This window comes from Centroberyx gerrardi, chromosome 13 (assembly GCF_048128805.1).
Source record: "Centroberyx gerrardi isolate f3 chromosome 13, fCenGer3.hap1.cur.20231027, whole genome shotgun sequence".
In the NCBI taxonomy this organism is placed as follows: domain Eukaryota; kingdom Metazoa; phylum Chordata; class Actinopteri; order Beryciformes; family Berycidae; genus Centroberyx; species Centroberyx gerrardi.
The window spans coordinates 30,445,768-30,517,856 of record NC_136009.1 but is presented as its reverse complement, the minus strand read 5'-3'; the positions used below and the strand labels follow the sequence as shown (position 1 = coordinate 30,517,856).

Here is a 72,089-nt window from a genome sequence, read left to right as displayed (position 1 = left end):
TGGACCTCATGTTATATCATGGATCCCTTATAATAATTAGAATTCTAAATCGTATTGTATTTCTATGTCTGTATGCTGAAAAAAAACCTCTTATTTATATTTATCATGAATAAAAAAAATAATTTACAGGATGATAATTACAGCATAACTGTCATTTCCACAGTTTAAGATATAAGAACTGTAATTTAGACAACTGTAAATACAGTGCAACGAGAGGAGGGAGAGATTGAGGGAGGAGCAAAACTGTTACTGATAGAAAAGAGAGAAGAACTTCCACATTCATCAGTGTTCAACACACAAACCATAACCATTATCTTCATCTAGGATGGTTTCACTGTACTACTGCGTATTTTCTCTACTGTCTCTGACCATACTCACAGGTATGTTTCATACTGCATTAAGACAAAGTTTTGATTCCAATGCCATTTGAACATTATTCATTCAACAAGACTTTGCAACATGTTATAACACAGAGTTTCTCTTCCATTAGGTGTCAGCTGTGAAGAACTCACTCCGGTGAAGAATGAAGAGGACAGTTTAGAAAGCAGCACTGTTACTCTGTCATACAAATACTCCAAAACTGCAACAGCTGGTGATGATTTTTTCTGGTATCGACAATATCCAGGAAAACCACCAGAATTCCTCCTGTCCATCTCAGGGCTAGGCATTAAAAGCACAGCAGAGTTTCTGAAATCAGACACCAGGTTCTCTACTAAACTGGCTGAAGGAAAGCGTGGTGTGGATCTGGAGATCTCCTCTGCTGCAGTGACAGACTCTGCTCTGTACTACTGTGCTGTGCAGCCCACAGTGACAGGAAACCCAGAGTCACTGTACAAAAACAGAAGCTGACATACTGACAAGCTGCTGGAAGCCTTTTTCCCACGTTGTTGAATTGAACTTTTAACCTCCACTAGAGGGCGACATTATCAAGTAGGCGTTGCACTGTTGCTGCACTGTGTTTGACCATTCTGTCATTAATAACTGCTGCCATGAAGAGAACAACTCTCAGACTGAATGTTGAACATCAGTTAGTTTCTCCTGTTGCTTTAAACCTTGTTGTAGAGATGGAACATTGGCTGTGGATTATTCTTCCTGCACTTATCTTTGGTATGATAGAAAACACATCATATTCTTTTTTAATACAAATTTATATGAATATAGATAGGTCAGTAAACAATCTGAATAGTTCAGGTGTTGCTGGCCATAGAGTAACACTGTACAGTTGACATTTTCCACTGTCTTCTCCTCTAAGCCTCATGGACAATGTTAGTCTAATGGATTAATTTTCTCTACTTTTTCCAGGACTAATAGCTGGAGACAACATCTCTCCTGGAGAAGATGAAGTCAGTGGAAGAGAGGGAGAATCTGTGATACTGAGCTGCTCCTATGAGACAGACAGAGAGGGTATTTACCTTCACTGGTACAGACATCAATCTAACCAGGCTCCTCAGTTTATTCTCTGGAAAGGAGCCAAGTCATGGAGCAGTTATCAATATATTCCTGATAATCGTTATCGATCCACAACGTCCAGCACATCAACTGAACTCATCATAACAGGCCTCACCCTGGCAGACACAGCTCTCTACTACTGTGCTCTAGAAACACAGTGATAGAAAGTCTAGAAGAGGCTGTACAAAAACCTGAACACAGATATCTCACTATTCTTCAAAGAGGAGGGAAGTGGTATTCAAACCACAACTTAATATCAGATGGATTCTGTTATTCATGGTTTATCAGAGCCACTGTGGTTACACCTGCTAATGAAACACTGTGGGAGGATTCACATGTGCAGGAAATCCAAATATATGACAACCCAAATGTATGATGGTGCAACCACACCACCTGTTAGAGCCATTTTGGTTGCCTACACAATTATTATTATTTTTGATTGAATTATTATTTGAAAATTGATGTTGACGAAATGAATGAATATGTTGACAACTTAATGCTTACTGTTATATTATTTGTAGATAGAAGTCTGCCCTCTGCTGCTCATGTTTATGTATTGCGACTGCAGTATAGACCGGATGGGATGTGTGTCTCTATTTAGGCAGGACAAAGTGGGAACAGGTGGGCTTAGTTCAGACGGGAAAGCGGTAAAGTCTTTTGACCTGTTTTCCGCTTGCTTTTTGTTTGGTCATGTTTGTTTTATTGATTGATGTTTTCAACACATATACGGAGACGGAAAATAAATACGTCTTTTGCAACAAGTTTGGAACTGCATTGGTGAAGTTTTTGAAAGCAAGAAGAGTCAGAAACATAGAACTTGACGTTTTACAGTGGCTATAGACAATTGTTAGTAAGCCACGACACCACCCTAAGAAAACAGTGAGATAAAAAGAAAAAGTAATTAACAAAAAGTAATACAATGTCCTGTGCATTTATTGTAACTGGAAAATAAAGTTACTCTGATTTCATAAGAGATCCGACTTGCCAACTCAGTGTTTTCCTTTAAAATACTTTAAAACATGTTGTCATGTTTGTTTCACTTGAACAATGGTTTGGATTATGTTTTATTTTGTATATTTTGTGTATATTTATTTTGCATTTGTCTTTTAGTATGTTATTCTTTCTTATCTAAAAATGTAATCTAAATGTAATGTTTACATTTTTAATTGTTCAATATCCAATCATTTATCCAGTAAAGAACATTGCAACTCTTTTTGGACGTGCTCTATAAGAAAAGTTATTATCAAATCAATATTTTTAATAGTGCTTGCTTGAGAATTTTTGACCATAAACCCCAGAACTCTTTGCAATTCTATTCCTATTTTCTTGTTATGTAAACCTACAGAGTCAGTAAACTATATGGTGATATTCTAGCATTTCCAGTCCTTGTTACCATTTCACCAGGAGGCGGAGCCTGACAGGCAGGAGAACAGAAATGATCTGTAAAAACAACTGCTGATAGATTAGTTTCTTGTTGTTACAGTATATGCTTGAGGTCCAACATCAGCTATGCAGTTCATCCTGTCTGTTATTTTATTTGGGGTGTTTGCTGGTGAGTAACACTTTGATTAGGCTGTATACCAATTTTAACCAAAACAAATTCTTACACATTTATTATTCTTGCTGATTTGTATTTTCCTTTTTTCAAAATGATGAAGACATAACATATCGAATTCTTCACATCTGCAGGTTCCAGTTATCAGCAAACCGTCCAGTCAATCCAAGACAGAGTTCAGGCTCTAGAAGGAGACACAGTAACTCTCTCCTGTAAATACTCTTCAGCAGACTACTTCTTCTGGTATCTCCAGTTCCCCAGTTCAGCTCCACAGTTTCTCATTTCAAACTTCATCAGCAAACCTCGATTGACTTTTAAACAAGACACAGAAAAGTTTCATCTGGAGATCTCCTCTGCTGCAGTGACAGACTCTGCTCTGTACTACTGTGCTGTGCAGCCCACAGTGACAGGAAACCCAGAGTCACTGTACAAAAACCTGACATCTCCTGACAGATTATTTAGACACTCATTTTCATACCAACAGTGCCATCAAGTGGAGTTATCAGATCAGCACATTGACATGTTCCACTGAACATAAAACATATCATTATATTTATTTCCACTATTTTTGTTACTGCTGTTTGGTTTGAGATGAGATGTGACCTCATATTATCTTCTGATACCTTGTAACAATTTGAATACTGAATTGTATTGTATGCGTGTCTCTCTATGCTAGAAAAACACTTATCTTATTTCTACAATTAATAATAAATTAACTCATACAAGATGATGACTGCAGCATCACTGTCATTTCTAGAGCTTAAGGTATAAGAATTGTAACTCAGAGAACTGAAAATACAGTTCTACGAGGGGAGGGAGAGATTCAGGGACGAGCAAAACTGTCAATTATAGAGGAGAAAGGAACTTCCACATTTATCAGGTTTCAAAACACCAAGCGGATTTAGGATGGTGTCACTGTACTACTGCAATATTTTCGTAACCGTTTCTGACCATACTTTCAGGTATGTTAGACAGTGCGTTAAGACAAAGGGGCTTTTGAAAATTATTCATTCCTTAAGAATTTTATAACATGGTATATAAACACAGAGTTTCTCTTCCTTTATTTCACCAACTGATAAAGCTGTATTTGTTGTTAATGTCCAGATTACAGAGCAGCAGAACATAATGTATTTTAAATAGTAAATAAAGTTATTCTGATTTCATAAGAGATCAGACTGGCCAACTCAATGTTTTCCTTTAAAATACTTTAAAAACACACTTTCAGGCTTGTTTCACTTGAACAATGATTTGAATTTGGTTTTGTGCATTTGCCTTTTACTAACTTATTCTTATTTATTGCTCACATTTTTAGTTGTTCACAGTTTTATTTGTCTAGTAAAGCAGTTTTCAACTCTTTTTTTGTAAGTGCTCTGTATGAAAAGTTATTATCAAATCAAAGTCATTTTATAATATTTGCTGGAGATTTTATGACCGTACACTCCAGACATCTTTGACTCTATTCCTATTTTCTTGTTAAACCCACAGTTGTGGATTAATACTTTAAACCTACAGAGTCAGTAAACTATATGGTGATATTCTAGCATTTCCAGTCCTTGTTACCATTTCACCAGGAGGCGGAGCCTGACAGGCAGGAGAACAGAAATGATCTGTAAAAACAACTGCTGATAGATTAGTTTCTTGTTGTTACAGTATATGCTTGAGGTCCAACATCAGCTATGCAGTTCATCCTGTCTGTTATTTTATTTGGGGTGTTTGCTGGTAAGTCACACTTTGATTAGGCTGTATACCAATTTTAACCAGAACAAATTCTTATACATTTATTCTTCTTGCTGAATAAAATGATTCTGATTTGTATTTTCCTTTTTTCAAAATGATGAAGACATAACATATCCAATTCTTCACATCTGCAGGTTCCAGTTATCAGCAAACCATCCAGTCAATCCAAGACAGAGTTCAGGCTCTAGAAGGAGACACAGTAACTCTCTCCTGTAACTACTCTTCAGCAGACCTCTTCTTCTGGTATCTCCAGTTCCGCAGTTCAGCTCCACAGTTTCTCATGACAGACCACATCAACAAACCTGGATTCACTTTTAAACATGAGAAAGTCAATAAAAAGTTTCATCTGGAGATCTCCTCTGCTGCAGTGACAGACTCTGCTCTGTACTACTGTGCTGTGAGGCCCACAGTGACAGGAAACCCAGAGTCACTGTACAAAAACCTTTGGAGAACTTTAAAAATATCCACGACACCAATGTCATTTGAAGGGGAGGGACCAACAGTAAACACAAGGCCCAGATCCATCAGAGTATCAATGTTCTTCCTCTCTCTCCTCCCCTCTCACTGCAGACATGAAACACTGGCTGAGAAACATCCTGATTCTTACTCTCTGGCTAGGTAACTCTTTAAAGCTACTGATTATTTCTCCTTTAATCATTGACCTTTATTGATTAATTTCTTCTTCTGCCTGTTCTATTCTTCCAGAGTGTAAAGGAGAAGACAGAGTGATCCAGCCAAGAGGAGATGTCATTGCTACTGAAGGAGAGACAGTTACACTTGGTTGTACATTTGAGACCAATGACCCAAGTTCCTATTTGTTCTGGTACAAACAAGAAGTAAATGGCTTTCCCAAGTTTATGCTGCGGAATGAAACATTTGGAACAGGAGATAATAGTGAAGAGTTCAAGAAAGACAGATTTGATGCTAAAATCAACAAGACATCAGTTCCTCTGAGGATCCAGAAGCTGCAGCTGTCAGACTCTGCTCTGTACTACTGTGCTTTGAGGCCCACAGTGACAGGAAACCCAGAGTCACTGTACAAAAACCTGACATCTCCTGACAGATTATTCAGAGACTTCAGTTCTTCATTTTAACACCTATAGTGCCATCAAGTGGAATTATCAAATTAGCAACTGACATGTTTCACTGAAAAACTGCTAAATTATTTGCCTGATCTTTGGCAAATTAGACTTACTTGTTTGCACTTGAATTATATTTAGTGACATTTCACAATGACTCTAATTATCGTTACCTGTTTAGATAGAGGCATGAGGCAACAGTGTCCTTTATCACTAGTATTTTTGTTACTGCCATAGAGGATGAGACGTGGTTGGAGCTAACTAGCTGAGGTTCAGGAGCAGGGCCAGGCCTCAACTCCACCTCTTCCAGCCTTAACCTATATATGCCTTCCTGCCCTGCACCCCTGTTTGTCCTTGTTCTTCTGTTCTCCTCCCACCCTCCCTCTCTTCTCTCTCCCTCTCTCTCTCTATTCTCTCATAGGGTCCTCAAGGGGTCTGCTGAGCCCGGGAGCTACAGCGTATTCTTCTCTGAAGCCTTCCCCACACTGCAGTAAACGTCTCATCCATATCTGAGAAGAAGCCATCATCTATGGCCAAACGCTACAAACTGTGCTAACCGGAAACCATAACCATAACAACATAATCAATGAATAAATGTTCAAATCACATTCTGTTGATGGTGTGGTCTTTGCTTGTGAATGGACCTCCATGTTATATCATGGAACCCTTATAATAATTAGAATTCTAAATTGTATTGTATTTCTATGTCTGTATGCTGAAAAAAAACTCTTAATTATATTTATCATGAATAAAAAATTAATTTACAGGATGATAATTACAGCATAAATGTCATTTCCACAGTTTAAGATACAAAAACTGTAACTTAGACAACTGAAAATACAGTGCATCGAGAGGAGGGAGAGATTGAGGGAGGAGTAAAACTGTTACTGATAGAAAAGAAAGAAGAACTTCCACATTCATCACTGTTCAACACACAAACCATAACCATTATCTTCATCTAGGATGGTTTCACTGTACTACTGCATATTTTCTCTACTGTCTCTGACCATACTCACAGGTATGTTTCATACTGCATTAAGACAAAGTTTTGATTCTAATGCCATTTGAACATGATTCATTCAACAAGACTTTGCAACATGTTATAACACAGAGTTTCTCTTCCATTAGGTGTCAGCTGTGAAGAACTCACTCCGGTGAAGAATGAAGAGTACAGTTTAGAAGGCAGCACTGTTACTCTGTCATACAAATACTCCAAAACTGCAACAGCTGATGATACTTTTTTCTGGTATCGCCAAGACCCAGGAAAACCACCAGAGTTCCTCATCTCTCACTTGGGAACAGGTTCAGTATTGAACAGAGCAGATCCAAACTCTGGACTGTCTGTTAAAGCGACTAAGGAGGAAACCCAAATGGATCTGGAGATCTCCTCTGCTGCAGTGACAGACTCTGCTCTGTACTACTGTGCTGTGCAGCCCACAGTGACAGTAAACCCAGAGTCACTGTACAAAAACCTGACAACCTCTGACAGATTATTTAGACACTTCAGTTCCTCAGATGTAGAAATCAAACGAAGTACAAATATAAATCAGTTTAAGAAGTACAAAAAAATAATTTGAGATGTACAAAATATGAGATGTACAAATGTATTAGCCTAATATATATAGCCTACTATATGTGGATATATTGATAATGTGACTACTATTTAATAAGAGAAAGGGGGTAGGACAAAATAAGTTTCTTTGCCAAGAATCTACCATATGTTTCCTTTTTTTTTTTTCCTTTTTTTTTATTGTTTGATGGATTTCACATGGATTTCATCTTGTTTGGTTTCTTATTTATTTATTTATTTATTGTTACATAAATCCACATAAATAAATAAAAATAAATGAATATTAGCGGTTGACACATTTTGGGCCAAAAGAGAAATTAAGATAAATAAATATAGAAATAAATAAGTACAGATCCTTGGGACACTCCTTTATAGAAAAATTGTCAAATTATCATTATTATTATTATCATTATTATTATTATTATCATTATTTTATACTTATTATATAGAAAAATATTGTATATATAATATTATTCTATATTTAACCCTGAGTCTGATGCTATATCAAATCGCTATAACATGAACAATGAACAGCAAAGTGTCACTAAAGGAATGCCCCAGGGTTCTGTACTTGGTCCTATTTACGATATACATTATAAATGGACAACGTTTCAAATGCTTTCCTGTATTACTTAATTTTTTCCCTTTGCTCATAGCTATTTCTATGCATTACACATTCCCTTGTACTACTTCCCTTGTACTACTAATTTTTGCTTATGCCAGTCAAGAAAACCATCCAAACAACCAATAAATAACACTTTATTTTTAAAAAAAATTTTTTTTTCACATTTTTAAATATTGCTAACACATCATTTCTCACACAAAGGAAAGTGGCACAAAAATGTGTTTTGTATAAAATTGCTAATAGGAGTAACATCACATTGTTGTGAATGAACATTTTGCATATGGATTCTTTAACATCACATTGATACTGTTTGCTGTTGTTCTGCAGAATGCAGAGCACAAAAAGACAACGTGCTACAACCAAAAGGAGATGTGACTGCTACTGAAGGAGAGGTGGTAACACTTGGCTGTGAATATAACACCAGTCAAACATATCCATATCTCTGCTGGTACAAACAAGTAAACCACATTCCCAAATTCAACTCCAACTCCGACAGCGAGCGTAAGGCTGCGCTTGTTTTTAACACCTTGGCGCTCAGGCTTGATGTAGGCGGAGAAAACTAGGGAGGGGAAGTGTAGCAGAGAGGCTGTTCAGTTTCATTCTGCTGCAGTGGAAGAGCATCATCATCTGCTTTAACAACACCTAAGAGATGTTGCTTTACTTCTGTTTGCATTTATCAACCTTTATTGGTGAGTTGTAGAACAGAGATGAAAGTCATATTGAATTTACACTGTATTTAGCAGATATTTCACCTGTATTTCACAGTAGATTGATATTTTGATTTGATGGACAAGATGAAGTTCACCTGGTGTAAGTTTATAATGTACAAGAAAAAGACAAGTTTAGTTTTTTGGACATTTTACATTTAAGTTAAATGCATCTCAAAATGATCAAGGATAACACAAAAAGTCACAGTCTTCCATTATGGTCCTTGGTCTTAAAATCTAATCAAGAATCTGATCAAATCATCAATAACTGAGAAATAACATTCATTTTACAGCCATGGCTTCTGGGAACAGCATAAACCCAGAAACTACTGAAGAACATGTTGTGGAGGGAAGAAACATCAACCTCACCTGCAAATATGACGGTAATATCTACAATATCCAGTGGTACCGTCAATACCCGAGATCCAGACCAGAGTTCCTGCTCTACATCTCAGAGGATGGATATGTCCACAAAGCTGTTTCTGGTTTCTCAGCTTTCATTGACAAACATAAGAAGCGTGTGGATCTGGAGATCTCCTCTGCTGCAGTGACAGACTCTGCTCTGTACTACTGTGCTTTGAGGCCCACAGTGACAGGAAACCCAGAGTCACTGTACAAAAACCTGACAAGGAACTAAAAGAAGCCTTTTATTTGTTCACAACCGAATGTTACATGAAGAGGAGGGACAAACCTTATAGCAAGGGCGGAGCTACCTGCCAAGAGTGTATTTAAAAACTGCATTTTCCAAATTGTATGTATCCATTTTGTGGGAAAACAATGATTATCTGAAATTTATAATTCAGAAACTCTCAAAGTGCTCAAATTGTTTTAAGCAAGAATTTATCTGACAGCATAAACTGAATTTTGGGCTGTCCATCATTTTGTTAGAATAAGTGTCACTCTTTCAAATGAACAATTTCTCATTTTGGAACAAGACAGTAAGCAGAAAGCTTCCACAGACCATGGTATTAAATCGACTTAATAGCAGTGTTTCCATGGTGTCCAAGATGATAGCACTGGACTTTCTTCTGCTTCTGTACATATTTAAAGGTAGGTGATGAAATACATGATGAAATATTATAGATTGGAGGTTAAAATCAATTTACATTTTTATATTCACATGTTTAGGAATATAATTTCTTTTTGCAGGCGTCAGCTGTGAAGAACTCACTCCAGTCAAGAATGAAGAGTACAGTTTAGAAAGCAGCACTGTTACTCTGTCATACAAATACTCCAAAACAGCAACTGGTAGTGATGATTTCTACTGGTTTCGCCAAGAACCAGGAAAACCACCACAGTTCCTCATCTCCCACTTGGGAACAGGTTTATTATCATTGAAAGCAGATCCAAACTCTGGACTGTCTGTTAAAGCGACTAAGGAGAAAACCCAAATGGATCTGGAGATCTCCTCTGCTGCAGTGACAGACTCTGCTCTGTACTACTGTGCTGTGCAGCCCACAGTGACAGGAAACCCAGAGTCACTGTACAAAAACAGAAGCTGACATACTGACAAGCTGCTGGAAGCCTTTTTCCCACGTTGTTGAATTGAACTTTTAACCTCCACTAGAGGGCGACATTATCAAGTAGGCGTTGCACTGTTGCTGCACTGTGTTTGACCATTCTGTCATTAATAACTGCTGCCATGAAGAGAACAACTCTCAGACTGAATGTTGAACATCAGTTAGTTTCTCCTGTTGCTTTAAACCTTGTTGTAGAGATGGAACATTGGCTGTGGATTATTCTTGCTGCACTTATCTTTGGTATGATAGAAAGGACATCGTGTTTCTTTTTTTTTTACACATTTATATGAGTATAGTAGGACAGTAAACAATTTGAATAGTTCAGGCGTTGCTGGCCATAGAGTAATATTGTACAGTTGACATTTTCCACTGCCTTCTCCTCTCATCGACAATGTTAGTCTAATGGGTTAATTTTCTTTACTTTTTCCAGGACTAATAGCTGGAGACAACATCTCTCCTGTAGAAGATGAAGTCAGTGGAAGAGAGGGAGAAACTGTGACACTGAGCTGCTCCTATGAGACAACTGAGAACAATGTTGAACTTTACTGGTACAGACATCAATCTAACCAGGCTCCTCAGTTCATACTCTGGAAAGGAGCAAAAGGGTACAGTTATCAATATATTCCTGATAATCGTTATCGATCCACAACGTCCAGCACATCAACTGAACTCACCATAACAGGTCTCACCCTGGCAGACACAGCTCTCTACTACTGTGCTCTAAGAAACACAGTGATAGAAAGTCTAGAAGAGGCTGTACAAAAACCTGAAGACAGATATCTCACTATTCTTCAAAGAGGAGGGAAGTGGTATTCAAACCACAACTTAATATCAGATGGATTCTGTTATTCATGGTTTATCAGAGCCACTGTGGTTACACCTGCTAATGAAACACTGTGGGAGGATTCACATGTGCAGGAAATACAAATAAATGACAAATCAACTTTATGATGGTACAACCACACCACCATAAGAAAACCACTGAGTGGACAAAAAGAAAAGAGTATTTTTCTTCACTAAATAATAATCTTCAAATTTCTGACCAGTTAATTCATTCATTTCAACTATAATTTAATTTGGACTCATCTTCCCTTTTCTTATAGCTTTTTAGCTTTTCAGATTTCGAAAAGTTCTGCTTTATCCAAAATCTGAATCATAAGTTTTCATACATCAAATAAGCCAGTGAAGTGTTTCTGATTTTCTCCAAAAGATGAAATAATAAAAAAAAGGTCACAGTGTGGTCTGGGCAGATCTTTGTACACTTGGCAAATTACAGCTTCTGGAAACATGATCATACATGTACATAATTCTCATATGTTATTGTATCCAGTTTATCCTACTCAGTATATCTGTGTCATGATACATTGGTCCAGTGCCCTGCTGGACTCTCACCATGTCCCTCTACAGCTACAACCAGACCTGATGTCCCTCTGCCTGAACACTCATGTTGACTGAATGCTGAATGTACATCTGTAGACTGAAATGTATAGTCAGCTGTCTGTTGTATGTGTTGCGCTGTACAGAATGTGAGCTGCTGTTGTCCTTGAGTCAGTATGGAGACTACATGTAATCACATTTCACAATGTCACTGATTGAGGCACCTGACAAGGGTTTCCTTTATCACCACTATCTTTGTTTATGCCGTTGTGGATGAGATTTGGTAGTGGACATTGTGTTATATACAGGAACCCTTACAATAATTGTAATACTAAATTGTAATGTATATGTATGTGTTTATGCTTGAAATACAATTAATTTATATGCATCATGAGTAATAAATTAATTTACACAATGATGATTGTAGCATTACTGCCATTTCCAGACCTTAATGTACCAGAACTGTAACTCAGAGAAAATACAGTGCTGCGAGTGGAGGGAGAGATTCAGGGAGGAGCAAAACTGTTACTGAACTATAGAAGAGAAAGGAACTTCCATATTCATCAGTGTTGCATCTACAAACCATAACTATTACCTTTATTTAGGATGGTGTCACTGTATGATTGTGTATCTTGTCTACTGTTTCTGACCATTCTTACAGGTATGTTAGATTCTGTACTAAGAAAACGTTTGAATTCCAACGCCTTTTGAACATTATTCATTCCACAAGACTTTTGCAACATGTTATAACACAGTTATCTCTTCCTTTAGGTGTCAGATGTGAAGAACTCACTCCAGTCAAGAATGAAGAGTACAGTTTAGAAGGCAGCACTGTTACTCTGTCATACAAATACTCCAAAACTGCAACTGGTAGTGAGTACTTCTACTGGTATCGCCAAGACCCAGGAAAACCACCACAGTTCCTCATGTCTCACTCGGGAACAGGTTCATTAATATTGGAAGCAGATCCAAACTCTGGACTGTCTTTTAAAGTGACTAAGGAGGAAACCCAAATGGATCTGGAGATCTCCTCTGCTGCAGTGACAGACTCTGCTCTGTACTACTGTGCTGTGCAGCCCACAGTGACAGGAAACCCAGAGTCACTGTACAAAAACCTGACAAGGAACTAAAAGAAGCCTTTTATTTGTTCTCAACCGAATGTTACATGAAGAGGAGGGACAAACCTTATAGCAAGGGCGGAGCTACCTGCCAAGAGCATATTTAAAAACTTTTCAAAGTTATATATATATATTTTGTTGGAAAACAATGATTATCTGAAATTTATGATTCAAAAACTCTCAAAGTGCTCAAATTTTACAAGAAATTATCTGACATCATAAACTGAATTTTGGGCTGTCCATCATTTTGTTAGAATAAGTGTCACTCTTTCAAATGAACAATTTCTAATTTTGGAACAAGACAGTAAGCAGAAAGCTTCCACAGACTGTGGTATTAAATCGACTTAATAGCAGTGTGGGAGGAGATGTCAATGCTACTGAAGGAGAGACAGTTACACTTGGTTGTACATTTGAGACAACTTACGCAAGTCCCAATTTGTTCTGGTACAAACAAGAAGTACATGACTTCCAAAAGTTCATGTTGCAGCGCTACACCACTGGAACTGCAGAGTTCAAGAAAAGAGAGATTTGATGTTCAAATCAACAAGACATCAGTTCCTCTGAGGATCCAGAAGCTGCAGCTGTCAGACTCTGCTCTGTACTACTGTGCTGTGAAGCCCACAGTGACAGGAAACCCAGAGTCACTGTACAAAAACAGAAGCTGACATACTGACAAGCTGCTGGAAGCCTTTTCCCCACGTTGTTGAATTGAACTTTTAACCTCCACTAGAGGGCGACATTATCAAGTAGGTGTTGTGCTATTGTTGCAGTGTATTTAACCATTGGATTGTATTGAATTAGGTTGAAGTGTTTGGAACTGAATTGATTGAATTCACGACACATGCTGAGTTCTTTCATAAACAGCCATTGTTTCCTGTTGAAGACAAGACATTGAACCCCTTCCTGCTCACTCATTGTAAGTCACTCTGGATAAAAGCGTCAGGTCAGTTCATAAATGTGAAAAATGTATTAAAGAATTATCTGGATGTGTATTTGTAGCTTAAATCAAAAACAGCATCACAGGATGAGAGCATAGGATGGGGAGGAGGAAGGGACAGGCAACAAATTCAGTTCATATGTCAAGAGCTTAGAAGAACTGAGGCTGTGTTTTAGGCTGCTGTTTTAAAAATTCATCAGTTATAATGCTATTCAAATTATTCTGCATCATCTCACTGTTCGGTGTCGGTAATTTTCTGTTTCATATGAAGCTTGTTCTGCATGATTCTTATTTCTGTATCACACATGATAATTCCAGGGACACATAGAATTATTTTTTTCATTTTGTCTCTGTAACTTTCACTCTGACACTCCTTAATATTGGTTCCTTGTAATGGTGGAGATCTAGGAATCGAAGCTTATTCTATTGTTGACCTCATTGTACAGTCTGTTACTCTGGATAAGAACAAAGCTGAGTCAAATGACTAGAAGGTAATGTAATATAATCATGAATTTTAAAGTCCATCATGATAGGAAAGAGGAAATTGCCACAAATTTGCACTTACAAATAATAAAACACTGAAAGATAAGAATAAAAATGATAAAGGAAGAAACAAATGTAGGATGATAATGGTACTTAAACAATAAAATGCATCACTGACATGTAAGGAAAATATAAAATTTCCCCCACAGCCACTCCAGTCAGATCCATTTTAACTCATGTCTTTTCTCCCTTGTAAAGGACGCTGTGAGGATTTCATCTCCCCGTTGTCTAATGCAGTCCTGGCTTCAGAAGGAGACAGGGTTACTCTCTCCTGTAACTACTCCAGCTCAGCCAACAGCCTCTACTGGTACCGGCAGGATCCCAGATCAGCTCCACAGTTTGTAATGGCGGATTACTCTGAGAACACACCACATCTCTCTGTAAAGCATGAAAGACAGAGCAAAGAGTTTCATCTGGAGATCTCCTCTGCTGCAGTGACAGACTCTGCTCTGTACTACTGTGCCCTGCAGCCCACAGTGACAGGAAACCCAGAGTCACTGTACAAAAACTCTCCCACTCTATTTCTTTGTACATGACTCCCCTTATCTGTTCCTTCACTCAACAAATAATACATAATTTACACAATAATATTGGCTCTTTTACCTCTATGACATAAAAAGCATTCATAAGCTTAGTATCATTTCTCACATCATTCATCATGGTCCGCTCTCTGCCTCCAAATTCAAAATTACCAGCAGCCAAAAGAGGGCAACATTATCAAGGTGGGGTAACACCTCATTCACAGTTGAATATTCTGTTACAGTACAGCAGAAGTCCATTCATTCCTACAGCAGACAATTTTGATGGAGTGACAACACATCGCCCCCTTGTGGACAACGGTTCCACTGGCAGAGGAGTGACAGAATCAAACTGTTGTTCTGTCTTCAGTCTATCTGGACTCTGTTAACTTTACCAGAAAATATCAGAGCAGAAAACATAATATTCCACGCTACAATAACCATTTCAAAATGTGAAAAAATGTCTTATGATTAAGTGACAGAGATAAAATTATGTAGGTGTTCAGCGGTGTATGATAGGCTATTACTTTGAGTTACAAGAAAATATAACCCACTTCCAAAATGCATTTTTTTTTATGTTTCGTGCACAAAATAAATACCTGAAATGTGAATGTGATTTAAATGTTAAGAGTTCCTCAACAAATGATAAAGAGGAAGGGCCAATGATGTGAAGGCCCAGATCCATCAGAGTATCAATGTTCTTCCTCTCTCTCCTCCCCTCTCACTGCAGACATGAAACACTGGCTGAGAAACATCCTGATTCTTACTCTCTGGCTAGGTAACTCTTTAAACCTACTGATTTGTTCTACTTTAGTCATTGATCTTTATTGATTAATTTCTTCTTCTGCATGTTCTATTCTTCCAGAGTGTAAAGGAGAAGACAAAGTGATCCAGCCAAGAGGAGATGTCATTGCTACAGAAGGAGAGACAGTTACACTTGGTTGTACATTTGAGACCACTGGCTCAAGTTCCTATTTGTTCTGGTACAAACAAGAAGTAAATGACTTTCCCAAGTTTATGCTGCGGAATGCCACATTTGGAACAGGAGATAATACTGAAGAGTTCAAGAAAGACAGATTTGATGCTAAAATCAACAAGACATCAGTTCCTCTGAGGATCCAGAAGCTGCAGCTGTCAGACTCTGCTCTGTACTACTGTGCTTTGAGGCCCACAGTGACAAGAAACCCAGAGTCACTGTACAAAAACCTGACATCTCCTGACAGATTATTTAGACACTTCAGTTCTTCATTTTAACACCTATAGTGCCATCAAGTGGAGTTATCAGATCAGCACACTGACATGTTTAACTGAAAAATTGTTAAATTATTTGTATGATCTGTCACAAACTTAAAAGATACTTTAATCACATTTCACAATGTTACTGATTATCATTACATTTTAAGTAGAGGCACTGAACAAAGGTGTCCATTATCTCCACCAGTTTTGTGAATGAGATGGACCTCATATTATCTCCTGGACATCTTGTAACAATTTGAATACTAAATTGTACTATATGCGTTTTATTCTCTGCCAACAAAACACTTATCTTATTACTATCCATCGTGACTAGTAAATGAACCAACAGGATGATGATTGCAGCACCACTGTCATTTCTAGAGTTTAAGGTACAAGAACTGTAACTCAGACAAAATACAGTGCTACGTGAGGATGGAGAGATTCAGGGAGGAGCAAAACTGTCAGTGAACTATAGAAGAGAAAGGGACTTCCATATTCATCAGTGTTCAATACACAAACTACAACCATTACTTTTATTTGAGATGGTGTCACTATACTATTGTATATGTTCTCTACTGTTTCTGACCATATTTACAGGTATGTTAGATACTGCATTAAGACAAAGTGTTCATTACAATACCTTTTGAACGTTATTCATTCCACAAGACATTTACAACATGGTATAATAAAGAGTTTTCTCTTCCTTTAGGGGTCAGCTGTGAAGAACTCACTCCAGTCAAGAATGAAGAGTACAGTTTAGAAGGCAGCACTGTTACTCTGTCATACAAATACTCCAAAACTGCTACCGGTAGTGATCATTTCTACTGGTATCGCCAAGACCCAGGAAAACCACCACAGTTCCTCATCTATCATTTGGGAACAGGTTCAGTATTGAACAGAGCAGATCCAAACTCTGGACTGTCTGTTAAAGTTACTAAGGAGGAAACCCAAATGGATCTGGAGATCTCCTCTGCTGCAGTGACAGAGTCTGCTCTGTACTACTGTGCTGTGCAGCCCACAGTGACAGGAAACCCAGAGTCACTGTACAAAAACCTGACAACCTCTGGCAGAAGTTATAGACACTACAGTTCACCTTTTCCTTTGACTGTGGCGCCTCCTACTGGATTCTTCTGGACACTGACACCATTTACAGACGGACTCATAATGATGACTCAAAATGATTCAAGAGGAGGAGCATAGTTACAGATGTTGGAGTGACTTTTGTGTGAATCCTTCAGAGGAAAATCATTCCTGTTAATTTTCTACTCACTGTTCATTGAGTTAACTATGATGATTCTCTGTTCAATCATTTTCTTCTGCACATTATTGGGTAAGAATATATAATTTAATGAGGAATTGTCGTCTTTAACTGATACCATCAAACCACGCATGCATCTGGTGAATTTCCTCATACATTTTCTAGTGAATTTCCTTCCAAAGATTATTTTTGAAAGAATATGTTTGCCATACAGAATTACTTGATATAACTCTCAAAGGACTTTTGGATCCAGTTCCATTTACTCAAACTTTTCATTACAGGTCAAAGTGTTGAAGACACCATCACACCAGAGAAGGATGTTGAACAAGCTATTGAGGGCAGTAAAGTGAAGCTCTCCTGCAGATACAACAGCTCAGCAGTTTACAGTCTGTTATGGTACCGCCAGTATCCTGGATCAGCTCCCCAGTTCCTCATACTGGAATACTCAGGAGTCGTAAATAATCCCATACCAGGACTGAACATCCAACATGTCAAAAAGCAGAGTCGTGTGGATCTGGAGATCTCCTCTGCTGCAGTGACAGACTCTGCTCTGTACTACTGTGCTGTGCAGCCCACAGTGACCTGAAACCCAGAGTCACTGTACAAAAACCTGACAGCCAGGTACAACTATAAGAGATAGAAAGATATTTCACATCATTCTATTTTTTGAGCAACAAGTTAAGTGTTACAGAGAAAGTGCTGAGGAGAACTTCATTGATTGACTGAGTTGATTGAGTGGTTGAATGACTAATTGTGTCAAAAACAATTAAATGATGATTTTAGTGCTCATTCATTGTTTTTTACCTATCCATTGATTCTTTCCTAAATATGTGAAATGTCCAGAAAATAATGATTTATAGCAGTTCTGTGTTTGATTCCTCAACTTCTTCATCTATAAGATTAATTGATTAATCAAAAAGATGTCATGTAATGAAAGGCAAAACCAAAGCAGTGAAACAATGATTTGCCAGTGCTATGAGGGGAGCGACACACTGAGGGAGGAGCAAAACTGTCAGTGAAGTACAGAAGAGAGAGGAATTTCACTCAGTGGTGTTTAATACGCAAAACACAAGCAGTTTCTCTTTTTAAGATGATGTCATGGCACTTTTGTTTGTTTTTTCCAATTTTTCTGACCATGCTAACAGGTATGTGAGATAATTGATTTTAAAAAGAGTTTCATTGCTAAAATCCTTTGGAGCATGAAATAACAGAGTTATCTCTTTCTTTAGGTATCAGCTGTCAGAAACTCACTCCAGTCAAGAATGAAGAGTACAGTTTAGAAGGCAGCACTGTTACTCTGTCATACAATTACTCACAAACTGCTGCTGGTGGTGATCATTTCTTCTGGTATCGACAATATCCAGGAAAACCACCAGAATTCCTCCTGTCCATCTCAGGTTATACAACGTCAGCAGAGACTCTCAAATCAGACACAAGGTTCTCTACTAAACTGGCTGAAGGAAAGCGTCGTGTGGATCTGGAGATCTCCTCTGCTGCAGTGACAGACTCTGCTCTGTACTACTGTGCTGTGAAGCCCACAGTGACAGGAAACCCAGAGTCACTGTACAATAACTCTCCCACTCTATTTCTTTGTACATGACTCCCCTTATTTGTTCTCTCACTCAACAAATCACACATAATTTACTCAAGAATTTTGCGTCTTTTACCACTATGTGATAAAATCATTCATAAGCTTAATATCATTTCTCACAGCGGTCATAATGGCCCGCTCTCTGCCCCCAAATTCAGAACTTGAAAGATGGCACTCAGTAGATCACATATACCTCCACCAACGTCAGTAATTGTCCAGATATGCCATTTCAACCTCGGATAGCTGACCAAATTAAACTTTTGTTAATTCTTTCTATACTGTATATTTGGCAAAGAAAGTGCGAGTACGAGCAGCGGTTCTACACCAGCAGTTTCAGATGGTGCATGCAAGAGCTTAGGCAGTAGTTCACAACCAACTTTTCCACAAAGTTTCTTGGTGTTGCATGAATCCGTTCAGAAGTTATCTGAGTTTTTATGAGAAGCCATGCCCACTGCCACACCCCCCTTTGGCCAATGAGTGTGAGAAGTTAATCAGTTCTTCCTTGCCCCATGACCAACATTTCCATTAATTTTCATGGTTTTGGACGTGCCGGTTGCTCAATCGGTAGAAACCGTTCCATTAAAGCTAAAATCCTAATTGCAGTGGCACAGGTTCAAATCCGGCATAGGAACAAGTCCCTCATTGTGAGTCATTTTCGATAAGAGTGTAAGCAAGATGCCTGAAATGTAAGTTAAATTTTAAGAGTTCCTCAAGAAATGATAAAGAGGAAGGGCCAATGATGTGAAGGCCCAGATCCATCAGAGTATCAATGTTCTTCCTCTCTCTCCTCCCCTCTCACTGCAGACATGAAACACTGGCTGAGAAACATCCTGATTCTTACTCTCTGGCTAGGTAACTCTTTAAACCTACTGATTTGTTCTACTTTAGTCATTCTCCATTCAATCTCCATTGATTAATTTCTTCTTCTGCATGTTCTATTCTTCCAGAGTGTAAAGGTGAAGACAGAGTGATCCAGCCAAGAGGAGATGTCATTGCTACTGAAGGAGAGACAGTTACACTTGGTTGTACTTTTGAGACAACTGACTCATATGCCTATTTGTTCTGGTACAAACAAGAAATAAATGGTTTTCCTAAGTATATGCTGCTGCGCTACACCTCTGGAACAGAAAATAATGCTGCAGAGTTCCAGAAAGAAAGATTTGATGCTAAAATCAACAAGACATCAGTTCCTCTGAGGATCCAGAAGCTGCAGCTGTCAGACTCTGCTCTGTACTACTGTGCTTTGAAGCCCACAGTGACAGGAAACACCTAAACTCAGTACAAAAACCTTCACTGCCTCTTTCCTTTATGTAAAGACTTTATGCAAAGACACGGTCCTCCACAATGTCCACTAGAGGGAGGTACACACAATCACATTTCAATGGTATGTTATAATACGTTTTAATTTCTTAGCATTAATGACAAAAACAATCTAAAAATCTGAAAATAATGTTCAAAGACAAAAAGAGAATCAGTGTTTGTTGTAACATATAAATTAAACTCTGCAGAGTGTGAGGTTATGGGATGTTACCTATGTGCATGAGGTATGATTACATAAATAAGACAGTATCACACAACAAGCTGTATAACACCTCTAACCTATAGAGCTGAGAGGCAAACGCCATGGGTGTCCGCTCTCTCCTCTGCTGTTTTATTCTTAAAGCTGGGAACTTGTTCACACAACTTGTCAGCCTTGGCCCAGAGGAAATATAACAAGAATATAATACTCACAAATTCCTTTTCTGGATACACAATGTATGTATATGCATGTTGACAGTGATCCTCATTGGTTGTCCAAATGCAATACAACTTTTTTTATCTCATCAGCATTAGATATCTAATTAGTTAATTAGCAACAGGTGCAATGATGATCACCAGTGCAGAGAAAATATACTCTTTTGTTTATTAGGTATAATCATTTTACAGTAGAGACAAAATGTAAAATAGACAAGGTATTTTCTGTTGCTGTTGTCATATTGAAAAGTTACTTGCAAAAGGAATATGCATGTGTGTTTGGGGTGTCAACATGTTACAAGGGCCTAAGGATGACAAAACTCAAAACATGACCAATCACCTTTGAATTCAAGTAAGAAAAGCTCCCAGATATTAATTTGTGGAAATGTGAAGCAGGATGGGTCTGAAAAACAACATGGTGCTCAAAATGTTCCCTGGATAAAAAAAGGATTAAAAACAGTTCATGAACAGCCGGACACCAGAACATGCATCATGACATGAATGTGTGCTGGTCCAAACTAGATGTGTTGAAAATGACACATCTTTTTAAGAGTGGATGATGATCAGAGGAGGAGCAAAAAGCATGGTGTCACCATGGAAACACACAGCTTACTGAAAGAGAATGAAACACTTCAGTCTGTTTCCTCTTACTGTCTCTTCATCCTCTTCCTCATTAACATTATAATCATTAACAGAGAAAAACAATGTTCCTTTATTTCATCTTGACATTAACAGCAATAAATGGTAAGTGAGATTGTTGATTAAAAAACATTCATATTTTTGCTGCAAATGTAATACAAGTAAATGTTTGGTTTTAAGATAAAATTGTACTGTGTTAAACTGTAGATTAAGTATTAGATCTTGTAGATATGTTTTTACACCCTTATAAGTATATTGTATACATTGAGATTTTCATTTGGTTAATCACACAATATTTTTTATCTACAATACTTTTTCATATTAATTGGCTGAAACACTGGAAGAAGAGCCTTGTAAAGTAAAGTGATACTGTTTGTTTCGTGCAGTTGTCAGCTCTCAGGACATAATCAGGCCCTACACAGGTGAGGTGGTCGTCTTGGAGGGAAACCCCGTCACTTTGTCCTGCAACTACAGCTCTGGAAACACTTTCCAGTGGTACCAACAGCATCCAGCATCAACTCCTCACCTCCTGATTATAGAGCATGGAGAGAAAAAAACTGGGATCAACTTGATTCATGACAGAACAGCCAAGCGAGTGGATCTGGAGATCTCCTCTGCTGCAGTGACAGACTCTGCTCTGTACTACTGTGCTATGAAGCCCACAGTGACAGGAAACCCAGAGTCACTGTACAAAAACCTGACAGCCAGGTACAACTACAAGACTTAGAAAGAGATTTCACATCATCCTTCTATTTTATGAGCCACAAGTGAAGTTTTACAGAGAAATTGCTGTGGAGAACTTCATTGATTGACTGAATGGTTGATTCACTAATTCTGTCAAAAACAATTAAATGATCATTCTAGTGCTCATTCATTCTTTTTTACTTGTCCTTTCATTCTTTCCTAAATATGTGAAATGTATAGAAAATAATCTTGATTTATAGCAGTTCTTTGTTTGGTCCCTCAACTTGTTCAGCCATAAGATGAAAATATTTTTAATTAAAAAAAAAAGAAAAATAAGAAGAAGCTCTAAATGAGCTTTTCTTTGCTTATTTATGAAAGAACATATTTGCTCAGGGATACTGCCCATGAAGATTTAATTATTAAAATGCTAAAGCTCCATTTTGGGGGAAAAAGAACTTTATCTGAAGGTTAGCATTTAATATCTCTGAAATATAGAGCATGTAGTGTCAAATAAATTGCATGGCCCACAGGTTTTTGGAATATCCACAAACTCTTAATCAAAAGTGATTAGCGCTCAAAATCAACCAACTACTGGAGTATTTTTATGAGGTAGTCCTAAATCTTCTTAGACAATTTTCTAGACAAATGTAATAATAGTAGCAATGTCATTGTCATTAGGAATATTATTAGTTATGAATGTGACATTACACAATACAGCCAAGAGCTTCAGGTAAGAACTGTAACTCAGAGAACTTACCCCGTGTTCAAACTGCAGGAAACACATTTATTTTTCAATGAAAGCTACTTTATTAGTTAGCTATATTAACTAATTAAAAAGATGTCATGTAATGAAAGGCAAAACCAAAGCAGTGAAAAGCTCATTTGCCAGTGCTATGAGGGGAGCGACAGACTGAGGGAGGAGCAAAACTGTCAATGAAGTACAGAAGAGAGAGGAATTTCACTCAGTGGTGTTTAATACGCAAAACACAGGCAGTTTCTCTCTTTAAGATGATGTCATGGCACTTTTGTTTGTTTTTTCCATTATTTCTGACCAGGCTAACAGGTATGTGAGATAATGCTTTAGTAAAAACGTTTAATTTTATTGATTTTAAAAGAGTTTCATTGCTAAAAACCTTTGGAGCATGAAGTAACAGAGTTATCTCTTCCTTTAGGTATCAGCTGTCAGAAACTCACTCCAGTCAAGAATGAAGAGGACAGTTTAGAAGGCAGCACTGTTACTCTGTCATACAATTACTCAAAAACTGCTGATTTAAATGACAATTTCTTCTGGTACCGACAATATCCAGGAAAACCACCAGAATTCCTCCTGTCCATCTCAGGTTATACAACATCAGCAGAGACTCTCAAATCAGACACAAGGTTCTCTACTAAACTGGCTGAAGGAAAGCGTGGTGTGGATCTGGAGATCTCCTCTGCTGCAGTGACAGACTCTGCTCTGTACTACTGTGCTGTGCAGCCCACAGTGACAGGAAACCCAGAGTCACTGTACAAACACAGAAGCTGACATACTGACAAGCTGCTGGAAGCCTTTTTCCCACGTTGTTGAATTGAACTTTTAACCTCCACTAGAGGGCGACATTATCAAGTAGGCGTTGCACTGTTGCTGCACTGTGTTTGACCATTCTGTCATTAATAACTGCTGCCATGAAGAGAACAACTCTCAGACTGAATGTTGAACATCAGTTAGTTTCTCCTGTTGCTTTAAACCTTGTTGTAGAGATGGAACATTGGCTGTGGATTATTCTTGCTGCACTTATCTTTGGTATGATAGAAAGGACATCATGTTTTGTTTTTTTGTTTTTTACACATTCATATGAATATAGTAGGACATTAAACAATCTGAACAGTTCAGGTGTTGCTGGCCATAGAGTAACACTGTACAGTTGACATTTTCCACTGTCTCCTCCTCTAAGCCTCATGGACAATGTTGGTCTAATGGGTTAATTTTCTATACTTTTTCCAGGACTAATAGCTGGAGACAACATCTCTCCTGGAGAAGATGAAGTCCGTGGAAGAGAGGGAGAATCTGTGAGACTGAGCTGCTCCTATGATACAAATGAAGAGGGTATTCTCCTTTACTGGTACAGACATCAATCTAACCAGGCTCCTCAGTTTATTCTCTGGAAAGGAGCCAAGTCATGGAGTGGGAATGAATATATTCCTGATAATCGTTATCGAACCACAACGTCCAGCACATCAACTGAACTCACCATAACAGGCCTCACCCTGGCAGACACAGCTCTCTACTACTGTGCTCTAGAAACACAGTGATAGAAAGTCTAGAAGAGGCTGTACAAAAACCTGAACACAGATATCTCACTATTCTTCAAAGAGGAGGGAAGTGGTATTCAAACCACAACTTAATATCAGATGGATTCTGATATTCATGGTTTGTTAGAGCCACTGTGGTTACACCTGCTAATGAAACACTGTGGGAGGATTCACATGTGCAGGAAATCCAAATAAATGACAAATCATCTTCATGATGGTACAAACACACCACCCTAAGAAAACCATTAAGTTAAAAAGAAAAAGTAGTGAACCCATACCCATAAAGTAATACAGTATTTCACCTGGAGCATTTCCTGTACATTTATTGTAAATGGAAAATAAAGTTATTCTGATTCCATAAGACATCAGACTGGCCAACTCAATGTTTTCCTTCAAAATGCTTAAAAAAAAACAACCCAAAAAACGCTTTCAGGCATGTTTCACTTGAACAATCGTTACAGTTTGATTTTGTATTTGCATTTCTATGTTATTCTTTTTTTTTAATCTAAATTGATCGGTCACATTTTTAGATTTTGTTCACAATATTATTTATAGAGTAAAGTCATTTTATAGTATTTGCTGGAGATTTTATGACCGTACACTACAGACATCTTTGAGTCTATTCCTATTTTCTTGTTAAACCTACAGTTGTGGATTAATACTTTAAACCTACAGAGTCAGTAAACTATATGGTGATATTCTAGCATTTCCAGTCCTTGTTACCATTTCACCAGGAGGCGGAGCCTGACAGGCAGGAGAACAGAAATGATCTGTAAAAAAAACTGCTGATAGATTAGTTTCTTGTTGTTACAGTATATGCTTGAGGTCCAACATCAGCTATGCAGTTCATCCTGTCTGTTATTTTATTTGGTGTATTTGCTGGTAAGTAACACTTTGATTGTGCTGTATAACAATTTTAGCCAAGACAAATTATTGTACATTTATTTCTCTTACTGAATAAAATGATTCAGATTTGTATTTTCTATTTTTCAAAATTACAAACACATAATTCATCCAATTCTTCACATCTGCAGGTTCCAGTTATCAGCAAACCATCCAGTCAATCCAAGACAGAGTTCAGTCTCTAGAAGGAGACACAGTAACTCTCTCCTGTAACTACTCTTCAGCAGACCGCTTCTTCTGGTATCTCCAGTTCCCCAGTTCAGCTCCACAGCTTCTCATGACAGAGTTCAGCAAGGAACCTCGATTGACTTTTAAACATGAGAAAGTCAATAAAATGTTTCATCTGGAGATCTCCTCTGCTGCAGTGACAGACTCTGCTCTGTACTACTGTGCTGTGAAGCCCACAGTGACAGGAAACCCAGAGTCACTGTACAAAAACAGAAGCTGACATACTGACAAGCTGCTGGAAGCCTTTTTCCCACGTTGATGAATTGAACTTTTAACCTCCACTAGAGGGCGACATTATCAAGTATGCGTTGCACTGTTGCTGCACTGTGTTTGACCATTCTGTCATTAATAACTGCTGCCATGAAGAGAACAACTCTCAGACTGAATGTTGAACATCAGTTAGTTTCTCCTGTTGCTTTAAACCTTGTTGTAGAGATGGAACATTGGCTGTGGATTATTCTTCCTGCACTTATCTTTGGTATGATAGAAAACACATCATATTCTTTTTGAATACAAATGTATATGAATATAGATAGGTCAGTAAACAATCTGAATAGTTCAGGTCTTGCTGGACACAGAGTAACACTGTACAATTGACATTTTCCACTGTCTTCTCCTCTAAGCCTCATGGACAATGTTAGTCTAATGGATTCATTTTCTCTACTTTTTCCAGGACTAATAGCTGGAGACAACATCTCTCCTGGAGAAGATGAAGTCAGTGGAAGAGAGGGAGAATCTGTGAGACTGAGCTGCTCCTATGATACAGACAAAGAGGATATTTTCCTTTACTGGTACCGACATCAATCTAACCAGGCTCCTCAGTTTATTCTCTGGAAAGGAGCCAAGTCACAGAGCACTGAATATATTCCTGATAATCGTTATCAATCCACAACGTCCAGCACATCAACTGAACTCATCATAACAGGCCTCACCCTGGCAGACACAGCTCTCTACTACTGTGCTCTAAGAAACACAGTGATAGAAAGTTGGATTCTGGAACAGGATTCTGTTATTCATGGTTTATCAGAGCCACTGTGGTTACACCTGCTAATGAAACACTGTGGGAGGATTCACATGTGCAGGAAATACAAATAAATGACAAATCAACTTCATGATGGTGCAAACACACCACCATAAGAAAACCACTGAGTGAGACAAAAAGAAAAGGGTATTTTTCTTCACTAAATAATAACCTTCAAATGTCTGACCAGTTAATTCATTAATTTCAACTATAATTTAATTTGGACTCATCTTCCCTTTTCTTATAGCTTTTTAGCTTTTCAGATTTCAAAAAGGTCTGCTTTATCCAAAATCTGAATCATAAGTTTTCATACATCAAATAAGCCAGTGAAGTGTTTCTGATTTTCTCCAAAAGATGAAATAATAAAAAAAAGGTCACAGTGTGGTCTGGGCAGATCTTTGTACACTTGGCAAATTACAGCTTCTGGAAACATGTTCATACATGTACATAATTCTCATTTGTTATTGTATCCAGTTTATCCTACTCAGTATATCTGTGTCATGATACATTGGTCCAGTGCCCTGCTGGACTCTCACCATGTCCCTCTACAGCTACAACCAGACCTGATGTCCCTCTGCCTGAACACTCATGTTGACTGAATGCTGAATGTACATCTGTAGACTGAAATGTATGGTCAGCTGTCTGTTGTATGTGTTGTGCTGTACAGAATGTGAGCTGCTGTTGTCCTTGAGTCAGTATGGAGACTACATGTAATCACATTTCACAATGTCACTGATTGAGGCACCTGACAAGGGTTTCCTTTATCACCACTATCTTTGTTTATGCCGTTATGGATGAGATTTGGTGGTGGACATTGTGTTATATACAGGAACCCTTACAATAATTGTAATACTAAATTGTAATGTATATGTATGTGTTTATGCTTGAAATACAATTAATGTATATGCATCATGAGTAATAAATTAATTTACACAATGATGATTGTAGCATTACTGCCATTTCCAGACCTTAATGTACCAGAACTGTAACTCAGAGAAAATACAGTGCTGCGAGTGGAGGGAGAGATTCAGGGAGGAGCAAAACTGTTACTGAACTATAGAAGAGAAAGGAACTTCCATATTCATCAGTGTTGCATCTACAAACCATAACTATTACCTTTATTTAGGATGGTGTCACTGTATGATTGTGTATCTTGTCTACTGTTTTTGACCATTCTTACAGGTATGTTAGATTCTGTACTAAGAAAACGTTTGAATTCCAACGCCTTTTGAACATTATTCATTCCACAAGACTTTTGCAACATGTTATAACACAGTTATCTCTTCCTTTAGGTGTCAGATGTGAAGAACTCACTCCAGTCAAGAATGAAGAGTACAGTTTAGATGGCAGCACTGTTACTCTGTCATACAAATACTCCAAAACTGCAACTGGTAGTGATCAATTCTACTGGTATCGCCAAGACCCAGGAAAACCACCACAGTTCCTCATATCTCACTCGGGAACAGGTTCATTAATATTGGAAGCAGATCCAAACTCTGGACTGTCTTTTAAAGTGACTAAGGAGGAAACCCAAATGGATCTGGAGATCTCCTCTGCTGCAGTGACAGACTCTGCTCTGTACTACTGTGCTGTGCAGCCCACAGTGACAGGAAACCCAGAGTCACTGTACAAAAACCTGACAAGGAACTAAAAGAAGCCTTTTATTTGTTCTCAACCGAATGTTACATGAAGAGGAGGGACAAACCTTCTAGCAAGGGTGGAGCTACCTGCCAAGAGTGTATTTAAAAACTTCATTTTCAAAATTATATATATGTTCATTTTGTGGGAAAACAATGATTATCTGAAACTTATGATTCAAAAACTCTCAAAGTGCTCAAATTTTGTTAAGCAAGAAATTATCTGACATCATAAACTGAATTTTGGGCTGTCCATCATTTTATGGGCTGTCTATCATTTTGTTAGAATAAGTGTCACTCTTTCAAATGAACAATTTCTCAGTTTGGAGCAAGACAGTAAGCAGAAAGCTTCCACAGACCGTGGTATTAAATCGACTTAACAGCAGAGTTTCCATGGTGTCCAAGATGATAGCACTGGACGTTCTTCTGCTTCTGTACATATTTAAAGGTAGGTGATGAAATATATGATGAAATATTATAGATTGGAAGTTAAAATAGATTTACATTTTTATATTCACACGTTTAAGAATATAATTTATTTTTGCAGGCGTCAGCTGTGAAGAACTCACTCCAGTCAAGAATGAAGAGTACAGTTTAGAAGGCAGCACTGTTACTCTGTCATACAATTACTCCAAAACTGCAGCAGCTGGTGATGAATTTTTCTGGTATCGACAATATCCAGGAAAACCACCAGAATTCCTCCTGCACATCTCAGGTTATACAACGTCAGCAGAGACTCTCAATTCAGACACCAGGTTCTCTACTAAACTGGCTGAAGGAAAGCGTGGTGTGGATCTGGAGATCTCCTCTGCTGCAGTGACAGACTCTGCTCTGTACTACTGTGCTGTGAAGCCCACAGTGACAGGAAACCCAGAGTCACTGTACAAAAACCTGACAGCCAGGAGCAGAAGATAACACATCTGTATGTTGGCATCCTTAAGAAAAAGGGACTCACAGAGACATTGGGGCTCAACAGACAAACCCAACCAGTTCCTCTGTCTAAGATGGAGTCTCTGGACTGTGTATTGTTTCATGATCATACTAACAGGGACAGAGGAAGTGATTTTTGACACTTAAAATTTCTCCAAAGTTGACCTCTTGTCACCACATAACCCAGCAGATCACATAATTTATCTTCTCTTTTAAAACATAAAATACTGCAGATTCTCCTATCATTCACTAGGTGGAAAAATATCACAGCTGAGTAGACAGAGATGCTCCAAGCTGTAGGCCAGCACAGGTGTGTCAGTATTACATCATTAATATAACAAAGACATCTAACATTTTGGACATTTTTCTACATTAGGGCTACTTCTTGTTGTTAAAGCAGTGATCTTAACTCCTTTTTCGGTTTACTGGTGAATGATGTTGAAAGGCTGACTGATCTTATATTTTCATTTTGTTATGACCTCTATAGCTTTCCTCCAATGTTAAAGCTGCACTTTGCAAGACCTTCATGTAAAAATACACATCTTATCAAAATAATGAGGTTCCAATAGAAAAGTGTGTTCCATACTCTATATGCACAAATTCAATTCTCTTCAAATGCTCTGTACTACTGTGCTGTGCAGCCCACAGTGACAGGAAACCCAGAGTCACTGTACAAAAACCTTTGGAGAACTTTAAACATGTCTGTGACAGCACCAATGTCAGTTGAAGGGGAGGGACCAACAGTAAACACAAGGCCCAGATCCATCAGAGTATCAATGTTCTTCCTCTCTCTCCTCTCTCACTGCAGACATGAAACACTGGCTGAGAAACATCCTGATTCTTACTCTCTGGCTAGGTAACTCTTTAAATCTGCTGATAACAAATCTGGACATTTCGGACATTTTCACAATCACAATCCATTTTGGACATTTTTCTATATTAGGTCTACTCCTTGTTCTCCTTGTTTAGGTCTACTCCTTGTTAAAGCAGTGACCTTTTTCAGTTTATTACTGGTGTATAATAAAAAAAGAACACTCTCTAAATTAGATGCAGCAGATTCTCCCTGATTTCCCAAATTAAATTCAGTCAGTTCACTCCAGCTGCCACTTGGGGTCACTAAAGTACAAAGTGTCCTACTGCACCTTTAACTGTCTTTTGTCCCTGATGAAAGGAGACAAGATACCTCAGTGGTGCTCAACTTGACATTTCTTAACTTTTACTACTGGTGAATATTTTGTTGAAAACTTAACAAAAAATGAAAAAATGTTGAAAAATGTATTAAAGAATTATCTGGATGTGTATTTGTATCTTAAATCCAAAACAGCATCACAGGATGACAGCATAGGATGGGGAGGAGGAAGGGAGGGGCAACAAATTCAGTTCATATGTCAAGAGCTTAGAAGAACTGAGGCTGTGTTTTAGGCTGCTGATTTAAAAATTCATCAGTTATAATGCTATTCAAATTATTCTGCATCATCTCACTGTTTGGTGTCGGTAAGTTTCTAACTGTTTGGTATGAAGCTTGTTCTCCATGATCCTTATTTCTTTATCACACATGGTAATTCCAGGGACACAAGGATTATTTGGACACTGTAACTTTCACTCTGACACTCCTTAATATTGGTTCCTTGTAATGGTGGAGATCTAGGAATCGAAGCTTATTCTAATGTTGACCTCATTGTACAGTCTGTTACTCTGGATAAGAACAAAGCTGAGTCAAATGACTAGAAGGTAATGTAATATAATCATGAATTTTAAAGTCCATCATAATAGGAAAGAGGAAATTGCCACAAATTTGCACTTACAAATAATAAAACACTGAAAGATAACAATAAAAATGCTGCAGAAAAAAACAAATGTAGGATGAGAATGGTATATAAACAATAAAATGCATCACTGACATGGAAGGAAAATATAAAATACCCCCACAGCCACTCCAGTCAGATCCATTTTAACTCATGTCTTTTCTGCCTTGTAAAGGATGCTGTGAGGATTTCATCTCCCCGTTGTCTAATGCAGTCCTGGCTTCAGAAGGAGACAGGGTTACTCTCTCCTGTAACTACTCCAGCTCAGCCAGAAGCCTCTACTGGTACCGGCAGGATCCCAGATCAGCTCCACAGTTTGTAATCGCGGATTACTCTGAGAACACACCACATCTCTCTGTAAAGCATGAAAGACAGAGCAAAGAGTTTCATCTGGAGATCTCCTCTGCTGCAGTGACAGACTCTGCTCTGTACTACTGTGCCCTGCAGCCCACAGTGACAGGAAACACAGGGTCACTGTACAATAACTCTCCCACTCTTTTTCTTTGTACATGACTCCCCTTATTTGTTCTCTCACTCAACAAATCACACATCATTTACTCAAGAATTTTGCGTCTTTTACCACTATGTGATAAAATCATTCATAAGCTTAATATCATTTCTCACAGCGGTCATAATGGCCGTTCTCTGCCCCCAAATTCAGGACTTGAAATATGGCACTCAGTTGATCACATATACCTCCATCAACGTCAGCAATTGTCCAGATACCGTACTTCCTCTAATAGTGGTCAATTAAAAGCCGGGTCTCCGATAATGGCCGGGGCCGTGGTCAACACTAACAAATAAAGGCAGGCCTCAAATACAGTCCGGGGAAAAAACAAAGGAAACAAGACTAGGTCGAAACCTAGTATATGGCTGGACCGTGTCCGTCTCCTCTCTCCGCCGCTGCCTCTCCACCGCGCTCGGCCGGATCACCGGGAACACATCGGCGCCCAGGTTCAGTTAGCTTCAGTTAGCTTCAGCTTACATGCAAACAACAATGGATATCGGTAAACTCCTGGTGCCTGTTTGTAACTGTAGTTTGTAGTAACGTACAAGTGCCACAAGATGGCTCGGCCGGCGGAAGTCTCTGGAGCGTGCCGTCGTCGATTACCGTAATTATCGTAATGCATTGCAGTAACAAAAAAACGTCTACCTAACGTACCCCAACAGAAGCAGATCAGTAACAAGGAGGCTTCGTACTAAAATATGAGCAAATATACTTATCAAACAGAGGGAATTATAAATAAAGGCCTGTCTCTAACATAAGCCTGCTTCCAATAAAGGCCTGGTACCCTCTGCAGTTGAGGTAAATAAAGGCCCGGGCCAATATTAGACAAATTACGGTATGCCATTTCAACCTCGGATAGCTGACCAAATTAAACTTTTGTTAATTCTTTCTATACCGTATATTTGGCAAAGAAAGTGCGAGTACGAGCAGCGGTTCTACACCAGCCGTTTCAGATGGTGCATGCAAGAGCTTAGGCAGAAGTTCACAACCAACTTTTCCACAAAGTTTCTTGGTGTTGTATGAATCCGTTCAGAAGTTATCTGAGTTTTTATGAGAAGCCATGCCCACTGCCACACCCGCCTTTGGCCAATGAGTGTGAGAAGTTAATCAGTTCTTCCTTGCCCCATGACCAAGATTTCCATTAATTTTCATGGTCTTGGATGTGCCGGTGGCTGAATCGGTAGAAACCGTACCATTAAGGCTGAAATCCTAATTGCAGTGGCACAGGTTCAAATCCAGCATGGGAACAAGCCCCTCATTGTGAGTCATTTTCGATAAGAGTGTAAGCAAGATGCCTGAAATGTAAGTTAAATTTTAAGAGTTCCTCAAGAAATGATAAAGAGGAAGGGCCAATGATGTGAAGGCCCAGATCCATCAGAGTATCAATGTTCTTCCTCTCTCTCCTCCCCTCTCACTGCAGACATGAAACACTGGCTGAGAAACATCCTGATTCTTACTCTCTGGCTAGGTAACTCTTTAAACCTACTGATTTGTTCTACTTTAGTCACTGATGTGCATTCATTAATTTCTTCTTCTGCATGTTCTACTCTCCAGAGTGTAAAGGAGAAGACAGAGTGATCCAGCCTAGAGGAGATGTCATTGCTACTGAAGGAGAGACAGTTACACTTGGTTGTACATTTGAGACAACTAGCTCAAATCCCACTTTGTTCTGGTATAAACAAGAAGTAAATGATGTTCCCAAGTTTATGCTGCAGCGCCTCACCTCTGGATCAGGAGATAATGCTGCAGAGTTCCAAAAAGAGAGATTTGATGTTCAAATCAACAAGACATCAGTTCCTCTGAGGATCCAGAAGCTGCAGCTGTCAGACTCTGCTCTGTACTACTGTGCTGTGAGGCCCACAGTGACAGGAAACCCAGAGTCACTGTACAAAAACCTGACATCTCCTGACAGATTATTTAGACACTCATTTTCATACCAACACTGCCATCAAGTGGAGTTATCAGATCAGCACATTGACATGTTCCACTGAACATAAAACATATCATTATAGAGGGTCCTTTATTTCCACTATTTTTGTTACTGCTGTTTGGTATGAGATGAGATGTGACATCATATTATCTTCTGATACCTTGTAACAATTTGAATACTGAATTGTATTGTATGCGTGTCTCTCTATGCTAGAAAAACACTTATCTTATTTCTACAATTAATAATAAATTAACTCATACAAGATGATGACTGCAGCATCACTGTCATTTCTAGAGCTTAAGGTATAAGAATTGTAACTCAGAGAACTGAAAATACAGTTCTACGAGGGGAGGGAGAGATTCAGGGAGGAGCAAAACTGTCAATTATAGAGGAGAAAGGAACTTCCACATTTATCAGATTTCAAAACACCAAGCGTAACCGTTATCTTTATTTAGGATGGTGTCACTGTACTACTGCAATATTTTCGTAATTGTTTCTGACCATACTTACAGGTATGTTAGACAGTGCGTTAAGACAAAGTGGATTTTGAAAATTATTCACTCCTTAAGACTTTTATAACATGGTATATAAACACAGAGTTTCTCTTCCTTTAGGTTCACCAACTGATAAAGCTGTATTTGTTGTTAATGTCCAGATCACAGAGCAGCAGAACATAATGTCTTTTAAATAGTAAATAAAGTTATTCCGATTTCATAAGAGATCAGACCAGCCAACTCAATGTTTTCCTTTAAAATACTTTAAAAATACACTTTCAGGCTTGTTTCACTTGAACAGTGATTTGAATTTGGTTTTGTGCATTTGCCTTTTACTAAGTTATTCTTATGTATTACCCACATTTTTAGTTGTTCACAGTTTTATTTGTCTAGTAAAGCACTTTTCAACTCTTTTTTGTAAGTGCTCTGAATGAAAAGTTATTATCTAATCAAAGTCATTTTATATTTGCTGGAGATTTTATGACCGTACACTCCAGACATCTTTGACTCTATTCCTATTTTCTTGTTAAACCTACAGTTGTGGATTAATACTTTAAACCTACAGAGTCAGTAAACTATATGGTGATATTCTAGCATTTCCAGTCCTTGTTACCATTTCACCAGGAGGCGGAGCCTGACAGGCAGGAGAACAGAAATGATCTGTAAAAACAACTGCTGATAGATTAGTTTCTTGTTGTTACAGTATATGCTTGAGGTCCAACATCAGCTATGCAGTTCATCCTGTCTGTTATTTTATTTGGTGTGTTTGCTGGTAAGTCACACTTTGATTAGGCTGTATACCAAATTTTAACCAAAATAAATTCTTACACATTTATTATTCTTGCTGATTTGTATTTTCCTTTTTTTCAAAATGATGAAGACATAACATATCCAATTCTTCACATCTGCAGGTTCCAGTTTTCAGCAAACCGTCCAGTCAATCCAAGACAGAGTTCAGGCTCTAGAAGGAGACACAGTAACTCTCTCCTGTAAATACTCTTCAGCAGACCGCTTCTTCTGGTATCTCCAGTTCCCCAGTTCAGCTCCACAGTTTCTGACAGAGTTCAGCAAGGAACCTGGATTCACTTTTAAACGTGACAAAGAAAAGTTTAATCTGGAGATCTCCTCTGCTGCAGTGACAGACTCTGCTCTGTACTACTGTGCTGTGCGGCCCACAGTGACAGGAAACCCAGAGTCACTGTACAAAAACCTCTGGCAGAAGTTATAGACACTACAGTTCACTTTTCATTTGACTGTGGCGCCTCCTACTGCATTCTTGTGGACATTGACACCATTTACTGATGGACTCAAAATGATGATTTAAAATGTGTGAAGAAGAGGAGCATAGTTACACATTAGAACAGATGATGATGCGACTTTTGTGTGAATCCTTCAGAGGAAAATCATTTCTGCTCTACTCATATTGTACTGTAGCTATGATGATTTTCTGTTTAATTATTTTATTCTGCATATTATGGGGTAAGAATATCTAATTTAATGAGGAATTGTCTTCTTTAAATAACATCAAACCACGCATGCATCTGGTGAATTTTCTCATGAATTTTCTAGTGAATTTCCTTCCAAAGATTATTTTTGAAAGAATATGTTTGCCATGCAGAATTAGTTGATGTAACTCTCAAAGGACTTTTGGATCTAGTTCCATTCACTCAAACTTTTCATTACAGGTCAAAGTGTTGAAGACACCATCACACCAGAGAAGGATGTTGAACAAGCTATTGAGGGCAGTAAAGTGAAGCTCTCCTGCAGATACAACAGCTCAGCAGTTTACAGTCTGTTATGGTACCGCCAGTATCCTGGATCAGCTCCCCAGTTCCTCATACTGGACTTTACAGGATTCTTGAATAATCCCATACCAGGACTGAGCATCCAACATGTCAAAGAGCAGAGTCGTGTGGATCTGGAGATCTCCTCTGCTGCAGTGACAGACTCTGCTCTGTACTACTGTTCTGTGAAGCCCACAGTGACAGGAAACCCAGAGTCACTGTATAAAAACTCTCGCATCCTCATCATCATCTTTTATCTTAATGTCATGAAATCATCTATACGCTTTGTATCATTTCTCACAGCATTCATCATGGCCCTCTCTCTAGCTCCAAACTCAAACTACCAGCAGCCAAAAGAGGGCAACATTATCAAGGTGGGGAAACACCTCATTCACAGTTGAATATTCTGTTACCGTACAGCAGAAGTCCATTCATTCCTACAGCAGACAACACAACAGTGACAACACATCGCCTCTTTTGGACAACGGTTCCAATGGCAACGGAGTGACAGAATCCAATTTTTATGTTGTCTTCAGTCTATCTTGACTCTGTTAACTTTACCAGAAAATATCAGACCAGAAAACATAATATTCCACGCTATATGAACTATTTTAAATTCTGAAAAAATGTCTTATGATTAACAGAGATAACGTCATGTAGATGGTCAGCTGTGTATGATAGGCTATTACTTTGCTTTACCAGAAAATATAGCCTACCTCCAAAATGCATTTTTTTATGTTATGCGCACAAAATAAATACCTGAAATGTGAATGTGATTTAAATGTTAAGAGTTCCTCAACAAATGATAAAGAGGAAGGGCCGATGATGTGAAGGCCCAGATCCATCAGAGTATCAATGTTCTTCCTCTCTCTCCTCCCCTCTCACTGCAGACATGAAACACTGGCTGAGAAACATCCTGATTCTTACTCTCTGGCTAGGTAACTCTTTAAACCTACTTATTTGTTCTCCTTCAATCATTGATCTTTATTGATTCATTTCTTCTTCTGCATGTTCTATTCTTCCATAGTGTAAAGGAGAAGACAAAGTGATCCAGCCAAGAGGAGATGTCATTGCTACTGAAGGAGAGACAGTTACACTTGACTGTACATTTGAGACAACCTGCTCAAATCCCTATTTGTTTTGGTACAAACAAGAAGTAAATGGCTTTCCCAAGTTTATGCTGCGGAATGAAACATTTGGAACAGGAGATAATAGTAAAGAGTTCAAGAAAGAGAGATTTGATGCTCAAATCAACAAGACATCAGTTCCTCTGAGGATCCAGAAGCTGCAGCTGTCAGACTCTGCTCTGTACTACTGTGCTTTGAGGCCCACAGTGACAGGAAACCCAGAGTCACTGGGAATTATCAAATCAGCACACTGACATGTTTCACTGAAAAACCGCTAAATTATTTGCCTGATCTTTGGCAAATTAGACTTACTTTTTTGCACTTTAATTATATTTAGTGACATTTCACAATGATTCTAATTATCGTTACCTGTTTAGATAGAGGCACGCGGCAACAGTGTCCTTTATCACTAATATTTTTGTTACTGCCATTGAGGATGAGACGTGGTTGGAGCTAACTAGCTGAGGTTCAGGAGCAGGGCCAGGCCTCAACTCCACCTCTTCCGGCCTTAACCTATATATGCCTTCCTGACTGAACCTCTGTTTGTCCTTGTTCTTCCGTTCCCCTCCCACCCTCCCTCTCTTCTCTCTCCCTCTCTTCTCTCTCCCTCTCTCTCTCTCTATTCTCTCATAGGGTCCTCAAGGGGTCTGCTGAGCCCGGGAGCTACAGCGTATTCTTCTCTGAAGCCTTCCCCACACTGCAGTCAACGTCTCATCCATATCTGAGAAGAAGCCGTCATCTATGGCCAAACGCTACAAACTGTGCTAACCGGAAACCATAACCATAACAACATAATCAATGGATAAACGTTCAAATCACATTCTGTTGATGGTGTGGTCTTTGCTTGTGAATGGACCTCCATGTTATATCATGGATCCCTTATAATAATTAGAATTCTAAATTGTATTGTATTTCTATGTCTGTATGCTGAAAAAAACACCTTATTTATATTTATCATGAACAAAAAAATTGATAATTACAGGATAACTGTCATTTCCACAGTTTAAGATACAAGAACTGTAACTTAGACAACTGAAAATACAGTGCAACGAGAGGAGGGAGAGATTGAGGGAGGAGCAAAACTGTTACTGATAGAAAAGACAAAAGAACTCCCACATTCATCAGTGTTCAACACACAAACAATAACCATTATCTTCATCTAGGATGGTTTCACTGTACTACTGCATAGTTTCTCTACTGTCTCTGACCATACTCACAGGTATGTTTCATACTGCATTAAGACAAAGTTTTGATTCCAATGCCATTTGAATATTATTCATTCAACAAGACTTTGCAACATGTTATAACACAGAGTTTCTCTTCCATTAGGTGTCAGCTGTGAAGAACTCACTCCGGTGAAGAATGAAGAGTACAGTTTAGAAGGCAGCACTGTTACTCTGTCATACAAATACTCCAAAACTGCAACAGCTGGTGATAATTTCTTCTGGTATCGCCAAGACCCAGAAAAACCACCACAGTTCCTCATCTCTCACTTGGGAACAGGTTCAGTATTGAACAGAGCAGATCCAAACTCTGGACTGTCTGTTAAAGCGACTAAAGAGGAAACCCAAATGGATCTGGAGATCTCCTCTGCTGCAGTGTCAGACTCTGCTCTGTACTACTGTGCTGTGAAGCCCACAGTGACAGGAAACCCAGAGTCACTGTACAAAAACCTGACATCTTCTGACAGATTATTTAGACACTTCATTTCCTCAGATGTAGAAATCAAACGAAGTACAAATATAAATCAGTTTAAGAAGTACAAAAAAATAATTTGAGATGTACAAAATATGAGATGTACTTTTTTTTATTATTTGATGGATTTCACATGGATTTCATCTTGTTTGGTTTCTTATTTATTTATTTATTTATTTATTTATTTATTGTTACATAAATCCACATAAATATATAAAAATAAATGAATATTAGCGTTTGACACATTTTGGGCCAAAAGAGAAATTAAGATAAATAAATATAGAAATAAATAAATAAGTACAGATCCCTGGGACACTCCTTTATAGAAAAATAGTCAAATTAGCATTATTATTATTATCATTATTATTATCATTATTATATAGAAAAATATTGTATATATCATATTATTCTATATTTAACCCTGAGACTGATGCTATATCAAATCGCTATAGCATGAACAATGAACAGCAAAGTGTCACTAAAGGAATGCCCCAGGGTTCTGTACTTGGTCCTATTTACGATATACATTATAAATGGACAACGTTTCAAATGCTTTCCTGTATTACTTCATTTTTTCCCTTTGCTCATAGCTATTTCTATGCATTACACATTCCCTCGTACTACGACTTCCCTTGTACTACTAATTTTTGCTTATGCCAGTCAAGAAAACCATCCAAACAACCAATAAATAACACTTCATTTTATTTTATTTTTTTTCACATTTTTAAATATTGCTAACACATCATTTCTCACACATAGGAAAGTGGCACAAAAATGTGTTTTGTATAAAATTGCTAATAGGAGTAACATCACATTGTTGTGAATGAACATTTTGCATATGGATTCTTTAACATCACATTGATACTGTTTGCTGTTGTTCTGCAGAATGCAGAGCACAAAAAGACAACGTGCTACAACCAAAAGGAGATGTGACTGCTACTGAAGGAGAGGTGGTAACACTTGGCTGTGAATATAACACCAGTCAAACATATCCATATCTCTACTGGTACAAACAAGTAAACCACATTCCCAAATTCAACTCCAACTCTGACAGCGAGCGTAAGGCTGCGCTTGTTTTTAACACCTTGGCGCTCAGGCTTGATGTAGGCGGAGTTAGCTGAAAACTAGGGAGGGGAAGTGTAGCAGAGAGGCTGTTCAGTTTCATTCTGCTGCAGTGGAAGAGCATCATCATCTGCTTTAACAACACCTAAGACATGTTGCTTTACTTCTGTTTGCATTTATCAACCTTTATTGGTGAGTTGTAGAACAGAGATGAAAGTCATATTGAATTTACACTGTATTTAGCAGATATTTCACCTGTATTTCACAGTAGATTGATATTTTGATTTGATGGGCAAGATGAGGTTCATCTGGTGTAAGTTTATAATGTACAAGAAAAAGACACGTTTAGTTTTTTGGACATTTTACATTTAAGTTAAATGCATCTCAGAATTATCAAGGATAACACAAAAAGTCACAGTCTTCCTTTATGGTCCTTGGTCTTAAAATCTAATCAAGAATCTGATCAAATCATCAATAACTGAGAAATAACATTAATTTTACAGCCATGGCTTCTGGGAACAGCATAAACCCAGAAACTACTGAAGAACATGTTGTGGAGGGAAGAAACATCACCCTCACCTGCAAATATGATGGTAATATCTACAATATCCAGTGGTACCGTCAATACCCGAGATCCAGACCAGAGTTCCTGCTCTACATCACACAGGATGGATCTGTCCACGAAGCTGTTTCTGGTTTCTCAGCTTTCATTGACAAACATAAGAAGCGTGTGGATCTGGAGATCTCCTCTGCTGCAGTGACAGACTCTGCTCTGTACTACTGTGCTGTGCAGCCCACAGTGACAGGAAACCCAGAGTCACTGTACATAAACAGAAGCTGACATACTGACAAGCTGCTGGAAGCCTTTTTCCCACGTTGTTGAATTGAACTTTTAACCTCCACTAGAGGGCGACATTATCAAGTAGGCGTTGCACTGTTGCTGCACTGTGTTTGACCATTCTGTCATTAATAACTGCTGCCATGAAGAGAACAACTCTCAGACTGAATGTTGAACATCAGTTAATTTCTCCTGTTGCTTTAAACCTTGTTGTAGAGATGGAACATTGGCTGTGGATTATTCTTCCTGCACTTATCTTTGGTATGATAGAAAGCACATCATGTTTGTTTTACTCATATTTAAATTAATATAGATGTGTTTTACCAACTGATAAAGCTGTATTCATTGTTAATGTCCAGATTACAGAGCAGCAGAACATAGTGTATGTTAAATAGTAAATAAAGTTTTTCTGATTTCATAAGACATCAGACTGGCCAACTCAATGTTTTCATTTAAAATACTTTAAAAACACACTTTCAGGCTATTTTCACTTGAACAATGATTTGAATTTGGTTTTGTGCATTTGCCTTTGACTAAGTTATTCTTATTTATTGCTCACATTTTTAGTTGTTCACAGTTTTATTTGTCTAGAAAAGCACTTTTCAACTCTTTTTTTGTAAGTGCTCTGTATGAAAAGTTATTATCAAATCAGAGTCATTTTATAGTATTTGCTGGAGATTTTATGACTGTACACTCCAGACATCTTTGACTCTATTGCCATTTTCTTGTTAAACCCACAGTTGTGGATTCATACTTTAAACCTACAAAGTCAGTAAACTATATGGTGATATTCTAGCTTTTCCAGTCCTTGTTACCATTTCACCAGGAGGCGGAGCCTGACAGGCAGGAGAACAGAAATGATCTGTAAAAACAACTGCTGATAGATTAGTTTCTTGTTGTTACAGTATATGCTTGAGGTCCAACATCAGCTATGCAGTTCATCCTGTCTGTTATTTTATTTGGTTTGTTTGCTGGTAAGTCATACTTTGATAAGGCTGTATACCAATTTGAACCAAGACAAATTCTTATACATTTATTCTTCTTGCTGAAAAAAATGATTCTGATTTGTATTTTCCTTTTTACAAAATGATGAAGATATAACATATCCAATTCTTCACATCTGCAGGTTCCATTTATCAGCAAACCGTCCAGTCAGACAGAGTTCAGGCTCTAGAAGGAGACACAGTAACTCTCTCCTGTAAATACTCTTCAGCAGAGCTCTTCTTCTGGTATCTCCAGTTCCCCAGTTCAGCTCCACAGTTTCTAATCGCAGACTTCAGCAACAAACCTGGATTCACTTTTAAACATGAGAAAGTCAATAAAAAGTTTCATCTGGAGATCTCCTCTGCTGCAGTGACAGACTCTGCTTTGTACTACTGTGCTGTGCAGCCCACAGTGACAGGAAACCCAGAGTCACTGTACAAAAACCTTTGGAGAACTTAAGAAATATCCACGACACCAATGTCATTTGAAGGGGAGGGACCAACAGTAAACACAAGGCCCAGATCCATCAGAGTATCAATGTTCTTCCTCTCTCTCCTCCCCTCTCACTGCAGACATGAAAGACTGGCTGAGAAACATCCTGATTCTTACTCTCTGGCTAGGTAACTCTTTAAACCTACTGATTGTTCTCCTTTAATCATTGATCTTTATTGATTCATTTCTTCTTCTGCATGTTCTATTCTTCCAGAGTGTAAAGGAGAAGACAGAGTGATCCAGCCAAGAGGAGATGTCATTGCTACTGAAGGAGACACAGTTAAACTTTTTTGTTCATTTGAGACAACTAGTTTAAATTACTATTTTTTCTGGTACAAACAAGAAGTAAATAGCTTTCCCAAGTATATGCTGCGGCGTGACACCATTGGAACAGACGATAATGCTGCAGAGTTCCAGAAAGAGAGATTTGATGCTAAAATCAACAAGACATCAGTTCCTCTGAGGATCCAGAAGCTGCAGCTGTCAGACTCTGCTCTGTACTACTGTGCTTTGAGGCCCACAGTGACAGGAAACCCAGAGTCACTGTACAAAAACCTGACATCTCCTGACAGATTATTTAGACACTTCAGTTCTTCATTTTAATACCTATAGTGCCATCAAGTGGATTTATCAGATCAGCACTGACATGTTTCACTGAAAAATTCCTACATTATTCGCCTGATGTTTGGCAAATTAGACTTAGTTTTTGCACTTGAATTATATTTAGCTACCTTTTAAAATGGCACTAATTATCGTTACCTCATTAGATAGAGGCACGTGGCAATGGTGTCCTCTATCGCCACTATTTTTGTTAATGCCACTGAGGATGAGACGTGTTAGTGGACCTCATGTTATATCCAGGAACCCTTACAATATTTTGAATTCTGAATGATATTTTATCTGTATGTCTCTATGCTAGAAATAAAACTTTATTTATATTTATAATGAATAATAAATTAATTTACAGGATGATAATTACAGCATCACTGTCATTTCCACAGTTTAAGATACAAGAACTGTAACTCAGACAACTGAAAATACAGTGCAACGAGGGGAGGGAGAGATTCAGGGAGGAGCAAAACTGTCAATTAACTATAGAGGAGAAAGGAACTTCCACATTCATCAGTGTTCAATACACAAACCATATTACTTTCATCTAGGATGGTTTCACTGTACTACATATTTTCTCTACTGTTTCTGACCATACTCACAGGTATGTTACATACTGCTTTAGGACAATATTTTGATTCCAATGTCATTTGAACATTATTCATTCCAAAAGCCTTTGCAACATGTTATAACAGAGAGATAACAGAGTTTCTCTTCCTTTAGGTGTCAGCTGTGAAGAACTCACTCCAGTCAAGAATGAAGAGTACAGTTTAGAAGGCAGCACTGTTACTCTGTCATACAATTACTCCAAAACAGCAGCTGGTAGTGATCAATTCTACTGGTATCGCCAAGACCCAGGAAAACCACCACAGTTCCTCATCTCCCACTGTGGAACAGGTTTATTATCATTGAAAGCAGATCCAAACTCTGGACTGTCTGTTAAAGCTACACTAAGCGATTTTTTCTGACCACTAGAGGGTGACAGAAACCGCAACACATTTGTAAACACACAGCAAATCTACTAGGCGACGGAAGCCGTTAAGGACAAACCGTGCATAAAGGCTAATGGCTAAAATAAACATACCTATGGAGAAATATTGCTGGTTACCAGTCTCACGTTGACAAATTTTTCTCCCGCTGACGGTTACATGTCCCACAATGACAAGTGAAGAGGCAGGTAGCAAGTTCACTAGTTGAAAACATTTACTCGCTCGCTTCATCGATTCATCATTACTCGGGCAGAATTTGACAACAAGCTTTAGGAAAGAGGTGAAAACAACAACACAGCTGGCCAGCGTGTGTGGCTATTTGTTTATATCATCACGTCTCACGGAAATCTCCATGTAGCACACGTTAGTTTCAGGATTGGTTACAGGGTCTGAAATCACTTATTGCAGGTTTAAAGTGACTAAGGACAAAACCCAAATGGATCTGGAGATCTCCTCTGCTGCTGTTTTTTTGTATGTGCTTTGTATGAAAAGTTATTATCAAATCATAACCATTTCATAGTATTTGCTGGAGATTTTATCACCGTACACCCCAGAAATCTTTGACTGTGTTCCTATTTTCTTGTTAAACCTACAGTTACGGATTAATATTTTAAACCTACAGAGTCAGTAAACTATATGGTGAATTCTAGCTTTTCCAGTCCTTGTTACCATTTCACCAGGAGGCGGAGCCTGACAGGCAGGAGAACAGAAATGATCTGTAAAAACAACTGCTGATAGATTAGTTTCTTGTTGTTACAGTATATGCTTGAGGTCCAACATCAGCTATGCAGTTCATCCTGTCTGTTATTTTATTTGGGGTGTTTGCTGGTAAGTCACACTTTGATTAGGCTGTTTACCAGTTTTAACCAAGAAACATTCTTGTACATTTATTTTTCTTGCTGAGTAAAATTACTATGATTTGTATTTTTCTTTTTTAAAAATAATAAAGACATAACCTATCAAATTCTTCACATCTGCAGGTTCCAGTTATCAGCAAACCATCCAATCAATCCAAGACAGAGTTCAGGCTCTAGAAGGAGACACAGTAACTCTCTCCTGTAAATACTCATCAGAAAGCGACTTCTTCTGGTATCGCCAGTACCCAAGTTCAGCTCCACAGTTTCTCATTTCAAACTACATCAGCAAACCTAGATTGACTTTTAAACATGAGGAAGTCAATAAAAAGTTTCATCTGGAGATCTCCTCTGCTGCAGTTACAGACTCTGCTCTCTACTACTGTGCTCTAGAAACACAGTGATAGAAAGTCTAGAAGAGGCTGTACAAAAACCTGAACACAGATATCTCACTATTCTTCAAAGAGGAGGGAAGTGGTATTCAAACCACAACTTCATATCAGATGGATTCTGTTATTCATGGTTTATCAGAGCCGCTGTGGTTACACCTGCTCATGAAACACTGTGGGAGGATTCACATGTGCAGGAAATACAAATAAATGTCAAATCAACTTTATGATGGTACAAACACACTACCCTAAGAAAACTGCTGAATTAAAAAGAAAAAACAAAAAGTAATACAGTATTTCACCTGGAGCATTTCCTGTACATTTATTGTAAATGGAAAACAAAGTTATTCTGATTTCATAAGCGATCAGACTGGCCAACTCAATGTTTTCCTTTAAATACTTTAAAAACACACTTTCCGGCTTGTTTCACTTGAACAATGGTTTGAATTTGGTTTACTATGTTATTTTTATTTATCTAAATTTATTGTTCACATTTTTAGTTTTTTTTCACAGTTTTATTTGTCTAGTAAAGCACTTTTCAACTTTTTTTTTTAAGTGCTCTGTATGAAAAGTTATTATCAAATCATAGTCATTTTATAGTATTTGCTGGAGATTTTATGACCGTACACTCCAGACATCTTTGACTCTATTCTTATTTTCTTGTTAAACCCACAGTTGTGGATTCATACTTTAAACCTACAGAGTCAGTAAACTATATGGTGATATTCTAGCTTTTCCAGTCCTTGTTACCATTTCACCAGGAGGCGGAGCCTGACAGGCAGGAGAACAGAAATGATCTGTAAAAACAACTGCTGATAGATTAGTTTCTTGTTGTTACAGTATATGCTTGAGGTCCAACATCAGCTATGCAGTTCATCCTGTCTGTTATTTTATTTGGGGTGTTTGCTGGTAAGTCACACTTTGATTAGGCTGTATACTAATTTTAACCAAAATAAATTCTTACACATTTATTATTCTTGCTGATTTGTATTTTCCTTTTTTCAAAATGATGAAGACATAACATCCAATTCTTCACATCTGCAGGTTCCAGTTATCAGCAAACCGTCCAGTCAATCCAAGACAGAGTTCAGGCTCTAGAAGGAGACACAGTAACTCTCTCCTGTAACTACTCTTCAGCAACCTACTTCTTCTGGTATCTCCAGTTTCCCACTTCAGCTCCACAGTTTCTCATCACAGACTTCAGCAACAAACCTGGATTCACTTTTAAACGTGACCCAGAAACGTTTCATCTGGAGATCTCCTCTGCTGCAGTGACAGACTCTGCTCTGTACTACTGTGCTGTGAAGCCCACAGTGACAGGAAACCCAGAGTCACTGTACAAAAACTCTCCAATCCTCATCATCATCTTTTACCTTTATGTCATAAAATCATCTATACGCTGAGTATAATTTCTCACAGCATTCATCATGGCCCTCTCTCTGGCTCCAAACTCAAAATTACCAGCCGCCAAAAGAGGGCAACATTATCAAGGTGGGGTAACACCTCATTCACAGTTGAATATTCTGTTACAGTACAGCAGAAGTCCATTCATTCCTACAGCAGACAACACAACAGTCACAACACATCGCCCCCTTGTGGACAACGGTTCCAATGGCAACGGAGTGACAGAATCCAATTTTTATGTTGTCTTCAGTCTATCTTGACTTATGATTAACAGAGATAATGGCATGTAGATGGTCAGCTGTGTATGATAGGCTATTACTTTGCTTTACCAGAAAATATCACCTACCTCCAAAGTGCATTTTGTTGTGTTTTGTCCACAAGATAAATACCTGAAATGTGAATGTGATTTAAATGTTAAGAGTTCCTCAACAAATGATAAAGAGGAAGGGCCAATGATGTGAAGGCCCAGATCCATCAGAGTATCAATGTTCTTCCTCTCTCTCCTCCCCTCTCACTGCAGACATGAAACACTGGCTGAGAAACATCCTGATTCTTACTCTCTGGCTAGGTAACTCTTTAAACCTACTGATTTGTTCTACTTTAGTCATTGATCTTTATTGATTCATTTCTTCTTCTGCATGTTCTATTCTTCCAGAGTGTAAAGGAGAAGACAGAGTGATCCAGCCAAGAGGAGATGTCATTGCTACTGAAGGAGAGACAGTTACACTTGGTTGTACATTTGAGACAACTTACACAAATCCCAATTTGTTCTGGTACAAACAAGAAGTAAATGGCATACTCAAGTTTATGCTGCAGCGCTTGACCTCTGGATCAGGAGATAATGCTGCAGAGTTCAAGAAAGAGAGATTTGATGTTCAAATCAACAAGACATCAGTTCCTCTGACGATCCAGAAGCTGCAACTGTCAGACTCTGCTCTGTACTACTGTGCTTTGAAGCCCACAGTGACAGGAAACCCAGAGTCACTGTACAAAAACAGAAGCTGACATTCTGACAAGCTGCTGGAAGCCTTTTCCCCACATTCTTGAATTGAACTTTTAACCTCCACTAGAGGGCGACATTATCAAGTAGGTGTTGTGCTACTGTTGCAGTGTATTTAACCATTGGATTGAATTGAATTAGGTTGAAGTGTTTGGAACTGAATTGCTTGAATTCATGACACATGCTGTGTCTTCTCATGAACAGCCATTGTTTCCTGTTGAAATGTCTTCCACAAAACATTGAACCCCTTCCTGCTCACTCATTGTAAGTCACTCTGGATAAAAGCATCAGGTCAGTTCATAAATGTGAAAACTTTATTAAAGAATTATCTGGATGTGTATTTGTATCTTAAATCAAAAACAGCATCACAGGATGACAGCATGGGATGGGGAGGAGGAAGGGAGGGGCAACAAATTCAGTTCATACGTCAAGAGCTTAGAAGAACTGAGGCTGTGTTTTAGGCTGCTGATTTAAAATTCATCAGTTATAATGCTATTCAAATTATTCTGCATCATCTCACTGTTCGGTGTCGGTAAGTTTCTGTTTGATATGAAGCTTGTTCTCCATGATTCTTATTTCTTTATCACACATGGTAATTCCAGGGACACAAGGATTATTTTTTTCATTTTGTCTCTGGACACTAACTTTCACTCTGACACTCCTTAATATTGGTTCCTTGTAATGGTGGAGATCTAGGAATCGAAGCTTATTCTATTGTTGACCTCATTGTACAGTCTGTTACTCTGGATAAGAAGAAAGCTGAGTCAAATGACTAGAAGGTAATGTAATATAATCATGAATTTTAAAGTCCATCATAATAGGAAAGAGGAAATTGCCACATATTTGCACTTACAAATAATAAAACACTGAAAGATAACAATAAAAATGCTGCAGAAAAAAACAAATGTAGGATGAGAATGGTACTTAAACAATAAAATGCATAACTGACATGTAAGGAAAATATAAAATACCCCCACAGCCACTCCAGTCAGATCCATTTTAACTCATGTCTTTTCTGCCTTGTAAAGGACGCTGTGAGGATTTAATCTCCCCGTTGTCTAATGCAGTCCTGGCTTCAGAAGGAGACAGGGTTACTCTCTCCTGTAACTACTCCAGCTCAGCCAGAAGCCTCTACTGGTACCGGCAGGATCCCAGATCAGCTCCACAGTTTGTAATCGCGGATTACTCTGAGAACACACCACATCTCTCTGTAAAGCATGAAAAACAGAGCAAAGAGTTTCATCTGGAGATCTCCTCTGCTGCAGTGACAGACTCTGCTCTGTACTACTGTGCTGTGCAGCCCACAGTGACAGGAAACCCAGAGTCACTGTACAAAAACCTGACATCTCCTGACAGATTATTCAGAGACTTCAGTTCTTCATTTTAACACCTATAGTGCCATCAAGTGGAATTATCAAATCAGCACACTGACATGTTTCTCTGAAAAATTGCTAAATTATTTGTCTGATCTTTGGCCAATTAGACTTACTTTTTTGCACTTGAATTATATTTAGTGACATTTCACAATGACACTAATTATCATTACCTGTTTAGATAGAGGTATGAGGCAACAGTGTCCTTTATCACTAGTATTTTTGTTACTGCCATTGAGGATGAGACGTGGTTGGAGCTAACTAGCTGAGGTTCAGGAGCAGGGCCAGGCCTCAACTCCACCTCTTCCGGCCTTAACCTATATATGCCTTCCTGCCCTGCACCCCTGTTTGTCCTTGTTCTTCCGTTCTCCTCCCACCCTCCCTCTCTTCTCTCTCCCTCTCTCTCTCTATTCTCTCATAGGGTCCTCAAGGGGTCTGCTGAGCCCGGGAGCTACAGCGTATTCTTCTCTGAAGCCTTCCCCACACTGCAGTCAACGTCTCATCCATATCTGAGAAGAAGCCGTCATCTATTGCCAAAGGCTACAAACTGTGCTAACCGGAAACCATAACCATAACAACATAATCAATGAATAAACGTTCAAATCACATTCTGTTGATGGTGTGGTCTTTGCTTGTGAATGGACCTCATGTTATATCATGGAACCCTTATAATAATTAGAATTCTAAATTGTATTGTATTTCTATGTCTGTATGCTGAAAAAAAACACCTTATTTATATTTATCATGAATAAAAATTGAATTTACAGGATGATAATTACAGCATAACTGTCATTTCCACAGTTTAAGATACAAGAACTGTAACTTCGACAACTGAAAATACAGTGCAACGAGAGGAGGGAGAGATTGAGGGAGGAGCAAAACTGTTACTGATAGAAAAGAGAGAAGAACTTCCACATTCATCAGTGTTCAACACACAAACCATAACCATTATCTTCATCTAGGATGGTTTCACTGTACTACTGCGTATTTTCTCTACTGTCTCTGACCATACTCACAGGTATGTTTCATACTGCATTAAGACAAAGTTTTGATTCCAATGCCATTTGAACATGATTCATTCCACAAGACTTTGCAACATGTTATAACACAGAGATTCTCTTCCATTAGGTGTCAGCTGTGAAGAACTCACTCCGGTGAAGAATAAAGAGTACAGTTTAGAAGGCAGCACTGTTACTCTGTCATACAATTACTCCAAAACTGCAGCAGCTGGTGATGGTTTCTTCTGGTATCGACAATATCCAGGAAAACCACCAGAGTTCCTCCTGTCCATCTCAGGGTTAGGCAGCACAAGAGCAGCAGAGTCTCTTAAATCAGACACAAGGTTCTCTACTAAACTGGCTAAAGGAAAGCGTGGTGTGGATCTGGAGATCTCCTCTGCTGCAGTGACAGACTCTGCTCTGTACTACTGTGCTGTGCAGCCCACAGTGACAGGAAACCCAGAGTCACTGTACAAAAACAGAAGCTGACATACTGACAAGCTGCTGGAAGCCTTTTTCCCACGTTGTTGAATTGAACTTTTAACCTCCACTAGAGGGCGACATTATCAAGTAGGCGTTGCACTGTTGCTGCACTGTGTTTGACCATTCTGTCATTAATAACTGCTGCCATGAAGAGAACAACTCTCAGACTGAATGTTGAACATCAGTTAGTTTCTCCTGTTGCTTTAAACCGTGTTGTAGAGATGGAACATTGGCTGTGGATTATTCTTGCTGCACTTCTCTTTGGTATGATAGAAAACACATCATATTCTTTTTGAATACAAATTTATATGAATATAGATAGGTCAGTAAACAATCTGAACAGTTCAGGTGTTGCTGGCCATAGAGTAACACTGTACAGTTGACATTTTCCACTGTCTTCTCCTCTAAGCCTCATGGACAATGTTAGTCTAATGGGTTAATTTTCTCTACTTTTTCCAGGACTAATAGCTGGAGACAACATCTCTCCTGTAGAAGATGAAGTCAGTGGAAGAGAGGGAGAATCTGTGAGACTGAGCTGCTCCTATGAGACAAGTTTGAACAATATTGCCCTGAACTGGTACAGACATCAATCTAACCAGGCTCCTCAGTTTATTCTCTGGAAAGGAGCCAAGTCATGGAGCAGTTATCAATATATTCCTGATAATCGTTATCGATCCACAACGTCCAGCACATCAACTGAACTCACCATATCAGGCCTCACCCTGGCAGACACAGCTCTCTACTACTGTGCTCTAAGAAACACAGTGATAGAAAGTCTAGAAGAGGCTGTACAAAAACCTGAACACAGATATCTCACTATTCTTCAAAGAGGAGGGAAGTGGTATTCAAACCACAACTTAATATCAGATGGATTCTGTTATTCATGGTTTATCAGAGCCACTGTGGTTACACCTGCTAATGAAACACTGTGGGAGGATTCACATGTGCAGGAAATCCAAATAAATGACAAATCAACTTTATGATGGTGCAAACACACTACCAAAAGAAAATAACTCAGTAGATGAAACTAAAAGAGTATTTCCCCATGGACAATTTCCTGTATTTTTAATGTAACTGGAAAATAAAGTTACTCTGATTTCATAAGAGATCTGACTTGCCAACTCAATTATGATATTCTAGCTTTTCCAGTCCTTGTTACCATTTCACCAGGAGGCGGAGCCTGACAGGCAGGAGAACAGAAATGATCTGTAAAAACAACTGCTGATAGATTAGTTTCTTGTTGTTACAGTATATGCTTCAGGTCCAACATCAGCTATGCAGTTCATCCTGTCTGTTATTTTATTTGGGGTGTTTGCTGGTAAGTAACACTGTGATTAGGCTGTATACCAATTTTAACCAAAACAAATTCTTACACATTTATTCTTCTTGCTGATTTGTATTTTCCTTTTTTCAAAATGATGAAGACATAACATATCCAATTCTTCACATCTGCAGGTTCCAGTTATCAGCAAACCGTCCAGTCAATCCAAGACAGAGTTCAGGCTCTAGAAGGAGACACAGTAACTCTCTCCTGTAAATTCTCTTCAGCAAATTACTTCTTCTGGTATCTCCAGTTCCCTAGTTCAGCTCCACAGTTTCTCATTTCAAACATCATCAGCAAAACTGGTTTGACTTTTAAACAAGACAGAGATAGAGAGCAGTTTCATCTGGAGATCTCTTCTGCTGCAGTGACAGACTCTGCTCTGTACTACTGTGCTGTGAAGCCCACAGTGACAGGAAACCCAGAGTCACTGTACAAAAACCTTTGGAGAACTGAAAAATCGTACATGACAGCACCAATGTCACTTGAAGGGGAGGGACCAACAGTAAAAACAAGGCCCAGATCCATCAGAGTATGTTCTTCCTCTCTCTCCTCCCCTCTCACTGCAGACATGAAACACTGGCTGAGAAACATCCTGATTCTTACTCTCTGGCTAGGTAACTCTTTAAACCTACTGATTTGTTCTACTTTAGTCAGTGATCTTCATTAATTCATTTCTTCTTCTGCATGTTCTATTCTTCTAGAGTGTAAAGGAGAAGACAAAGTGATCCAGCCAAGGGGAGATGTCATTGCTACTGAAGGAGACACCGTTAAACTTTTTTGTTCATTTGAGACAACTAGTTTAAATTACTATTTGTTCTGGTACAAACAAGAAGTAAATGGCTTTCCCAAGTATATGCTGCGGCGTGACACCTATGGACCAGCAGATAATGCTGCAGAGTTCAAGAAAGAGAGATTTGATGTTAAAATCAACAAGACATCAGTTCCTCTGAGGATCCAGAAGCTGCAGCTGTCAGACTCTGCTCTGTACTACTGTGCTTTGAAGCCCACAGTGACAGGAAACCCAGAGTCACTGTACAAAAACCTGACATCTCCTGACAGATTATTCAGAGACTTCAGTTTTCATTTTAACACCTATAGTGCCATCAAGTGGAATTATCAAATCAGCACACTGACATGTTTCTCTGAAAAATTGCTAAATTATTTGCCTGATCTTTGGCCAATTAGACTTACTTGTTTGCACTTGAATTATATTTAGTGACATTTCACAATGACTCTAATTATCGTTACCTGTTTAGATAGAGGCATGAGGCAACAGTGTCCTTTATCACTAGTATTTTTGTTACTGCCATTGAGGATGAGACGTGGTTGGAGCTAACTAGCTGAGGTTCAGGAGCAGGGCCAGGCCTCAACTCCACCTCTTCCGGCCTTAACCTATATATGCCTTCCTGCCCTGCACCCCTGTTTGTCCTTGTTCTTCCGTTCTCCTCCCACCCTCCCTCTCTTGTCTCTCCCTCTCTCTCTCTATTCTCTCATAGGGTCCTCAAGGGGTCTGCTGAGCCCGGGAGCTACAGCGTATTCTTCTCTGAAGCCTTCCCCACACTGCAGTCAACGTCTCATCCATATCTGAGAAGAAGCCGTCATCTATGGCCAAACGCTACAAACTGTGCTAACCGGAAACCATAACCATAACAACATAATCAATGAATAAATGTTCAAATCACATTCTGTTGATGGTGTGGTCTTTGCTTGTGAATGGACCTCATGTTATATCATGGATCCCTTATAATAATTAGAATTCTAAATCGTATTGTATTTCTATGTCTGTATGCTGAAAAAAAACCTCTTATTTATATTTATCATGAATAAAAAAAATAATTTACAGGATGATAATTACAGCATAACTGTCATTTCCACAGTTTAAGATATAAGAACTGTAATTTAGACAACTGTAAATACAGTGCAACGAGAGGAGGGAGAGATTGAGGGAGGAGCAAAACTGTTACTGATAGAAAAGAGAGAAGAACTTCCACATTCATCAGTGTTCAACACACAAACCATAACCATTATCTTCATCTAGGATGGTTTCACTGTACTACTGCGTATTTTCTCTACTGTCTCTGACCATACTCACAGGTATGTTTCATACTGCATTAAGACAAAGTTTTGATTCCAATGCCATTTGAACATTATTCATTCAACAAGACTTTGCAACATGTTATAACACAGAGTTTCTCTTCCATTAGGTGTCAGCTGTGAAGAACTCACTCCGGTGAAGAATGAAGAGGACAGTTTAGAAAGCAGCACTGTTACTCTGTCATACAAATACTCCAAAACTGCAACAGCTGGTGATGATTTTTTCTGGTATCGACAATATCCAGGAAAACCACCAGAATTCCTCCTGTCCATCTCAGGGCTAGGCATTAAAAGCACAGCAGAGTTTCTGAAATCAGACACCAGGTTCTCTACTAAACTGGCTGAAGGAAAGCGTGGTGTGGATCTGGAGATCTCCTCTGCTGCAGTGACAGACTCTGCTCTGTACTACTGTGCTGTGAAGCCCACAGTGACAGGAAACCCAGAGTCACTGTACAAAAACAGAAGCTGACATACTGACAAGCTGCTGGAAGCCTTTTTCCCACGTTGTTGAATTGAACTTTTAACCTCCACTAGAGGGCGACATTATCAAGTAGGCGTTGCACTGTTGCTGCACTGTGTTTGACCATTCTGTCATTAATAACTGCTGCCATGAAGAGAACAACTCTCAGACTGAATGTTGAACATCAGTTAGTTTCTCCTGTTGCTTTAAACCTTGTTGTAGAGATGGAACATTGGCTGTGGATTATTCTTCCTGCACTTATCTTTGGTATGATAGAAAACACATCATATTCTTTTTTAATACAAATTTATATGAATATAGATAGGTCAGTAAACAATCTGAATAGTTCAGGTGTTGCTGGCCATAGAGTAACACTGTACAGTTGACATTTTCCACTGTCTTCTCCTCTAAGCCTCATGGACAATGTTAGTCTAATGGATTAATTTTCTCTACTTTTTCCAGGACTAATAGCTGGAGACAACATCTCTCCTGGAGAAGATGAAGTCAGTGGAAGAGAGGGAGAATCTGTGATACTGAGCTGCTCCTATGAGACAGACAGAGAGGGTATTTACCTTCACTGGTACAGACATCAATCTAACCAGGCTCCTCAGTTTATTCTCTGGAAAGGAGCCAAGTCATGGAGCAGTTATCAATATATTCCTGATAATCGTTATCGATCCACAACGTCCAGCACATCAACTGAACTCATCATAACAGGCCTCACCCTGGCAGACACAGCTCTCTACTACTGTGCTCTAGAAACACAGTGATAGAAAGTCTAGAAGAGGCTGTACAAAAACCTGAACACAGATATCTCACTATTCTTCAAAGAGGAGGGAAGTGGTATTCAAACCACAACTTAATATCAGATGGATTCTGTTATTCATGGTTTATCAGAGCCACTGTGGTTACACCTGCTAATGAAACACTGTGGGAGGATTCACATGTGCAGGAAATCCAAATATATGACAAACCAAATGTATGATGGTGCAACCACACCACCTGTTAGAGCCATTTTGGTTGCCTACACAATTATTATTATTTTTGATTGAATTATTATTTGAAAATTGATGTTGACGAAATGAATGAATATGTTGACAACTTAATGCTTACTGTTATATTATTTGTAGATAGAAGTCTGCCCTCTGCTGCTCATGTTTATGTATTGCGACTGCAGTATAGACCGGATGGGATGTGTGTCTCTATTTAGGCAGGACAAAGTGGGAACAGGTGGGCTTAGTTCAGACGGGAAAGCGGTAAAGTCTTTTGACCTGTTTTCCGCTTGCTTTTTGTTTGGTCATGTTTGTTTTATTGATTGATGTTTTCAACACATATACGGAGACGGAAAATAAATACGTCTTTTGCAACAAGTTTGGAACTGCATTGGTGAAGTTTTTGAAAGCAAGAAGAGTCAGAAACATAGAACTTGACGTTTTACAGTGGCTATAGACAATTGTTAGTAAGCCACGACACCACCCTAAGAAAACAGTGAGATAAAAAGAAAAAGTAATTAACAAAAAGTAATACAATGTCCTGTGCATTTATTGTAACTGGAAAATAAAGTTACTCTGATTTCATAAGAGATCCGACTTGCCAACTCAGTGTTTTCCTTTAAAATACTTTAAAACATGTTGTCATGTTTGTTTCACTTGAACAATGGTTTGGATTATGTTTTATTTTGTATATTTTGTGTATATTTATTTTGCATTTGTCTTTTAGTATGTTATTCTTTCTTATCTAAAAATGTAATCTAAATGTAATGTTTACATTTTTAATTGTTCAATATCCAATCATTTATCCAGTAAAGAACATTGCAACTCTTTTTGGACGTGCTCTATAAGAAAAGTTATTATCAAATCAATATTTTTAATAGTGCTTGCTTGAGAATTTTTGACCATAAACCCCAGAACTCTTTGCAATTCTATTCCTATTTTCTTGTTATGTAAACCTACAGAGTCAGTAAACTATATGGTGATATTCTAGCATTTCCAGTCCTTGTTACCATTTCACCAGGAGGCGGAGCCTGACAGGCAGGAGAACAGAAATGATCTGTAAAAACAACTGCTGATAGATTAGTTTCTTGTTGTTACAGTATATGCTTGAGGTCCAACATCAGCTATGCAGTTCATCCTGTCTGTTATTTTATTTGGGGTGTTTGCTGGTGAGTAACACTTTGATTAGGCTGTATACCAATTTTAACCAAAACAAATTCTTACACATTTATTATTCTTGCTGATTTGTATTTTCCTTTTTTCAAAATGATGAAGACATAACATATCGAATTCTTCACATCTGCAGGTTCCAGTTATCAGCAAACCGTCCAGTCAATCCAAGACAGAGTTCAGGCTCTAGAAGGAGACACAGTAACTCTCTCCTGTAAATACTCTTCAGCAGACTACTTCTTCTGGTATCTCCAGTTCCCCAGTTCAGCTCCACAGTTTCTCATTTCAAACTTCATCAGCAAACCTCGATTGACTTTTAAACAAGACACAGAAAAGTTTCATCTGGAGATCTCCTCTGCTGCAGTGACAGACTCTGCTCTGTACTACTGTGCTGTGCAGCCCACAGTGACAGGAAACCCAGAGTCACTGTACAAAAACCTGACATCTCCTGACAGATTATTTAGACACTCATTTTCATACCAACAGTGCCATCAAGTGGAGTTATCAGATCAGCACATTGACATGTTCCACTGAACATAAAACATATCATTATATTTATTTCCACTATTTTTGTTACTGCTGTTTGGTTTGAGATGAGATGTGACCTCATATTATCTTCTGATACCTTGTAACAATTTGAATACTGAATTGTATTGTATGCGTGTCTCTCTATGCTAGAAAAACACTTATCTTATTTCTACAATTAATAATAAATTAACTCATACAAGATGATGACTGCAGCATCACTGTCATTTCTAGAGCTTAAGGTATAAGAATTGTAACTCAGAGAACTGAAAATACAGTTCTACGAGGGGAGGGAGAGATTCAGGGACGAGCAAAACTGTCAATTATAGAGGAGAAAGGAACTTCCACATTTATCAGGTTTCAAAACACCAAGCGGATTTAGGATGGTGTCACTGTACTACTGCAATATTTTCGTAACCGTTTCTGACCATACTTTCAGGTATGTTAGACAGTGCGTTAAGACAAAGGGGCTTTTGAAAATTATTCATTCCTTAAGAATTTTATAACATGGTATATAAACACAGAGTTTCTCTTCCTTTATTTCACCAACTGATAAAGCTGTATTTGTTGTTAATGTCCAGATTACAGAGCAGCAGAACATAATGTATTTTAAATAGTAAATAAAGTTATTCTGATTTCATAAGAGATCAGACTGGCCAACTCAATGTTTTCCTTTAAAATACTTTAAAAACACACTTTCAGGCTTGTTTCACTTGAACAATGATTTGAATTTGGTTTTGTGCATTTGCCTTTTACTAACTTATTCTTATTTATTGCTCACATTTTTAGTTGTTCACAGTTTTATTTGTCTAGTAAAGCAGTTTTCAACTCTTTTTTTGTAAGTGCTCTGTATGAAAAGTTATTATCAAATCAAAGTCATTTTATAATATTTGCTGGAGATTTTATGACCGTACACTCCAGACATCTTTGACTCTATTCCTATTTTCTTGTTAAACCCACAGTTGTGGATTAATACTTTAAACCTACAGAGTCAGTAAACTATATGGTGATATTCTAGCATTTCCAGTCCTTGTTACCATTTCACCAGGAGGCGGAGCCTGACAGGCAGGAGAACAGAAATGATCTGTAAAAACAACTGCTGATAGATTAGTTTCTTGTTGTTACAGTATATGCTTGAGGTCCAACATCAGCTATGCAGTTCATCCTGTCTGTTATTTTATTTGGGGTGTTTGCTGGTAAGTCACACTTTGATTAGGCTGTATACCAATTTTAACCAGAACAAATTCTTATACATTTATTCTTCTTGCTGAATAAAATGATTCTGATTTGTATTTTCCTTTTTTCAAAATGATGAAGACATAACATATCCAATTCTTCACATCTGCAGGTTCCAGTTATCAGCAAACCATCCAGTCAATCCAAGACAGAGTTCAGGCTCTAGAAGGAGACACAGTAACTCTCTCCTGTAACTACTCTTCAGCAGACCTCTTCTTCTGGTATCTCCAGTTCCCCAGTTCAGCTCCACAGTTTCTCATGACAGACCACATCAACAAACCTGGATTCACTTTTAAACATGAGAAAGTCAATAAAAAGTTTCATCTGGAGATCTCCTCTGCTGCAGTGACAGACTCTGCTCTGTACTACTGTGCTGTGAGGCCCACAGTGACAGGAAACCCAGAGTCACTGTACAAAAACCTTTGGAGAACTTTAAAAATATCCACGACACCAATGTCATTTGAAGGGGAGGGACCAACAGTAAACACAAGGCCCAGATCCATCAGAGTATCAATGTTCTTCCTCTCTCTCCTCCCCTCTCACTGCAGACATGAAACACTGGCTGAGAAACATCCTGATTCTTACTCTCTGGCTAGGTAACTCTTTAAAGCTACTGATTATTTCTCCTTTAATCATTGACCTTTATTGATTAATTTCTTCTTCTGCCTGTTCTATTCTTCCAGAGTGTAAAGGAGAAGACAGAGTGATCCAGCCAAGAGGAGATGTCATTGCTACTGAAGGAGAGACAGTTACACTTGGTTGTACATTTGAGACCAATGACCCAAGTTCCTATTTGTTCTGGTACAAACAAGAAGTAAATGGCTTTCCCAAGTTTATGCTGCGGAATGAAACATTTGGAACAGGAGATAATAGTGAAGAGTTCAAGAAAGACAGATTTGATGCTAAAATCAACAAGACATCAGTTCCTCTGAGGATCCAGAAGCTGCAGCTGTCAGACTCTGCTCTGTACTACTGTGCTTTGAGGCCCACAGTGACAGGAAACCCAGAGTCACTGTACAAAAACCTGACATCTCCTGACAGATTATTCAGAGACTTCAGTTCTTCATTTTAACACCTATAGTGCCATCAAGTGGAATTATCAAATTAGCAACTGACATGTTTCACTGAAAAACTGCTAAATTATTTGCCTGATCTTTGGCAAATTAGACTTACTTGTTTGCACTTGAATTATATTTAGTGACATTTCACAATGACTCTAATTATCGTTACCTGTTTAGATAGAGGCATGAGGCAACAGTGTCCTTTATCACTAGTATTTTTGTTACTGCCATAGAGGATGAGACGTGGTTGGAGCTAACTAGCTGAGGTTCAGGAGCAGGGCCAGGCCTCAACTCCACCTCTTCCAGCCTTAACCTATATATGCCTTCCTGCCCTGCACCCCTGTTTGTCCTTGTTCTTCTGTTCTCCTCCCACCCTCCCTCTCTTCTCTCTCCCTCTCTCTCTCTATTCTCTCATAGGGTCCTCAAGGGGTCTGCTGAGCCCGGGAGCTACAGCGTATTCTTCTCTGAAGCCTTCCCCACACTGCAGTAAACGTCTCATCCATATCTGAGAAGAAGCCATCATCTATGGCCAAACGCTACAAACTGTGCTAACCGGAAACCATAACCATAACAACATAATCAATGAATAAATGTTCAAATCACATTCTGTTGATGGTGTGGTCTTTGCTTGTGAATGGACCTCCATGTTATATCATGGAACCCTTATAATAATTAGAATTCTAAATTGTATTGTATTTCTATGTCTGTATGCTGAAAAAAAACTCTTAATTATATTTATCATGAATAAAAAATTAATTTACAGGATGATAATTACAGCATAAATGTCATTTCCACAGTTTAAGATACAAAAACTGTAACTTAGACAACTGAAAATACAGTGCATCGAGAGGAGGGAGAGATTGAGGGAGGAGTAAAACTGTTACTGATAGAAAAGAGAGAAGAACTTCCACATTCATCACTGTTCAACACACAAACCATAACCATTATCTTCATCTAGGATGGTTTCACTGTACTACTGCATATTTTCTCTACTGTCTCTGACCATACTCACAGGTATGTTTCATACTGCATTAAGACAAAGTTTTGATTCTAATGCCATTTGAACATGATTCATTCAACAAGACTTTGCAACATGTTATAACACAGAGTTTCTCTTCCATTAGGTGTCAGCTGTGAAGAACTCACTCCGGTGAAGAATGAAGAGTACAGTTTAGAAGGCAGCACTGTTACTCTGTCATACAAATACTCCAAAACTGCAACAGCTGATGATACTTTTTTCTGGTATCGCCAAGACCCAGGAAAACCACCAGAGTTCCTCATCTCTCACTTGGGAACAGGTTCAGTATTGAACAGAGCAGATCCAAACTCTGGACTGTCTGTTAAAGCGACTAAGGAGGAAACCCAAATGGATCTGGAGATCTCCTCTGCTGCAGTGACAGACTCTGCTCTGTACTACTGTGCTGTGCAGCCCACAGTGACAGGAAACCCAGAGTCACTGTACAAAAACCTGACAACCTCTGACAGATTATTTAGACACTTCAGTTCCTCAGATGTAGAAATCAAACGAAGTACAAATATAAATCAGTTTAAGAAGTACAAAAAAATAATTTGAGATGTACAAAATATGAGATGTACAAATGTATTAGCCTAATATATATAGCCTACTATATGTGGATATATTGATAATGTGACTACTATTTAATAAGAGAAAGGGGGTAGGACAAAATAAGTTTCTTTGCCAAGAATCTACCATATGTTTCCTTTTTTTTTTTTCCTTTTTTTTTATTGTTTGATGGATTTCACATGGATTTCATCTTGTTTGGTTTCTTATTTATTTATTTATTTATTGTTACATAAATCCACATAAATAAATAAAAATAAATGAATATTAGCGGTTGACACATTTTGGGCCAAAAGAGAAATTAAGATAAATAAATATAGAAATAAATAAGTACAGATCCTTGGGACACTCCTTTATAGAAAAATTGTCAAATTATCATTATTATTATTATCATTATTATTATTATTATCATTATTTTATACTTATTATATAGAAAAATATTGTATATATAATATTATTCTATATTTAACCCTGAGTCTGATGCTATATCAAATCGCTATAACATGAACAATGAACAGCAAAGTGTCACTAAAGGAATGCCCCAGGGTTCTGTACTTGGTCCTATTTACGATATACATTATAAATGGACAACGTTTCAAATGCTTTCCTGTATTACTTAATTTTTTCCCTTTGCTCATAGCTATTTCTATGCATTACACATTCCCTTGTACTACTTCCCTTGTACTACTAATTTTTGCTTATGCCAGTCAAGAAAACCATCCAAACAACCAATAAATAACACTTTATTTTTAAAAAAAAAAATTTTTTCACATTTTTAAATATTGCTAACACATCATTTCTCACACAAAGGAAAGTGGCACAAAAATGTGTTTTGTATAAAATTGCTAATAGGAGTAACATCACATTGTTGTGAATGAACATTTTGCATATGGATTCTTTAACATCACATTGATACTGTTTGCTGTTGTTCTGCAGAATGCAGAGCACAAAAAGACAACGTGCTACAACCAAAAGGAGATGTGACTGCTACTGAAGGAGAGGTGGTAACACTTGGCTGTGAATATAACACCAGTCAAACATATCCATATCTCTGCTGGTACAAACAAGTAAACCACATTCCCAAATTCAACTCCAACTCCGACAGCGAGCGTAAGGCTGCGCTTGTTTTTAACACCTTGGCGCTCAGGCTTGATGTAGGCGGAGAAAACTAGGGAGGGGAAGTGTAGCAGAGAGGCTGTTCAGTTTCATTCTGCTGCAGTGGAAGAGCATCATCATCTGCTTTAACAACACCTAAGAGATGTTGCTTTACTTCTGTTTGCATTTATCAACCTTTATTGGTGAGTTGTAGAACAGAGATGAAAGTCATATTGAATTTACACTGTATTTAGCAGATATTTCACCTGTATTTCACAGTAGATTGATATTTTGATTTGATGGACAAGATGAAGTTCACCTGGTGTAAGTTTATAATGTACAAGAAAAAGACAAGTTTAGTTTTTTGGACATTTTACATTTAAGTTAAATGCATCTCAAAATGATCAAGGATAACACAAAAAGTCACAGTCTTCCATTATGGTCCTTGGTCTTAAAATCTAATCAAGAATCTGATCAAATCATCAATAACTGAGAAATAACATTCATTTTACAGCCATGGCTTCTGGGAACAGCATAAACCCAGAAACTACTGAAGAACATGTTGTGGAGGGAAGAAACATCAACCTCACCTGCAAATATGACGGTAATATCTACAATATCCAGTGGTACCGTCAATACCCGAGATCCAGACCAGAGTTCCTGCTCTACATCTCAGAGGATGGATATGTCCACAAAGCTGTTTCTGGTTTCTCAGCTTTCATTGACAAACATAAGAAGCGTGTGGATCTGGAGATCTCCTCTGCTGCAGTGACAGACTCTGCTCTGTACTACTGTGCTTTGAGGCCCACAGTGACAGGAAACCCAGAGTCACTGTACAAAAACCTGACAAGGAACTAAAAGAAGCCTTTTATTTGTTCACAACCGAATGTTACATGAAGAGGAGGGACAAACCTTATAGCAAGGGCGGAGCTACCTGCCAAGAGTGTATTTAAAAACTGCATTTTCCAAATTGTATGTATCCATTTTGTGGGAAAACAATGATTATCTGAAATTTATAATTCAGAAACTCTCAAAGTGCTCAAATTGTTTTAAGCAAGAATTTATCTGACAGCATAAACTGAATTTTGGGCTGTCCATCATTTTGTTAGAATAAGTGTCACTCTTTCAAATGAACAATTTCTCATTTTGGAACAAGACAGTAAGCAGAAAGCTTCCACAGACCATGGTATTAAATCGACTTAATAGCAGTGTTTCCATGGTGTCCAAGATGATAGCACTGGACTTTCTTCTGCTTCTGTACATATTTAAAGGTAGGTGATGAAATACATGATGAAATATTATAGATTGGAGGTTAAAATCAATTTACATTTTTATATTCACATGTTTAGGAATATAATTTCTTTTTGCAGGCGTCAGCTGTGAAGAACTCACTCCAGTCAAGAATGAAGAGTACAGTTTAGAAAGCAGCACTGTTACTCTGTCATACAAATACTCCAAAACAGCAACTGGTAGTGATGATTTCTACTGGTTTCGCCAAGAACCAGGAAAACCACCACAGTTCCTCATCTCCCACTTGGGAACAGGTTTATTATCATTGAAAGCAGATCCAAACTCTGGACTGTCTGTTAAAGCGACTAAGGAGAAAACCCAAATGGATCTGGAGATCTCCTCTGCTGCAGTGACAGACTCTGCTCTGTACTACTGTGCTGTGCAGCCCACAGTGACAGGAAACCCAGAGTCACTGTACAAAAACAGAAGCTGACATACTGACAAGCTGCTGGAAGCCTTTTTCCCACGTTGTTGAATTGAACTTTTAACCTCCACTAGAGGGCGACATTATCAAGTAGGCGTTGCACTGTTGCTGCACTGTGTTTGACCATTCTGTCATTAATAACTGCTGCCATGAAGAGAACAACTCTCAGACTGAATGTTGAACATCAGTTAGTTTCTCCTGTTGCTTTAAACCTTGTTGTAGAGATGGAACATTGGCTGTGGATTATTCTTGCTGCACTTATCTTTGGTATGATAGAAAGGACATCGTGTTTCTTTTTTTTTTACACATTTATATGAGTATAGTAGGACAGTAAACAATTTGAATAGTTCAGGCGTTGCTGGCCATAGAGTAATATTGTACAGTTGACATTTTCCACTGCCTTCTCCTCTCATCGACAATGTTAGTCTAATGGGTTAATTTTCTTTACTTTTTCCAGGACTAATAGCTGGAGACAACATCTCTCCTGTAGAAGATGAAGTCAGTGGAAGAGAGGGAGAAACTGTGACACTGAGCTGCTCCTATGAGACAACTGAGAACAATGTTGAACTTTACTGGTACAGACATCAATCTAACCAGGCTCCTCAGTTCATACTCTGGAAAGGAGCAAAAGGGTACAGTTATCAATATATTCCTGATAATCGTTATCGATCCACAACGTCCAGCACATCAACTGAACTCACCATAACAGGTCTCACCCTGGCAGACACAGCTCTCTACTACTGTGCTCTAAGAAACACAGTGATAGAAAGTCTAGAAGAGGCTGTACAAAAACCTGAAGACAGATATCTCACTATTCTTCAAAGAGGAGGGAAGTGGTATTCAAACCACAACTTAATATCAGATGGATTCTGTTATTCATGGTTTATCAGAGCCACTGTGGTTACACCTGCTAATGAAACACTGTGGGAGGATTCACATGTGCAGGAAATACAAATAAATGACAAATCAACTTTATGATGGTACAACCACACCACCATAAGAAAACCACTGAGTGGACAAAAAGAAAAGGGTATTTTTCTTCACTAAATAATAATCTTCAAATTTCTGACCAGTTAATTCATTCATTTCAACTATAATTTAATTTGGACTCATCTTCCCTTTTCTTATAGCTTTTTAGCTTTTCAGATTTCGAAAAGTTCTGCTTTATCCAAAATCTGAATCATAAGTTTTCATACATCAAATAAGCCAGTGAAGTGTTTCTGATTTTCTCCAAAAGATGAAATAATAAAAAAAAGGTCACAGTGTGGTCTGGGCAGATCTTTGTACACTTGGCAAATTACAGCTTCTGGAAACATGATCATACATGTACATAATTCTCATATGTTATTGTATCCAGTTTATCCTACTCAGTATATCTGTGTCATGATACATTGGTCCAGTGCCCTGCTGGACTCTCACCATGTCCCTCTACAGCTACAACCAGACCTGATGTCCCTCTGCCTGAACACTCATGTTGACTGAATGCTGAATGTACATCTGTAGACTGAAATGTATAGTCAGCTGTCTGTTGTATGTGTTGCGCTGTACAGAATGTGAGCTGCTGTTGTCCTTGAGTCAGTATGGAGACTACATGTAATCACATTTCACAATGTCACTGATTGAGGCACCTGACAAGGGTTTCCTTTATCACCACTATCTTTGTTTATGCCGTTGTGGATGAGATTTGGTAGTGGACATTGTGTTATATACAGGAACCCTTACAATAATTGTAATACTAAATTGTAATGTATATGTATGTGTTTATGCTTGAAATACAATTAATTTATATGCATCATGAGTAATAAATTAATTTACACAATGATGATTGTAGCATTACTGCCATTTCCAGACCTTAATGTACCAGAACTGTAACTCAGAGAAAATACAGTGCTGCGAGTGGAGGGAGAGATTCAGGGAGGAGCAAAACTGTTACTGAACTATAGAAGAGAAAGGAACTTCCATATTCATCAGTGTTGCATCTACAAACCATAACTATTACCTTTATTTAGGATGGTGTCACTGTATGATTGTGTATCTTGTCTACTGTTTCTGACCATTCTTACAGGTATGTTAGATTCTGTACTAAGAAAACGTTTGAATTCCAACGCCTTTTGAACATTATTCATTCCACAAGACTTTTGCAACATGTTATAACACAGTTATCTCTTCCTTTAGGTGTCAGATGTGAAGAACTCACTCCAGTCAAGAATGAAGAGTACAGTTTAGAAGGCAGCACTGTTACTCTGTCATACAAATACTCCAAAACTGCAACTGGTAGTGAGTACTTCTACTGGTATCGCCAAGACCCAGGAAAACCACCACAGTTCCTCATGTCTCACTCGGGAACAGGTTCATTAATATTGGAAGCAGATCCAAACTCTGGACTGTCTTTTAAAGTGACTAAGGAGGAAACCCAAATGGATCTGGAGATCTCCTCTGCTGCAGTGACAGACTCTGCTCTGTACTACTGTGCTGTGCAGCCCACAGTGACAGGAAACCCAGAGTCACTGTACAAAAACCTGACAAGGAACTAAAAGAAGCCTTTTATTTGTTCTCAACCGAATGTTACATGAAGAGGAGGGACAAACCTTATAGCAAGGGCGGAGCTACCTGCCAAGAGCATATTTAAAAACTTTTCAAAGTTATATATATATATTTTGTTGGAAAACAATGATTATCTGAAATTTATGATTCAAAAACTCTCAAAGTGCTCAAATTTTACAAGAAATTATCTGACATCATAAACTGAATTTTGGGCTGTCCATCATTTTGTTAGAATAAGTGTCACTCTTTCAAATGAACAATTTCTAATTTTGGAACAAGACAGTAAGCAGAAAGCTTCCACAGACTGTGGTATTAAATCGACTTAATAGCAGTGTGGGAGGAGATGTCAATGCTACTGAAGGAGAGACAGTTACACTTGGTTGTACATTTGAGACAACTTACGCAAGTCCCAATTTGTTCTGGTACAAACAAGAAGTACATGACTTCCAAAAGTTCATGTTGCAGCGCTACACCACTGGAACTGCAGAGTTCAAGAAAAGAGAGATTTGATGTTCAAATCAACAAGACATCAGTTCCTCTGAGGATCCAGAAGCTGCAGCTGTCAGACTCTGCTCTGTACTACTGTGCTGTGAAGCCCACAGTGACAGGAAACCCAGAGTCACTGTACAAAAACAGAAGCTGACATACTGACAAGCTGCTGGAAGCCTTTTCCCCACGTTGTTGAATTGAACTTTTAACCTCCACTAGAGGGCGACATTATCAAGTAGGTGTTGTGCTATTGTTGCAGTGTATTTAACCATTGGATTGTATTGAATTAGGTTGAAGTGTTTGGAACTGAATTGATTGAATTCACGACACATGCTGAGTTCTTTCATAAACAGCCATTGTTTCCTGTTGAAGACAAGACATTGAACCCCTTCCTGCTCACTCATTGTAAGTCACTCTGGATAAAAGCGTCAGGTCAGTTCATAAATGTGAAAAATGTATTAAAGAATTATCTGGATGTGTATTTGTAGCTTAAATCAAAAACAGCATCACAGGATGAGAGCATAGGATGGGGAGGAGGAAGGGACGGGCAACAAATTCAGTTCATATGTCAAGAGCTTAGAAGAACTGAGGCTGTGTTTTAGGCTGCTGTTTTAAAAATTCATCAGTTATAATGCTATTCAAATTATTCTGCATCATCTCACTGTTCGGTGTCGGTAATTTTCTGTTTCATATGAAGCTTGTTCTGCATGATTCTTATTTCTGTATCACACATGATAATTCCAGGGACACATAGAATTATTTTTTTCATTTTGTCTCTGTAACTTTCACTCTGACACTCCTTAATATTGGTTCCTTGTAATGGTGGAGATCTAGGAATCGAAGCTTATTCTATTGTTGACCTCATTGTACAGTCTGTTACTCTGGATAAGAACAAAGCTGAGTCAAATGACTAGAAGGTAATGTAATATAATCATGAATTTTAAAGTCCATCATGATAGGAAAGAGGAAATTGCCACAAATTTGCACTTACAAATAATAAAACACTGAAAGATAAGAATAAAAATGATAAAGGAAGAAACAAATGTAGGATGATAATGGTACTTAAACAATAAAATGCATCACTGACATGTAAGGAAAATATAAAATTTCCCCCACAGCCACTCCAGTCAGATCCATTTTAACTCATGTCTTTTCTCCCTTGTAAAGGACGCTGTGAGGATTTCATCTCCCCGTTGTCTAATGCAGTCCTGGCTTCAGAAGGAGACAGGGTTACTCTCTCCTGTAACTACTCCAGCTCAGCCAACAGCCTCTACTGGTACCGGCAGGATCCCAGATCAGCTCCACAGTTTGTAATGGCGGATTACTCTGAGAACACACCACATCTCTCTGTAAAGCATGAAAGACAGAGCAAAGAGTTTCATCTGGAGATCTCCTCTGCTGCAGTGACAGACTCTGCTCTGTACTACTGTGCCCTGCAGCCCACAGTGACAGGAAACCCAGAGTCACTGTACAAAAACTCTCCCACTCTATTTCTTTGTACATGACTCCCCTTATCTGTTCCTTCACTCAACAAATAATACATAATTTACACAATAATATTGGCTCTTTTACCTCTATGACATAAAAAGCATTCATAAGCTTAGTATCATTTCTCACATCATTCATCATGGTCCGCTCTCTGCCTCCAAATTCAAAATTACCAGCAGCCAAAAGAGGGCAACATTATCAAGGTGGGGTAACACCTCATTCACAGTTGAATATTCTGTTACAGTACAGCAGAAGTCCATTCATTCCTACAGCAGACAATTTTGATGGAGTGACAACACATCGCCCCCTTGTGGACAACGGTTCCACTGGCAGAGGAGTGACAGAATCAAACTGTTGTTCTGTCTTCAGTCTATCTGGACTCTGTTAACTTTACCAGAAAATATCAGAGCAGAAAACATAATATTCCACGCTACAATAACCATTTCAAAATGTGAAAAAATGTCTTATGATTAAGTGACAGAGATAAAATTATGTAGGTGTTCAGCGGTGTATGATAGGCTATTACTTTGAGTTACAAGAAAATATAACCCACTTCCAAAATGCATTTTTTTTTATGTTTCGTGCACAAAATAAATACCTGAAATGTGAATGTGATTTAAATGTTAAGAGTTCCTCAACAAATGATAAAGAGGAAGGGCCAATGATGTGAAGGCCCAGATCCATCAGAGTATCAATGTTCTTCCTCTCTCTCCTCCCCTCTCACTGCAGACATGAAACACTGGCTGAGAAACATCCTGATTCTTACTCTCTGGCTAGGTAACTCTTTAAACCTACTGATTTGTTCTACTTTAGTCATTGATCTTTATTGATTAATTTCTTCTTCTGCATGTTCTATTCTTCCAGAGTGTAAAGGAGAAGACAAAGTGATCCAGCCAAGAGGAGATGTCATTGCTACAGAAGGAGAGACAGTTACACTTGGTTGTACATTTGAGACCACTGGCTCAAGTTCCTATTTGTTCTGGTACAAACAAGAAGTAAATGACTTTCCCAAGTTTATGCTGCGGAATGCCACATTTGGAACAGGAGATAATACTGAAGAGTTCAAGAAAGACAGATTTGATGCTAAAATCAACAAGACATCAGTTCCTCTGAGGATCCAGAAGCTGCAGCTGTCAGACTCTGCTCTGTACTACTGTGCTTTGAGGCCCACAGTGACAAGAAACCCAGAGTCACTGTACAAAAACCTGACATCTCCTGACAGATTATTTAGACACTTCAGTTCTTCATTTTAACACCTATAGTGCCATCAAGTGGAGTTATCAGATCAGCACACTGACATGTTTAACTGAAAAATTGTTAAATTATTTGTATGATCTGTCACAAACTTAAAAGATACTTTAATCACATTTCACAATGTTACTGATTATCATTACATTTTAAGTAGAGGCACTGAACAAAGGTGTCCATTATCTCCACCAGTTTTGTGAATGAGATGGACCTCATATTATCTCCTGGACATCTTGTAACAATTTGAATACTAAATTGTACTATATGCGTTTTATTCTCTGCCAACAAAACACTTATCTTATTACTATCCATCGTGACTAGTAAATGAACCAACAGGATGATGATTGCAGCACCACTGTCATTTCTAGAGTTTAAGGTACAAGAACTGTAACTCAGACAAAATACAGTGCTACGTGAGGATGGAGAGATTCAGGGAGGAGCAAAACTGTCAGTGAACTATAGAAGAGAAAGGGACTTCCATATTCATCAGTGTTCAATACACAAACTACAACCATTACTTTTATTTGAGATGGTGTCACTATACTATTGTATATGTTCTCTACTGTTTCTGACCATATTTACAGGTATGTTAGATACTGCATTAAGACAAAGTGTTCATTACAATACCTTTTGAACGTTATTCATTCCACAAGACATTTACAACATGGTATAATAAAGAGTTTTCTCTTCCTTTAGGGGTCAGCTGTGAAGAACTCACTCCAGTCAAGAATGAAGAGTACAGTTTAGAAGGCAGCACTGTTACTCTGTCATACAAATACTCCAAAACTGCTACCGGTAGTGATCATTTCTACTGGTATCGCCAAGACCCAGGAAAACCACCACAGTTCCTCATCTATCATTTGGGAACAGGTTCAGTATTGAACAGAGCAGATCCAAACTCTGGACTGTCTGTTAAAGTTACTAAGGAGGAAACCCAAATGGATCTGGAGATCTCCTCTGCTGCAGTGACAGAGTCTGCTCTGTACTACTGTGCTGTGCAGCCCACAGTGACAGGAAACCCAGAGTCACTGTACAAAAACCTGACAACCTCTGGCAGAAGTTATAGACACTACAGTTCACCTTTTCCTTTGACTGTGGCGCCTCCTACTGGATTCTTCTGGACACTGACACCATTTACAGACGGACTCATAATGATGACTCAAAATGATTCAAGAGGAGGAGCATAGTTACAGATGTTGGAGTGACTTTTGTGTGAATCCTTCAGAGGAAAATCATTCCTGTTAATTTTCTACTCACTGTTCATTGAGTTAACTATGATGATTCTCTGTTCAATCATTTTCTTCTGCACATTATTGGGTAAGAATATATAATTTAATGAGGAATTGTCGTCTTTAACTGATACCATCAAACCACGCATGCATCTGGTGAATTTCCTCATACATTTTCTAGTGAATTTCCTTCCAAAGATTATTTTTGAAAGAATATGTTTGCCATACAGAATTACTTGATATAACTCTCAAAGGACTTTTGGATCCAGTTCCATTTACTCAAACTTTTCATTACAGGTCAAAGTGTTGAAGACACCATCACACCAGAGAAGGATGTTGAACAAGCTATTGAGGGCAGTAAAGTGAAGCTCTCCTGCAGATACAACAGCTCAGCAGTTTACAGTCTGTTATGGTACCGCCAGTATCCTGGATCAGCTCCCCAGTTCCTCATACTGGAATACTCAGGAGTCGTAAATAATCCCATACCAGGACTGAACATCCAACATGTCAAAAAGCAGAGTCGTGTGGATCTGGAGATCTCCTCTGCTGCAGTGACAGACTCTGCTCTGTACTACTGTGCTGTGCAGCCCACAGTGACCTGAAACCCAGAGTCACTGTACAAAAACCTGACAGCCAGGTACAACTATAAGAGATAGAAAGATATTTCACATCATTCTATTTTTTGAGCAACAAGTTAAGTGTTACAGAGAAAGTGCTGAGGAGAACTTCATTGATTGACTGAGTTGATTGAGTGGTTGAATGACTAATTGTGTCAAAAACAATTAAATGATGATTCTAGTGCTCATTCATTGTTTTTTACCTATCCATTGATTCTTTCCTAAATATGTGAAATGTCCAGAAAATAATGATTTATAGCAGTTCTGTGTTTGATTCCTCAACTTCTTCATCTATAAGATTAATTGATTAATCAAAAAGATGTCATGTAATGAAAGGCAAAACCAAAGCAGTGAAACAATGATTTGCCAGTGCTATGAGGGGAGCGACACACTGAGGGAGGAGCAAAACTGTCAGTGAAGTACAGAAGAGAGAGGAATTTCACTCAGTGGTGTTTAATACGCAAAACACAAGCAGTTTCTCTTTTTAAGATGATGTCATGGCACTTTTGTTTGTTTTTTCCAATTTTTCTGACCATGCTAACAGGTATGTGAGATAATTGATTTTAAAAAGAGTTTCATTGCTAAAATCCTTTGGAGCATGAAATAACAGAGTTATCTCTTTCTTTAGGTATCAGCTGTCAGAAACTCACTCCAGTCAAGAATGAAGAGTACAGTTTAGAAGGCAGCACTGTTACTCTGTCATACAATTACTCACAAACTGCTGCTGGTGGTGATCATTTCTTCTGGTATCGACAATATCCAGGAAAACCACCAGAATTCCTCCTGTCCATCTCAGGTTATACAACGTCAGCAGAGACTCTCAAATCAGACACAAGGTTCTCTACTAAACTGGCTGAAGGAAAGCGTCGTGTGGATCTGGAGATCTCCTCTGCTGCAGTGACAGACTCTGCTCTGTACTACTGTGCTGTGAAGCCCACAGTGACAGGAAACCCAGAGTCACTGTACAATAACTCTCCCACTCTATTTCTTTGTACATGACTCCCCTTATTTGTTCTCTCACTCAACAAATCACACATAATTTACTCAAGAATTTTGCGTCTTTTACCACTATGTGATAAAATCATTCATAAGCTTAATATCATTTCTCACAGCGGTCATAATGGCCCGCTCTCTGCCCCCAAATTCAGAACTTGAAAGATGGCACTCAGTAGATCACATATACCTCCACCAACGTCAGTAATTGTCCAGATATGCCATTTCAACCTCGGATAGCTGACCAAATTAAACTTTTGTTAATTCTTTCTATACTGTATATTTGGCAAAGAAAGTGCGAGTACGAGCAGCGGTTCTACACCAGCAGTTTCAGATGGTGCATGCAAGAGCTTAGGCAGTAGTTCACAACCAACTTTTCCACAAAGTTTCTTGGTGTTGCATGAATCCGTTCAGAAGTTATCTGAGTTTTTATGAGAAGCCATGCCCACTGCCACACCCCCCTTTGGCCAATGAGTGTGAGAAGTTAATCAGTTCTTCCTTGCCCCATGACCAACATTTCCA

The 72,089-nt window shown here is 38.4% G+C and overlaps 1 protein-coding gene across 1 annotated transcript; it reads left to right on the top strand.

The window, feature by feature from the left end:
* Positions 1 to 16,513: 16,513 nt before the first annotated feature.
* On the top strand, positions 16,514 to 27,972 carry LOC144542163 (uncharacterized). The gene is made up of 4 exons (XM_078287898.1): positions 16,514 to 16,568; positions 18,459 to 18,760; positions 21,594 to 21,688; positions 27,717 to 27,972. Exons 1-4 carry the CDS (start codon positions 16,514 to 16,516, stop codon positions 27,970 to 27,972), a joined length of 708 nt encoding a protein of 235 aa, XP_078144024.1.
* The last annotated feature ends 44,117 nt before the right edge of the window (positions 27,973 to 72,089 follow it).

Excerpts from the sequence above, each read along its gene's own strand:
- LOC144542163 (XM_078287898.1), top strand. The coding sequence starts at position 16,514 with ATGGTGTCACTATACTATTGTATATGTTCTCTACTGTTTCTGACCATA. Across the intron at positions 18,761-21,593 it reads CTCTGTACTACTGTGCTGTG|GACATAATCAGGCCCTACAC; the intron begins AAGCCCACAGTG and ends GTCAGCTCTCAG. Across the intron at positions 21,689-27,716 it reads TCTGGAAACACTTTCCAGTG|TGATCAATTCTACTGGTATC; the intron begins GTACCAACAGCA and ends TGCAACTGGTAG.